This window comes from Nansenia antarctica (assembly GCF_963989245.1).
Source record: "Nansenia antarctica genome assembly, chromosome: 12".
NCBI classification, from domain to species: Eukaryota; Metazoa; Chordata; class Actinopteri; order Argentiniformes; family Microstomatidae; genus Nansenia; species Nansenia antarctica.
Window position 1 is genome coordinate 27,241,069 of NC_137682.1, and position 72,089 is coordinate 27,313,157.

General features: G+C 46.7%; 3 protein-coding genes across 3 annotated transcripts in view; 1 reads left to right on the top strand and 2 right to left on the bottom strand.

Moving 5' to 3' along the window:
* Positions 1-6,413: 6,413 nt before the first annotated feature.
* Positions 6,414-20,882, bottom strand: vmn2r1 (vomeronasal 2, receptor 1; the record flags this gene model as incomplete). Its single annotated transcript, XM_080543677.1, has 14 exons — positions 6,414-6,729; positions 6,861-7,060; positions 10,898-11,148; positions 11,304-11,499; positions 12,789-12,949; positions 13,426-13,549; positions 14,780-15,007; positions 15,470-15,590; positions 15,691-15,890; positions 16,947-17,072; positions 17,229-17,420; positions 18,232-18,474; positions 19,312-19,603; positions 20,641-20,882. The coding sequence occupies 14 exons, from the start codon at positions 20,880-20,882 to the stop codon at positions 6,414-6,416; spliced, it is 2,892 nt and encodes a 963-aa protein (XP_080399803.1).
* Positions 20,883-22,947: 2,065 nt separating this feature from the next.
* gmps (guanine monophosphate synthase) lies at positions 22,948-44,626 on the bottom strand. Its single transcript, XM_080543049.1, has 16 exons — positions 44,292-44,626; positions 41,364-41,536; positions 40,617-40,731; positions 40,425-40,522; positions 40,009-40,112; positions 36,392-36,585; positions 35,755-35,920; positions 35,460-35,611; positions 35,173-35,346; positions 31,838-31,943; positions 31,523-31,638; positions 30,858-30,983; positions 29,766-29,881; positions 25,916-26,046; positions 25,593-25,765; positions 22,948-24,981 (listed from the first exon to the last, which is right to left on the bottom strand). The coding sequence occupies exons 1-16, from the start codon at positions 44,316-44,318 to the stop codon at positions 24,880-24,882; spliced, it is 2,073 nt and encodes a 690-aa protein (XP_080399175.1). The 5' UTR covers positions 44,319-44,626; the 3' UTR covers positions 22,948-24,879.
* A 26,073-nt stretch (positions 44,627-70,699) lies between these two features.
* The window catches only part of LOC308168795 (vacuole membrane protein 1-like), a 15,933-nt gene continuing 14,543 nt past the window's right edge, over positions 70,700-72,089 (top strand). Inside the window, exons 1-3 of the mRNA XM_080543437.1 lie at positions 70,700-70,827; positions 71,507-71,614; positions 71,979-72,089. The exon at positions 71,979-72,089 is cut by the window's right edge and continues 22 nt beyond it. Coding sequence (XP_080399563.1) covers positions 71,533-71,614; positions 71,979-72,089 — 193 coding nt within the window. The 5' untranslated portion in view covers positions 70,700-70,827; positions 71,507-71,532. The remainder of the gene's footprint in view (positions 70,828-71,506; positions 71,615-71,978) is intronic.

The window sequence follows — 72,089 nt, forward strand, 5'->3', positions numbered from 1 at the left end:
ACCTAAAGCGCGGCATCAAAGCGGCCAAGGCAGAGCACAGAGAGAAGATTGAGGAATGCCTCCTGAGCAACGACTCCAGGCGGATGTGGCAGGGGGTTCAGCAGATGACAAACTTCAGAGCCAACAGGCTCACAGCCGCAGAGGACGACCCCCTGCTGGCGGGAAAGCTGAACACCTTCTACGCCCGGTTCGACGAGGGGCGAACGGAGGTAACCACAACACAGACACCACTCTCTCCAGCTCTCAGCAGCCTCACCCTCACAGAGCACGAGGTGAGACGCGTACTGAAGGCGGTGGACCCCAGGAAAGCCTCGGGGCCGGATGGCGTCCTGGGACGGGTGCTGAGAGACTGCGCCGACCAGCTGGCCGGGGTCTTCACCAACATCTTTAACCAGTCCCTGTCCCAGGCCACCGTCCCACCCTGCCTGAAAACCTCAACTATCATCCCAGTCCCGAAGAAAAGCACGGTGAGCTGCCTAAACGACTACCGCCCGGTGGCACTCACACCAATCATCATGAAGTGCTTCGAGAAACTAGTCCGGGCCCACATACTCACACGCCTCCCGCCCAACCTGGATCCATACCAGTTCGCCTACAGAGCCCACAGGTCCACAGAGGACGCCATAGCGACGACTCTCCACGCCACTCTATCCCACCTGGAGAGGGGAAACAGCTACGCGAGACTGCTCTTCGTGGACTTCAGCTCCGCCTTTAACACCATCCTTCCAGACAGGCTAGTGACCAAACTACTAGACCTGGGTCTATCACACTCTATATGTGCGTGGATCAAGGACTTCCTGACCGACCGCCCCCAGAGGGTGCGGGTGGGCCCCCACACCTCCACAGCCCTCAGCCTCAGCACTGGGTCACCCCAGGGCTGCGTGCTAAGCCCCATCCTCTACAACCTCTACACCCACGACTTCACCCCCATCCACCCCAGCAACTACATCGTAAAGTTTGCAGACGACACCACCGTGGTGGGATGTATCTCGGGGGGGGACGAGGCGGCGTACAGGGATGAGGTAGAGCAATTGAGCAAGCTGTGCAAGGTTAACAACCTGCTGCTAAACAAGTCAAAGACCCAGGAATTCATCGTAGACTTCAGGAGGAAAAAGTCCGAGATCCTGCCCCTGCTCATCGACGGAGAGAGCGTCTCAACCCTCCGATTCCTGGGACACAACATGCGGGATGACCTGGCCTGGAAGGACAACACTAAAGGCACCATCAAGAGGGCACAACAGCGGCTATACACCCTGAGATGCCTCAGGAAACAACACAACAAGAAGGAGATACTGGTGGCCTTCTACCACGGCGCAGTGGAGAGCATCCTCACCTTCGGCATCTCCAACTGGTTCCACAGCTGCACAACAGCGGAGAGAAACGAGCTACAGAGAGTCGTGAGAACAGCACAGAAGATCACCGGCGCCCCCCTCCCCTCTCTGGAGGAGCTGAACAAAACACGCTGTCTCAGGAGGGCCTCCAAGATCTCCAAGGACCCGACCCACCCTGGGCACGAACACTTTGTCAAGCTGCCCTCGAACAGGAGGTACAGGACCCCGGCCGCTAAGACAAACAGACTGAAGAACAGCTTCTACCACAGGGCCGTCAAGGCCCTGAACACAGAAAAGGCCTAAGTTCTGGGCCCAGGACAGTCCGGACGGATTGTATGGCAGCTAGTGCTGAGGCACAAACATGTACATTTTCAAGCCTGCAAACTGTGACACTTTAAAATAATGTGAAAAAATACTTTCTTGTGCAATATGACAACCCTAGTTGACTATCTGTGCAGTATAGTACAGTGGATTGTGTACATAGCCTTTATTGATGTAAACCAGCTCCTTACCTTCTTGTGATTTTATGCATCTATGCTTTTTCTAAAATGTGTTTCTTTTTCCTTTCCTAAACACCAGGGGAGCCTCCCCTCCTAAATTTCGTTGTTTGGTACCTGTACTGTAGCAATGACAAATAAAGTCTATCTATCTATACTAAGCTCAGATGCCATCAAGTGTGAGAAAGTATCTCCCCCTGCTGTTCAAAAGTTGCACCTACAGCTTCTAGGTCTCGGACACACCCATCGGTACAAACACCGAACACACGCATAAAAACACACACACACACACACACACACACACACACACTCACACACACATACATACACTGACTGGGAGTCAAATTGGTGTTTCAGTCCACTGATGGTGTTTCAATCACACAAACATACAGACAAACACAAGAAACACACACACACACACACACACCTGCTACAATGATTAATCACAGGGACAGAGTAATCAATCCCATCTGGATGCATGGCCTCCAGTGGTGTCTCCACTTCACCCATTACATGTTTAGCTATTCTTCCTTTCTGTTCATTAGTGGTACCTACCTGGAACACATTTCATTAGTGGTACCTACCTGGAACACATTTCATTAGTGGTACCTACCTGGAACACATTTCATTAGTGGTACCTACCTGGAACACATTTCATTAGTGGTACCTACCTGGAACACATTTCATTAGTGGTACCTACCTGGAACACATTTCATTAGTGGTACCTACCTGGAACACATTTCATTAGTGGTACCTACCTGGAACACATTTCATTAGTGGTACCTACCTGGAACACATTTCATTAGTGGTACCTACCTGGAACACATTTCATTAGTGGTACCTACCTGGAACACATGGCCTACAGCCTGAACAGGCCTACAGCAGGAACCTACAACCAGCCAGTTCATCATCCATCATTATCATCATGTGTGGAATCTGACATCATTATCATCATGTGTGGAATCTGACTGTGGACGGAAAGATAAGTTGGGTTTGGACCAAGTCAGTGAACTGGAACAACTGTTTGCATCATTGTGACTGAACCATTCACATTTCAATACTAAATGGACAAAAGCTTTGTATAGACTTTAGAAGATTCATGAATTGATTTATGTTGCTAAATCTTTCTAAAAGTAATTACTATATATATGCCATTTAGCTGACACTTTTATTGAAAGCGATTTACATTCATGTGAGTGCATACATTTGTCTGTTTTTATGGTCCCGGCGGGAATCGAACCCACAACCTAAGCATTGTTAGCACCATGCTCTACTAGCTGAGCCACAGAGGACCCCTCCATCTTCTATCCTCCTCTACTCCTGTGATTCTATTCTCTGTGATTCACCAATTCCTTTTTTTCCCCTCTCAACTTCCCTCTCTTTGTCTCTTGTATCCCCCCCCCACCCCCCCACCCCGAGCTCTGAGGAACTCTGGCTGCAAGAGACTGATGGAAAATCATCCTAGCACAGGACACAAAGTGATAAGGGCATATGTGTAAACTGTAATGCTGCAATGTCTAACACTGCAACAATGGTGTCATGGCATGCAACTCATACACACACAAACATAGAGGTGTGATCTTTCTGATGTGTGAGCCGTGAGCACATTGCAGTTCACGCTCATTTGAAAATGGGTACATATTAACACCCACACACACACCCACACACACACACCCACACACACACCCACACACACACACACACACACACTCATCTGTTAAACAGCTCCAAGTTCACAATGTTCCAGAGTAGCTGAGGAACAAAGAGGAATGAGTATTTATAACACCCACACACACACACCCACACACCCACACACACACACACACACACACACACACACACACACACACACACACACACACATACATACACACACTCACACACGCATACACATACACATACACACACACACACACACACACACACACACATTCACACACACATACACACACACACACACAGTTGTCAGAGGCAAGACAGGCTGCCAGTGAAAGTTGTAACGGGTGGTGGAAAGAGATTACAGTTTTTTACGGTCGCTAAGTCTCAGTGTTCAATACTGAAGCCACAGAGTCACAACTCTTCATACAGTCTGCATTACTAACACGCATGTTGGCCAATCACTTCATTCATGTCTCAAAAGAAGCTCGTTCAACCATACACTGGCAACAATGTTCACTCAGAAAGCATACACAGTCATTCATAACATTCTGACTTACAAAACACTAACAACAGGAAGCATTACATAGTTTGAATGATTTTCACAAGAATGAATATTTCATTATAAAAATGGTTTGACTTATAGTAATCATAGACAGAATAGTTGACTGTACAACTGTAAGTATTAGGCAACAAGAATGAATCAGAAATGCCGCAATTTGCTTCTATCCTTTATTCTATCTTTTGGGTACATTTACTTCAAAGTACACTACGCAACACGCGCGTCTCTCTGACAGACAAGCTAACGTAGCCAGTCCCACACTGACACACAGCGCTGCCCCGCCCCCTGGCGGACACACACATCCAGATACAATTCCTGATTGGTATGCAAAACATATCAAATGTTTTGTTTTGCATAGCTGATATGCCAGATCGATGTCATGTGTCACCAATCAGTCAACGTGGATGAAAAATACTCCATCCAATCGTGTTACTGCATTCAGCTACTGAAGCTCAATTGTTTTGCAGCCAATTGGCTATTGCCAGAACTTCATCTGGGAGTAATGACTGTATTTTGAAGTTACAAACATAAGGCTTGGAGTTATTTAAACATGTTGTTGACATGAGTGTGCTCTCTGAGGGTGTTGGTCCACCCTCAGGTCTGCATCTGGTCACATCTAATGTCTTCCCTGGCAATGCATCTAGTCTATTTCATTTCATTGTATATATTCTGCTAATATTTTCTAGACATTTCAATATGATTACTGCAAATAGTGAAAATACCACCGCTCATCCTTTATCAGACTTTGCTGAGGTGCTGGAACTGAAGAGTATCAATAGAGTGCAAAATAACAGCATCTGCACACTCAACACTGTGCAAAAAAACAGTATATGGATTTAGGAATAAGATTACTGCAAAAATGCACCAAATAATTCTGTTTTGAACATGTTCTTCAGAGTTTTGAACACAGTATGTTAACAATGAAAACATTTGTTGCAAATACATAGTGTTTTGCAGGTGGGGGAGTTTGAATGAGAGAAGTGTTATGGGTTTTGGAGAACGTGGTTATTGAATGCATTTTGTATGAAAGTAATGCACAAATCACAGAGTAAGAGTCACAGTTTGGCCCACATGGACTTCTGCTTTGCTGACTGTATGAAGAGTTGTGACTCTGTGACTTCAGTATTGAACACTGTGACTTAAAGACCGTAAAAAACTGACAGAGAGGAGAGAGAGAGAGAGAGAGAGAGAGAGAGAGAGAGAGAGAGAGAGAGAGAGAGAGAGAGAGATAGGTGGCCATGGTGGTAACTTGCCCTTTCAGGATATGATGTCCAGATGCCCAGGTCTAACAGCATCCCTGACTTAGAATATGGCTCTTTATAATATCTCCCTCTACGCTCAAACTCTTTATAATATCTCCCTCTACGCTCAAACTCTTTATAATATCTCCCTCTACGCTCAAACTCTTTATAATATCTCCCTCTACGCTCAAACTCTTTATAATATCTCCCTCTATGCTCAAACTCTTTAGTCAAATTTCTGTGCAACAAAATACAATTGTATAAGAAGCTTAACACACATGCAAACATTAGGCAAATGACTATCTTAAAAAGTATGTTTTGATGAAATCTGAAAAGTTTGATGGAAATCGATAATAATAATAATCAATAATAATAATTGACATGAATGAATGTAAACAAATCTTTATTTCCAATAAAGACATTTACAGTGGTTACCCTAAGCCTATTACTTTGTATACAATCATTCCAAGTACAGATTAGTTTACATTAGATTAAAGCCTTTACATAGATGATATTTAGGCTAATCAAAATTACTTTCGTAATTGTATTGTTTTGCCAACATTTTTAAGCACATAATAAGTCCTGTACGATTTCTTAACTTACAAATACATATTTCCTACTACCATGCTAAACCACAACAACAATTTTGAAAATGTCTATTGCGCAAATGCTTAATTATTATTTTAACATACTAAAATACTAAATATTAAAATACTTATTTTAACATACTAAAATAAGAAAAGATAGAATTGTACATTTTCTTTGTAAGTTCATTGCAGCTGAGGTGAGGACTTTTAGTTGTAACTACTCCCTGAGAACTCATGGTTATTCCTCATAGTAGACAAGGAGAAAATATGTGAGTCCTTAATTGTGTGTGTGTGTGTGTGTGTGTGTGTGTGTGTGTGTGTGTGTGTGTGTGTGTGTGTGTGTGCGTGTGTGTGCGTGTGTGTGTGTGTGCATGCGTGTGTGTGTGTGTGTGTGTGCATGCGTGTGTGTGTGTGTGTGTGTGTGTGTGTGTGTGTGTGTGTGTGTGTGTGTGCGTGTGTGCGTGTGTGTGTGTGTGCATGCGTGTGTGTGTGTGTGTGTGTGTGTGTGTGTGTGTGCATCCCTTCCCAAACTTGAATAATCAAGTGCCACTGTTGACAGTCGTAGCGTTAACCTCCGTGGCCGTGGTGGCTAGCGAGGCGGAGGTGCCAGTGACAGTCCCGTCACGCGCTTTGGAACGTGGCCTCATCGTCTCCTGTGTGTTCTGTTCAGGCTTCGCTAGCAGGATGTAGCACTTGGGCAGGAAGATGCACGCCAGCAGGCCAAAGCTGGACGCCAGGATGGCAAAGATCTGCACCGCCACCATGAACTTCCCACGCGTGCTCAGGTAGGCGGGGACGAAGGAGATCCAGACGATGAAGAACACCAGCATGCCGAACGTCATGCACTTTGCCTCACTGGAACAAAAACAAACAAACATGTTAGACCCCCCCAAAAAAGTGTGTTTTAAGTCAACGTTTACAGTAAGCCTACGTGCTGCTAGCCAGCCAATTGAATCAGTCAGCTCATTGCTTTGTCGGTTAACTACCTTAAGTGGTCCTCCAGTTTGCGGGCCATGAAGGCAAAGACAAACGCCAGCAGCGCCAATAAGATGTCATAGCCGAAGATGCAGCAGATGAACACGATGGAACCCTCGTCACACTCCAGGATGATCTTGATGTTCTGCGCTGCCGTGTTCTTGACGGGGTGCGGCGGGAGGATGATGAGCCACACTGTACACGCTACCGCCTGAGAACCAAGAGACATCAGGGTTAGGGTTAGAGAACCAAGAGACATCAGGGTTAGGGCACGAGAGGCCATGTAGAGACATTAGGGTTAGGGCACAAGAGGCCATGTAGCTCTCATACATTCACAACATATCCTGGTCTACAGTGCTTTATTTCACTGTGCATCTGCCAGGTGCTATACCTATTTATTAACACTAGGACAGCTGTGCCTATTTCACCTACGGGGGTCAAATGACCATAGTCTTTTAGAATGGGAAGCTGCTACGTACACACAAAGACCACTAGTTGGCGCGTCTTGTAAATTAGCCTGCCTCCTACACAAATGTAAGGCTATTGGGTGGTAGAACACACATATCTAGGAAAAGTCATAAAGGAGGGTCCTGAAATTTGATCGAGTGCAAAGATATACATTGTTTTTACTCACTTCTAGTGTTAAACTAATTCATTAGTGGGCTGGTGCTTCAAACTAAATGCTACCAGCTCTTGTATACAGGCAGGGTATCAATACACAGTAGAGTATTAGGCTTTTTATTTTTATACTACAATTTGTAGTATAAATAGCATTGTACTGGGTCTTGACCTCGTGCAGATAGGAGTGTACCCCTTTATCCCAGATAAAGCAAGATCTGCATCCATGATGAAGCATGCAATGGAGCTAAAACAGAAAGCCATATAATTCCTGAATCCTGGCCAGACTGCTGACCTTGGCACTGATCGACCATTGACCCCCACCATGGACTCCTTCAAATTAGCCCTCAAAACACATCTGTTCACCAAGGCCTTTGGCCCCTAGTCGATGTTTCAGTTTTGCTTTGTTTGTTTTCTGTTTTGTCTGTCTGATCATTTCCCTTAGAACTGTAAAGCATCCTTGGGTTATTTGAAAGGCGCTATAGAAATTAAAGTTATTATTATTATTATTATTATTATTATTATTATTATTATTGTATGCTATAGCCAAGCAGCTCCAATGGTAATATCCTGTAACACTTGGTGAAGATAAGCTGGTCCTAATGATGGGAGCATTGCATATCGAAGACAAAGCTCATCTTATGGCGGGCAAGCTGCTCCGCGATTCAGGTTGGACCACCGTAACTTAGCCAGGCACAGGTCTTGACTACAGGACGAGCTCAGTCTGCCCTCAATGAGCACCATATCAGACGCACACATTATGTCCATCAAGTCACTCTCATGTCCCTTCATATTTTCAAGCAGAAGGCATACTCATTCTCACTCATGACTTCTTCGAAATGTGGGACCAACGATCTCATGCCGAGTTTCCACAGTTCAAGTACTGGTCTACCATCATGGAGCTAGAGTAGAGTTACTCTTCTGTCCGGTCACTCCGAGAAGGACACTTCAAGCTGTACATTCAAGTGTGTGATGAGCACTGTGCTTGGTTTCATGTGATGGATCACACAAACTACGCCCGCTGGTTACCCTGTCCATGTTCAAGACATGGTTGAGCTGCCTGCTATGAAGAGTTCATGAAGGGGAATTTCGTAGTACAGGGTTCAGAACGTTCAAGTTCAGCTTGATTGCAAAAGATCATTCAAACAAAACCCTGCAGTCCTGTGGTGGAGCAGCTGGACTCTATGGAAGCCCCGAAGCCCTCACACTCTTCATGCTTGCAGGGCCTGACTGCGCCTGACTGAAGCCCTCACACTCTTCATGCTCGCAGGGCCTGACTGCAGTCCTGTGGTGGAGCAGCTGGACTCTATGGAAGCCCTGAAGCCCTCACACTCTTCATGCTCGCAGGGCCTGACTGAAGCCCTCACACTCTTCATGCTCGCAGGGCCTGACTGAAGCCCTCACACTCTTCATGCTCGCAGGGCCTGACTGAAGCCCTCACACTCTTCATGCTCGCAGGGCCTGACTGAAGCCCTCACACTCTTCAAGCTCGCAGGGCCTGACTGAAGCCCTCACACTCTTCATGCTCGCAGGGCCTGACTGAAGCCCTCACACTCTTCATGCTCGCAGGGCCTGACTGAAGCCCTCACACTCTTCATGCTTGCAGGGCCTGACTGAAGCCCTCACACTCTTCATGCTCGCAGGGCCTGACTGAAGCCCTCACACTCTTCATGCTCGCAGGGCCTGACTGAAGCCCTCACACTCTTCATGCTCGCAGGGCCTGACTGAAGCCCTCACACTCTTCATGCTCGCAGGGCCTGACTGAAGCCCTCACACTCTTCATGCTCGCAGGGCCTGACTGAAGCCCTCACACTCTTCATGCTCGCAGGGCCTGACTGAAGCCCTCACACTCTTCATGCTGGCAGGGCCTGACTGAAGCCCTCACACTCTTCATGCTCGCAGGGCCTGACTGAAGCCCTCACACTCTTCATGCTCGCAGGGCCTGACTGAAGCCCTCACACTCTTCATGCTCGCAGGGCCTGACTGAAGCCCTCACACTCTTCATGCTCGCAGGTTCTGACTGACCAGGTTGGTGCAAGAGTTTGAAGCTGTGTATAACAACAGCGCATCACAAAGAGGCACATAGCTTGCAGGTCATAGCTTGCAGGTCATGTTCAGGAAATTTGTCAACTCCTTCACAGAGGTTATGGAAACCCAGGGAAATCCCTTTCTATCAGCAAATCACGACCTTGTAGCACTCGACACACAAGACATTATGGAAACAGAAGTGGCTGAATCACTCGCAAGGGTTCACGAAGTTGGTATAGCCCTACATTCAGCTTATGTAGGTCACCGTGTCTGTTTCAGATACGATCCCACGGACAAATACATTGACATTTGCCTGTTGACCTGTCACCTGACCCAAAAGCCAAACAAAAAATAATAATGGCGTTCACAAACACAACATGACTCTTGTTACCCAACTATTCCTTTACCTTCAATCCCGGCCTGATGCAGACATGGCAGAAGGTTTGAAAATCTGAGGGAGCCACCCAGCACTTCCATTTTGAAAACATTCCAGTGCAGTCTCAGTCCACAAAAACTCCAAAACATTTTAGTCGAGTTTTCGTCGCTGACTACGGCTAGACTCAAATGTGTTTTTGTGGACTGAAACTGCACTGGAATGTTTTCAGTTTTCATCAACTGGAACTGGACTGGAACTAACAAAATTGAGGTGACTTGGTGTGACTAGAACTGGTGTGCATCTTCATCTAAACACCAAAGACTAAGTGACTACAAAGCCTGCCAAAACTAACACTGCATAGCAGCAGCAAGGGATGCCACTGTAGTTGTGCTCGATGGCGCAGTAATAGTCCAAATGGTCCAGCCAATTACTGCAAAAACATTCCAGGACATTCCAGGACTATTATGGAACTATATGTAAACACCGATACTGCTGGGTTTGTGTGGTCGCACATGAGTCATGAATCTGTCGAGCAATTGGATATGGTGTTCGATACCCAGCAGAGAACCTCAAAGCACAAACTCACCAAGGCCGTGGAACGGGGTCAAGAACTAAAGCAGGAGATGGCAGAACTCCTATTCCGAAGCATAACTGTAACAGCAACACACGTTATGGTAAAACCTTTCGGGTAGTCACCATCTTGGAAATATGCAAATTAGCATTCCAATGTGTTTCTAAGAGTAAAAGAAAACATAAAATAGACACCAAGTTTGCATTTCTAGTTCATTTGGTTCAAAAGTTATAGCCAAAACCTTTTTTCGGAGGGCGGCCATATTGATTTGGCCGCCATGGCGACCCCCGGTGGTTGCTGGCTCGGGTGCCCTGGCTAAATCATTAGAACATACTCTGGGCTACATCATTAGAACATACTCTGGGCTACATCTGGGCCACATTTGGTGTTTTTGCACAAATTTGCACGAAAATATCCCTAAGGCCCCCAACTATATGGAATAATAAGATCTTTACTTGTATTAGCGTTGCTATGGCAGCTAGCACCCTCTGATGGGCGGGTTGGAGGGGATCTGCATCAGGGTTGTTTGCTAGGATGTCGTTGTTGTTGTTGTTGTTGTTGTGGCCACTGGTTACGATGACGTCAGGGCTGGCCTCGGCGGCGGCGGCGGCAGCAGCGGCTTGTGCTGCAGCTTTGGCTGCTAACTTGGTCTTGGTCCTGGCTGCTTTCACAGCCCTGGCTCTCAGCATGAGAACTGCTGCCTTACCTGGAGCAACACAACATCAACACTGGTCGTTATAAGAGAAGGTTGTTACGGGTAAGCAAATCAGAGACAGAGTGACTGCGAGAGACAGAGAGAAAGACAGACATAAAGAGAAGGTTAGAGACAAAGAGAGCTAGTATATAATCGGCCCTCCTCACTCATGATGGAAGAGAGACAGAGGGCAAAGCCCAGGGCGAGGGCCACTTGGCTGGTCATACAGCTCCAGGGCTGGGGCTCTCCCAGGAACACGATGGAGCACAGGAAGGTTACCACCAGGGAGAAGATCAGGGAGAAACTCAGCACGGCATCATTGGCCTGCACCAGGGGCGTGGCAACGTGGGCCAGGAATAGAACCTAGAACAATTCAAATCTCAAGTGACACCCTAATTCCTGACACTACTTTTGAACGAAATGATATAGACACATATTAACCATATGTGACAGAGTCTGGTTTAAAAAATCCTCAAGTAGGGCATGGTCATTTTTCTGTTTTTTCCAGATTATGAAAGTGCAGATTGTAAGCTTTCAAATGATGTGTCATACATTGAAATCTGAAAAGTTGAAGAAGATTATGCTTATTTGAATGTTGGTACACCTCAAACCAAATACCAGAGAATATCCCTCTGAATCAAAACATACGCAAAACAGGTGCTAATAGCTAGCAGCTAAAAAGCAACATTGCTATGAAGATCTAACTGCATGTTTAGCACCTCACAACACGCTGATAGAACACCAACATGCTAAAAACACATAACTACACATAATTAGAGGATCACACAGTCCTTGCTTTTGAACACGTCCTAAAACGTACGTTTGTTTACAAGCCATGTATCACTAACCCAGTAGATTAAGGCAGACAAGACAGTGAATACAATTCACAAGTATTTAGTGATCCTAAAACTCTTTTTTGTTACTTACTTACGTAATATGTAAAACAGAAATTTTTCTAAGCTTTTTTCTTTCGCTTTTTGCACGACTTGAAAACTGCCAACATGTGGCCCTTTTCACCAGACCGTGTCACATAGGGGGGCTAGCCGATGCACATACAAGTAAATGCACATACAAGCCGTGTGTGTGTGTGTGTGTGTGTGTGTGTGTGTGTGTGTGTGAGTGTGTGTTTGACCGACAGGGAACTAGGGACCTCTCCCATGGACCCAGACACACACCCAGTGTGTGTGTGTGTGTGTGTGTGTGTGTGTGTGTGTGTGTGTGAGTGTGTGTTTGACCGACAGGGAACTAGGGACCTCTCCCATGGACCCAGACACACACCCAGTGTGTGTGTGTGTGTGTGTGTGTGTGTGTGTGTGTGTGTGTGTGCTTCTTGTACCCATGAGCTGAATACTGTCTGTTGTACAGTTTTGATACTGTATCTGTCAATCCACTGTAATCATCATTTGGTGTGAATAACTGTGTAGCATAACTGATTGTTGGCTCAGCACTACTGTAACTGACTGTTTCCATAATGTCAAAATGCACTGATAGTATTTATGTCCTTTAGATATTGTACAATTTATGTGGACATAAATAAAGCATTTAAAATGTGTGTGTGTGTGTGTGTGTGTGTGTGTGTGTGTGTGTGTGTGTGTGTGTGTGTGTGTGTGTGTGTGTGTGTGTGTGTGTGTGTGTGTGTTGGAGTGCCTTACCCCTACAGCCAAGGTGACCAGTGCTCCAAAGGCAGATATTACTATGAGAGTTATCCCAAGCGGCTCGCTGAAGGCCAGGAACTCAATGGTCTTGGGGACACAGGTGTTGCGGGCCACGTTGGACCAGTAGTCCTCAGTACACTGGATACACTCCCTTGCATCTAAACATTTGTGTAGAAGAAGAAAGGAAGCATGCCTCCTCAAATGGTTTGATTCACATATTGATTTAGCCAAGTCAATTGAAACCAAGTCACAAGAGTTAAGCTGGTAAGCTGCATTTCACTGCACAGGTCCTAGTCACTGTGTTTACTTATAGTTTAAATCAGTGGTCATCTATTCTCACTTAATATTTTGATCAATGTTTGCCCTTATTTGCTATGGAAATAGGAGCTATTGCTTATGCATCAACCGTGGCTCAGTTATTCAAAAGAGTGAATAACTTTCACATCTATATAACTTTCACATCTATATAACTTTCATATCTGCCGCTTTCCTTTTCATTTGCTTATTTCTTGTGTCTTTTCTTTTCTTGTGTCATTATTACTGCTGTATGTTAAGTATCTTATTTTGTCCTGTGATTATTATTCACAAACATTCATTGAAAAACAAATCCCCCCAGATGAGTGATGGCTGTTACTGGTGGTGTTGCTGATCTCTCCGTCGGCACAGGGGATGCAGTCGAAGCAGCAGATGGGCTCGCCCTGGCGGATGCCCTTCCTCGTGCCAGGCTGGCAGCTCTCACTGCACACTGAGCGTGGAGCCTGGGATGGGAGGCAGAGAGGGCAGCCCTCAGAACTCATAGACTCAAACACACACTCATAGACTCAAACACACACTCATAGACTCAAACACACACTCATAGACTCAAACACACACTCATAGACTCAAACACACACCCATAGACTCAAACACACACTCATAGACTCAAACACACACTCATAGACTCAAACACACACTCATAGACTCAAACACACACTCATAGACTCAAACACACACTCATAGACTCAAACACACACCCATAGACTCAAACACACACACATACCAAGATGGCGTCGTGCTCCGTGCATGGCTGCTGACCAACGTTGCAGTTTTTTTCTTATTTTATTGTTATTTTGTGTTATTTTGTGTTATTTTACCCTCTAAAGTGGCTAGGTACCTCAGTTATGACAGATTTTTTTAGTTTTGGTACTACCAGACCTTAGCGCTGCCTTTGACGCTGTAGACCACAACATTCTAATAGACTAAAAACCTGGGTAGGACTTTCAGGCACTGCCTCCCAAGGCTGTGTCCCCTCCTCTACTCCCTGTACACCCACGACTGTGTGTCCCCTCCTCTACTCCCTGTACACCCACGACCGTGTGGCCACACGCGGCTCCAACTCAGTGATTAAATTCACGGACAACACAACAGTGATTGGCCTGATCACTGACGGCGACGAGAGGTCAACCACCTGGCTGAATACAGCCAGGAGAACAACCTCTCTCTCAACACTGACAAGACCAAGGAGCTGGCGGACTTCAGGAGGAAAGGTTGGGAATAGGACCCCATCACCATCAACGGGTCCGCCGTAGAGATGGTAAGCAGTTTTAAGTTCCTCTGCGTCCACATCTCTGACGACCTCACCTGGGACGTGCACACCAAACAGGCGATGAAAAAGGCACAGCAGCGCTTCTTTCACCTCAGGCAGCTGAAGAAGTTTGGCATGGGGTCGAAGATCCTGTGGCCCTTCTACAGAGGCACAACTGAGAGCATACTGACTGGGTGCATCACTGCCTGGCAACTGCACTGCCCTCAACCGCAGAGCGCTACAGAGGGTGGTGAGGACAGCCGAGCGCATCAGTGGATGTGAGCTTCCCTCCATCCAGGACATATACAAACAAACGGTGTGTCAGCAAAGCCCGGAGGATCATCAAAGATCCCAGCCACCCCAAACCACAGTCCACGTGACGTAACACTGAACTTGAAACGCACAACTACAGTTTCTCACTGACCTCCAGCTCATCATTGTTCCACACAATGGAGCCATTGTTGATGGTCATCCTGGCCTCCGGGGGTGCTGTGCTGTTATAGTGGCCGATTAAGACATATGACATCTCCCCGTCACCTCCGACCTGCCAGTTAAGGATGTCATAAAAGCCGTCCACGTCGCCGTTCGTGAAGAATATGGACTCGCCCGTTTGTGGGATGTCAAACTGCACATTCTTCAGGTAGTACATCAACTATGGGAGAAACAGGAATATACCAGTTTAGAGTACGCATCAGTGTAACAACTATGCTAAACACAGGGAAGATTATAGTAAGTAAGTAAGTAAGTAAGTAAGTAAGTAAGTAAAGCTTTATTTATACAGCGCCTTTCGTACATGAAATGCAACTCAAAGCACTTTACAATAGAACATATACAACCAAAGATTATAAGAAGAGGGGGGGGGGGGGAAACGAGACACAACAGCAGGGGAGGGGTGGGGGAAGGGAGGGGAGGGAGGGGTTACATCACCCTCTGTAGAACATCTGCTATCTAAGCGCGCTGTGCTGACACTGTGGGGAGGGGCATCTCTCTATTATTTCCTTTCAGATCTACTATTCTCTCTCGCACACGCACACACACGCACACACACACACACACACACACACACACACACATACACACACACATATATAAACACCAACACACACTGACTGACCTGCCAAGGTTCAAAGTTGGTGATATCAGCACAGCTGTTCTTGTTGAAGGGGCCGCGGCCAGGCTCACAGTGTTCCAGGTTATGCAGTGCATGAGCCACAGTGTACACCGCTTTATACACACTAAGGACACATGTCAGCATCATCATCATCATCTTTAGTATCGCCTAAAACAGTTGACATCAAACTGGCACTGACATAACTGCCAAGACCCCTTCAGTACCTGTAGGTGAGGCGTAGCTGGGTTACATCTGAGTAAGTATTGTTGAGCTGCTCCAGAGCTTCTCGTCCCGTACACAGCCCATAAGGCACCCCTCTCATCCCCCTGGAGAGGGTAGCATTGCCCCCTTGCCCCCCTGCCACCAAGGCCCTCTCTCTCGCCTGCTTCAGCGCCCGCCCGTAGTCCAGTGTGCAGTTAAACACCTGTACAGACAAACACAAGCAGACAGCACATCGTGACGTTAGAATTATAAGGTTCCAACAGGCAACAGGCAATGCAGAATGCTGGAGGAAATGTACGGAACGAGAAGCCAATCACACACACATTTTCTATACATGCCCTAAATTGAAAAGGTTTTGGGAGGCAGTTCAAGTAAAAATAAAAAATACATTTACCTTACAAAATCCTATACATCCAGTCAATATTATACTCGGTCTTATTCCATTAGATATATACAGAGAGGGAGATAAATATTTGCACACCATACTACGTATCGCGGCTTTAAAGCAAATCACACGTAAATGGTTGGACTTAAACCCACCATCCGTTAAGAATTGGAAAAAAACTGTTGAAGACATAAAAGAAATGGAAAGAATTACTTGCAAAGTGGGAGGCCGTGAAGAGCAATTCACTATGAACTGGAGTAAATGGACCGAATGAATGAGTAGGAAGGAAGCCCCCCCCCCCCAACCCTCCCCGATCCCACCCCTCCCACCCCCCTCCCTTTGTCTCTTACTTTTCTATTTCTATCCCTATAACTTCTCTCTTTTTTTTTTTTTTTCTTTTTTTTTTTTTTTATATTTTCTCTCTAGTCTCTATTCTTTATTTTCTTTATTTCTTGTTCTCTCTATAAAAAATAAAAAAACAAACAAAAATGATGCAGGATGAACTTAAACAAGTGAAGAACTTGTAAAGTGTGTGAAATGAACTTGTGAAATGTAATGTAAAGTCCTGCAATAAAGTATAAAAAAAAAAAAAAAGAATTATAAGGTTCTATCTCCATTTTTGTCAAAATGTAGTTTTGTACATAATCTGATCCATTAGGTGTTTATTAATGCCTGTGTGGTGTTATTCTTAAAATGTTGACATTTTTTAGCTAGTAATTCATAAAATACAAAGGTTCCATCTCACAAAACATAATGGAATGTAAAAACTTTGACGCTCAATATCTCTTGTTGATTGCGTCAACAGTAGTACAGCTAAACCAGAGGAGTTCTATTACACATACTGATCAGGGTCATTAGTGGCTACATACATACCGTCTCCCAGAACTCCTCGGTGAGCGGGTCGGCATAGGGGTCGAGGTCCAGCAAATAGCGCTGGAGGCCGGGGATCTCAGCACGACGCAGTCCAAAGCCTAGAGTCCCGCCCAGCACTGAGCTCATCTGCAGAGACGAACCCACCGCCATCAACACCCAACGCAACATCAGTACTGATATCGTCTGCCATTAATAGAAGCCTTTTGATAACTTAGCTACGGCACCCCTTGTCGTCCTTAAATGACCCGTGACCTCTTAATGACCCCTGAGTGAGACACTCACCTCAGGTTGGTTGATGAGAGCGGAGGTGACCCAGGCCTCGCTGGCCACCCAGGTGCGGTTGGTGACATTGTGTCGGAGCAGCTCGTGGACTAGGGGACTCAGGTCCACGTCAGAGGAAAACACTACTATGATCTTAGCTGTCGACTCAACCACCGTGTCAACGATACGCTGGATGTCCTCTGGAGAGCTCACCTGCGGAGAAGAGAGTGGAACAGACGATTAATGGCATGATTCAAAGTATTTTTTGGTGCTATATGAAGAGAGCACAAGAATCAGAGCAATGAAGAGATGAGATAATACAGTAGAGAGAAAGCAAAAAGAAAAAATCCCGAAAATCAATCACTCCGCTTGACTCACGGCCGGATTAATAATTTTCTGTGCCCTGGGCAACAAGACTCAAGTGCCCCCCAACTCAGGCCCGCAGCAACCCACCCCCCTACCAATACAACAATTGCAAAGTCGAATATATACGTGCCACCAACTCCTTTCAGTTTTCAGAGCGTCACGTCACACGTCAAGGCACTGGGTCATAATGCTTAACGTTGTTACGAGTTTGACATGATTTAAAATATTATTTGGATTGAATTTGTTGCAAAAAACTGCATAATATTCTGTATCATTATGATTATTATTATTAAAAATTTAAATTAAATAAAAAATATTGTGCCCAGTGGCCCTCTCAGGTCCTATGCCCTGGGTAAAATGGTAAATGGACTGACTTATATAGCGTCTTTATCCAAAGCACTTTACAACGTCCTCTCATTCACCCATTCACACACACATTCAACACACCAATAGTGGCAAGCTACCATTCAAAGGCGCCGGCCCGCTCACTGGGAGCAATTTGAGGCTCAGTGTCTTGCCCAAGGACACTTCGACATGTGGCCCGCCGGGGCTCGAACCGATCATTAGACGGGAGCTCTACCTCCACAGCTGCGGGGCAAGTGCCCCGTTGCCCTAATGGTTAATCCGGCCTTGGTTTGACCGGCTAGAATCCTCTCACCTTGGGCAGTGTCTCAGAGAAGGAGATACAGACGCCTTCCTCCTCCACCTGCTCCTTAAAGGCCTTGATGCCGTACTTCCCGTAGTCATCGTCAGCTGCGATGGTGCCCACCCAGGCCCAGCCGAAGTGCAGCACCAGTCGAGCCATGGCCTCTGACTGGTGAATATCACTGGGGATGGTCCTTAGAAACGTAGGAAACTGGAACTTATTCTCCAAAACAGAGCACGAAGATGAGTAACTAACCTATAGAGAGGAGAGGAGAGGAGAGGGGATGATGAAGAGGGATAGAGTCTGCACCATAGGTGTGCTGGGAGGACGTTTGATCAATATACAGTGTTCATCATTAGAATAGTCTTCATCCTTTGCTCTTGTTGAATATAGTCAGTGTATTGTACTGCGTTTGATTATTTCTACAACAAGAGGTAGAAGATACTTCTCTGGGTCCGCTGTCCGCACACACATTATGCAATATATATGCAAGGATATGCAATATTGTGGCCTGGGTTGGTCCAGTGGTCTGGCACCACTGCCAACAGTGCACACATATGCCCATGGGTTCAAATCTGGCCCATGCCCTGCTGACATACCCTCTCCTCCTTACTCCCTGTCTTTCTCTACTCTCTCTATCCAATAAAAACTGTCAATCAATGCAAGAGTGGGACTGCCCCAATCCCAAAAAAGAACCATTAAAAAAGAATCAAAACCATTTGGGATGTCCAAAATTGTCGAATGTTTGGGATTTTGTTAAGCATTCACACACACACACAGACAGACAGACACACACACACACAGACAGACACACACACACACACACACGCACGCACACACACACACACACTCACACAGACAGACACACACACACACACACACACAGAGACAGACAGACACACACAAACTCACACACACACACACACACACACACACACACACACTCACACAGACAGACACACATACACACACACACACACACACACACAGAGACAGACAGACACACACAAACTCACACACACACACACAAACTCACACACAGACACACACACACACACACAAACTCACACACACACACACACAGTGCTCTACCTGAGGGAAGTGGTACAGCCCTAGTATCCTGGCCGTGGCGATGGACAGATCTGAGCCTCCTGCCCCCACCAGAGCGGCGAGGGGCGCCCCTGAGCCACAGCGGTAGTTTGGTACGGCCTCGTCCTGCCCTGTCAGGTAGGTGAGGGTCCCCTCCACGGCCTTGGAGATGGTGAAGCAAGAGTCGTAGATCACATAACCCAGCTCTGTCTGGGGCAGGAGGTCTGTCCGTTTGTTGATCTCTTCGATGGCAAAGAGCATCGTTTGAGTCCAGCGGAATGTCCGGTAGTTAAACCTAGAAGCAGAATGATGAAGTAGGGAGAGATGATGGTTGGTTGGTATACTGTAGGTTGTCATGATCAAATCTGGTTTAAAATGTCAAAACATTTGAGGTCGAGAGGTTATCATATCATGGATAGTCAAATTGCTGATGAAAATAGATGAGGCAGATGAAGTCAGGATGCAGGACCATGGTGACTACATGGAGGCTTCTGACCTGGTTGGAAATCCTCCTCCGTAAATAAATGCTAATAATAATAAATATTCCTTTCTCTAGCACTGTGACTGCCAATGGCACTTGTTCTTATCAAAGGTTTTACTTATGATGACGGTTGTAGCCTATCGTTGATTCACTTCCTTAGGCAAATGTACTTATTGTAAGTCTGCTAAATGACTTAGATGTCAAATGTAAACGTAAACATTGCTCTTATGTCAGCTTTGTCGTTACATTTAACTGCCACTGGAGGACGACAGAGATCCCTAAACAGGCTGTCCTGTGGAATAGAGTTACTGGCCCCAGCAGTGGGATCATCCATGATGAAATGCTTAATTGGCCAGAGAGAGGCATCATTCCCAAATATCCTTATCATTGAGCATGGCCAAAAGAAGGAGAATGTGGATTATAGTGTTCTCGGAGAGGAGGTGAAGATGGTGATGTTGAGAGACAAATATAGTGCCCCTGACTGTTTTGGCGACTCGCAGTTATCTGACTTGAATGCCTGATCAATTTATTCATCATTAAAACTCGATCGATCGAAATCCAAAATGTATACCACAGTTGATGTATAACATTGCAAACGTGTAGCTTCATATTCAAATTCCCGGAGAGGAGAGGATAATGTCAAGATCCTTTAGCCTATGTTAAGATGCTTTGCAATCTTCATTGAAGTCATTATACTAATTAAACACGACACAAACCTAAATCTGAAAAAGAGTAGATTTTTTTTTTAAGAGTAGATTTTTTTAAGAGTAGATTTTTTTTTTTAAAGAGTAAAAAAAAAATCTACTCTTAGATTAGGCTGCGCGTAAATCACCAACAAGCTCCAGACTCACCCCTCACACCCCGAGGACACGGGCGCCGCAGAGGTGTTGGAGCTGGCGGAGGCGATGCGCCGGTGGACGGGGAACATCCCTCCGACGACCACCTGCTTCTTCTCCACGTCCTTGTACCCAGACAGGTTGAACTTGGCCTTCAGTTTGCAGCTCGACTGCGCCGAAACGGACGCGTAAAAGTGGAGTAATGCGCATAATACCCAAAACAAGCGGTTTGTATGATATAATCCGGTAATATTCATGTTACAGCCTCAATGTGTTGCAAAAGTAACGGAGCTCACGATGCCTGACACTGAGAGAACAGGGATCAGTAACAGGTGCCTGCGTTCATTCCCGGGGGAACGTTGCATAAGAAAAACGGTCTGCACCATATAGCAATTGATTCTCCAAGAATAAGCCTATACTGTGTGACTTATTATGCCTAATGAGGTTAGTAGCCAAACTGTTTTACCGTAACATAAAATAGACTCAAGATATACTGTTTTACTCCCATAGTTATGAAACATGTTTCAAACTACTGATCCATAACATTTATTCATCATTAAATATACAATATATATATATTATTATAGTAATAATATATATTATTATATTAATTATATTATATTATTATATATTATATTATATTAATTATATTATTATTATTATTATTATATTATTATATTATTATTATATTAATTATTATATATTAAATATATGTTGGTTCTTCAGACTGGTCAGGAGCGCCTCTCATCTCCGTGTCCAGGGGACCACCACCAGGCCTGTTTTTGAGGTGGTGCAACTGATGACCCATGTGTCTGTCTGGCTTATGTGGGGAATGAAGGTCTCAATACAACTACAACCAGTCAAACAATCACATTTAGATTATGGAAATATGGAAAGATGATATTCCCTCAGTCGTCCCAACCCCCACCCCCACCCCCACCCTCAAATGAACCGAAATATAGATCATTAAAGCTCTCTGGTAACATCAAATATACACATCACTCCGAATACGGTCAGTAGAAGTCTAATTGGCAGAATTCAGGTTAACGACATAACACAAAGCCCCACGGGCCTCGAGTTAATTGGCAGTTGCGTGTGGCGACTTGCGCTGGCATGACGCTTGAGTGATCCCGGCATGTTGGCGTTGTATGTCACTTCATAACAGCACAGTATCTAATTGTACAGTGTCCTCTGAGCCAGTAGTGTTGTTTTGAGTCTGAACTTGTCGCCACTTGTCCCTTAATCAACGGGAACACCTGAACCCCGGAGACAGATCGAGGCCCTCATGGGACAGGGTCACTAGCAGAGAGTTAGTAACTGATGCACTCTGTTCACAGTCACACTACAATGATGGATGGATTCATGTTTATATTTCACATACCATGTTTCTTACAGTTTTTTCTCAATTGCGTTCACGCTAGAACTTGAGACACAAATGACCAAACCCTGTAATTCATGTACTTTATCTTACACCAATTACACCAATTATGGACAAATACAAATACAAACACGTTTTTCCAGTATTTCAGAATAAAGAAAATCATTCTATTCTTGTATTCATGAGTTTTATATTTGAGTATGAATACGTAACAGTTTACAATAGGCGCCTACTGTACATTCAGTATGTAGCATAACACTGATAATGCAAAAGGCCTACTGATAATCTTATCATAGTAGTGTTTTACCCTCATCATAGTTTCCCATTGAGCACATCAGTGTGCAATTGGTTCTTAGAAGTGTCTATTGATCTGATGGTGTGTGTGTGTGTGTCATTTGTGGAGTTTGGTGTGAGTTTTGGTTTAGTTTTGAGAAAATTAGCCATGCTTTCAGAAAATGTGTGTACTGTACTGTAAACTGTATCAAAAGATGACACTCCTTGTTTCATAAAGTAGGCCTTAAAAAAATAAATTCACATGACACTTATGTGGCTGTTCTCATGGTTGTGACTGAGTTGATTCATGTATATGCTGTATGAAATGTATGAAGGTAACAGAACTCTTGTGTTTTTTGTCCAGATACACGTGATGTGTCTGACAGTCATTCTTGTGACTGGATGCACGTCAAATAGATTTCTCCAATTTGGCACGTGTGCGTCTCAGTCATGCATTCCAGAATGAACAGCGGTAGGCTAGATATTTAGAAACAATTACAGGGAGAGATAACTGCTCATAAAGCTCACAATCAACGCTTAAGTGAACATTTGGTGTAACGAATTAGCAAATTTCAGCAGCGCATCTTTAAATGATCATAGCAAAGATAAGATTGAAAGAATAAAGATAAAGAAAGATATGAGAAGTTTAATAATTTACGTAATTAATGTGAGTAGCACATACAATCTAGGCGAACATACTTTAAATGTGTTTCTAAGAAAAGATAGGGGGGCAACATTTCAACATGGACTTCTTTATTGAAGCTCATTTCATTATACAAATTTCATAGTTGAAACTGCATGCGGTGGCTTGGTTTGAGGCACGTTACTAAGGATAATGAGCATCAATCAGTTTTAAATGAAACGAACAAAAAAGAACATGACAGAATTGCATAAATTAATCTTATTTCAATATTGCAGTAAACTCCACAAATTAAATGTACATTAATTTTTAGCCATTGTTTTCCAAGTCAACATATGTATCATAAAATACACAGGTAAAAGGCAACACAGAGGGAAACAAGAACAACAGTAGTTGCAATTAAGACAGTTAAGGAACAGATTCATTTTGCATTGGGTATATTTCTTTGTCATTAGAGGAAATAAGATTGTGAGGATGAGAGGTACAAAGACAAGAAATACAGAGGCATGAGACTGATTAAATCACAGTAAATGAAGTGTGTGTATGTGGAGGAGGGGTCACACAGTAAATGAAGTGTGTGTATGTGGAGGAGGGGGTCTGAATTCTAGAATGTTTGTAGTTATCATGTTCATGTCTGGGAATGCCTTTCCCGAGTTCTAAAGTAGTCTAAACGTTCAAGATGGCCACCAATGAAATATTTGATACTAGAGGGGGATTATTTGTGATGGAGATGGATCATCTGCAGAATATTTGACCTAGAGAGAATTACTATCCCTATGTGAGGAAAGCACCAAGACAAAAAAAAAACAGTATGTGCAATTGGTCCTACTCAACGTAGGAACTGCCAAATGATAACGAAGATGATGACAAATAGGAAATTCATACAACAATGTTTATCAACTCTAAACTACCGGTAGTCATTTGATGTTTATTCTTAAGTCAGTTCATTTGTCTTCTTATTTCTCTTAAAAAGCATATTGCAGAATGATAAAAACGGTATATTCCCCTATTCAGGAGGTGAGAGTCCAGATCAGCTCACATCAAAAAACCAAAACAAGAGAGACAGGAAGAGAACAGGCACAAAAAAGGACACCCCACATTTTGGGGGCTTCCTGCACAGTTACACGTCTGTGATCATTAACTAGCTTTTTAACTAACTACATTTTCTGTTGACCGCTGCAGGCATTGACCATCACGTTTTGGTTTGAGTGGATCGTCAAAAGGGCTGAAACGCCAAATAACCCTAACCCAAACCACAACTTATCTACATTTGGCAAAAAAGAAAAAGTTGAAAAGTAGTAAATTGGTCACATTTTTCTGCTGAATTACTTTGGACAGGCAGCCCCTGCCCCCCTTTGCACAGTATACTGGTGGAACAGAAACGGATGGGTCAACACTGTCCTGGGACAAAGAAAAGTCTGAACTACCGCAGTATAAAAAACATAAGGTGAGACAGGAAATGCAAAAAGCAATGGATGACACGTTAAACCACTGGCTTGTTTTTCAGGTTCTTCCTTTTCCACTATGTCGTATGTTTATTGGCTTTCTTCTTTGTTCGTCTCATGCTGCATTTGGAGGCACACTGTGTACTCAATCCACTTCCTGAACCTTCTAACATTTCACCTTTCACCTGGCTTCAAAACAGGAAGCAACACCCACACCCAACATATATAAAAGAAAAAAATGCATTGTCACGCATGTATCCCGAAAAATAATAACAATAATACAACTACAGCCCCAAAAAGTGATGGAGAGGGTAGCAGAGTAGCAGGGTCAGGTGTGTGCTGGTCACAGTACTGCCTGCCTTTCACGGGAATGTTCTAAAGAGGGTTGTGGTGGTGGGGGGGGAGATTGGGGAGGAGGGGGTGATTAGGGAGGGGAGCAGGCCATGGGAGTGTGGAGGTATAGGAGAGGGAAAGGGAGGAAGGAGGAGATGGATTCTCTCTCTCTCTCTTCTCTCTCTCTACTCCCACTCCGTGGTGCCTGGTGGTTTGGAGGTCAGATCAAACATCACTCTGGAGATGCCGGGTATCTTCTTGATCTCGTTCACCATCTTCAGCACCACCTGAGGAACAAGAGAGAGAGACAGATGGATAGACAGATGATTGGAACAGACAGTATACTTCCTCTATCCAGGGTTCCCACACCTTCTGAAACATCAAATTCAAGCACTTTTCAAGGACTTTCAAGACTCAATTCCTTCAAATTCAAGGGCCCACCCACAGCATAGTCTGAGACAGATCTAGATGAGAATGTAGGAATGACCATGAACGGTTAGGAATTCATGGTCGGTTAGGAATGACCATGAATAGGAATGACCATGAACGGTTTTCAAATCTAACAGTGTTATGTTGGTTTAAACTCTAGCTAATCTAGCTAGGTTTAAAAACTAGCTAACAAATTAACCTTAGTAACTAGTATGGTTGTTTTATTCCCTTCTACGTGTTACACATATTTATTTATTTATTGAGAGAGAGAGGGGAATTCAAGCACTTTCAATGACCCATGTCTATTTTCAAAAACTTTTAAGGCCTTGTTTTTTTCCCCCTCAAATTCACAAACATTCAAGGATTTCAAGGACCCGTAGGAACCCTGTATATCCGTCTTTTCATTTGCTGATAATGTCCAACAAATCCACTTCATCTCATCCTGGGAGGCAGCTACACTACACCTTACCTCCTCTGGGATGTGGTTGCCGGGAGTGGCGGGGATCCCGGTCATGAAGTCGCTGGTGATGAAGGTCCTGATCACTACAGAGCGCCGGCAGGACGGCTGCTTCTGCTGGGGGTCGCGGTCAAAGTGCAGAGGGGTCAGGATGACCGGCATCTGACTGATCTTACCAGAGTAGCCTGGAGGGAGGGGGAGGTCATAGAATTCAACATTATTGCCTGTCGAAGGTCACAGAATTCAACATTATTGCCTTGCGGAAGTCATAGAATTAAACATTATTGCCTGTCGACAGATGCTTCCGATGTACACAAACACAGACACCCCCTTACCAGATTCTCTGAGGATAGAGTGGGCAACAAAGTCGGCCTGTCTGAGGGTGCTGAGGACCCCTGTGGTCAGAAAGGTGGGGGTGACGTCTGTCGGAGGCTCCTTCACATGGGGTCCGAATACGTACACAACTCTGGAGGAAGCAGAGGGACAAATCAGTGTGTGTTGATGTTGTGGCATATGCATGTACAGTCACGGCCAAAGATATTGCACTTCTGTCAGATAATGCACCACCTCTCCCAAGAAAATTGTTGCAATTACAAATGCTTTGGTATTCACATGTGTTTATTTTTCGTTTGCATTGGACCAACACAAAAAAAAGCCAAATCTGATATCATTCCACACAGAACTCCAAAACTGCACTGGCCAAAATTATTGTCAACTTAATACCCTTAGAAAAATAACTGAAATGAATCGCTTCTTGTAGCCATGAATGAGTTTCTTACACCTCTCTATTGGAATTTTGGACCACTCTTATTTTGCCAACTGCTGCAGGTCTCACATTTGAACGGTGGCTTCTCCCAACTGCTGTTTTGAGATCGCTCCACAGGGGCTCTATGAGATTTAGATCCAGACTCATTGCTGGCCACTTCAGAACTCTCCAGCGCTTTGTCTTAAACCATTTCGGGTGCTTTTTAAGTATCCTTTGGGTCATTGTCCTGCTGGAAGACCCATGACCTCTGACGACGACCCAGTTTTCTGACACTGGGCCCTACATTGCACCCCAAAATTATTTTGTAGTCTTCAGATTTCATGATGTCAGGCACACATGCACACAAGGCATCCGGTGCCAGAAGCATAGCACTTCTTTGAAGGCCTCATTTTTTTTCTTCTGTAAACAGTACAATGATGTGCTTTACCAAAAAGCTCTGTTTTGGTCTCATCTGTCAACAGGACGTTCTCCCAGAATGATTTTCGCTTCCCCAGGTAAGTTTTGGAAAACTGCAGTCTGACTTTATGTCTCTGTGTCAGCAGTGGGGTCCTCCTGGGTCTCCTACCATAGCATCCCATTTCATTGAGGTGGCGACGGATAGTGTGAGCTGACACGGTTGTACCCTGTCTGTAGCTGACACGGTTGTAGTCTGTGTCTGTAGCTGACGATTATCGTGGGCAAAATAATCGCGATCCACGATATTATCGCGAGAATTAAAACAAATAAAATATATATATATTGATTTTTTTTTCCGAATGCCAATAAAACACACTGTAATCACTTTAACTTAGATGTTGTTGTATTTTTATGACATTTTAAGTCAGTAATTCAAATTCAGATTCTAGTGGCACATCTCTGGCCATAATCCGGGTCCTTAAGAAAGAGCAATCGAGCGCTGATTGACCTTGAACTCCTTTTCGGCCAATCAGCACCTTTCATTAACGTACCCAAGGAAGTTTAAAGAACGCACTCCCAGTGTTGCCAACTTCCAGAGCCCCTTGGCGACTTAATTAGTCAAAAGCGACCAGCGACAAATCTAACTTCCTTTTCTGGTCATTTGGGGAATTACTGTAAAGCATCTAACATGTCCCGTATTCCACGGTTCACGTTACAACCGAGCTCAGGAGAGACGAGTAGGGATACAGTCTATGGCGAGCGAGGGTTGCCGTCTCCTCTCTCCCTCAACACTCACTCTCTAACCGTAACCCTATATATATGTATATGTCTCCTCTCTCCCTCAACACTCACTCCCGTGGCCAGTCTGATAGCAGCCGCGGGGAGCGTACCGTTGTTCCCCGGGTCCTCGCGTGGGGTTCGGGCAAAGTTCGGGAAATAACGGACGGTTGTCATGTGTTTATACAGCATGGATGTTACGTGCCTAATGCCTTTGATGCGCACACTTGCTACTTGCCGCTTTCATAATTTTATTTAGCCTATATAGCGCGAGACAAGTTCTGTGAGGATATTTGCGCGAGGTTGTAGTCTGTGTCTGTAGCTGACAGGTTGTAGCCTGTGTCTGTAGCTGACAGGTTGTAGTCTGTGTCTGTAGCTGACAGGTTGTAGCCTGTGTCTGTAGCTGACAGGTTGTAGTCTGTGTCTGTAGCTGACAGGTTGTAGTCTGTGTCTGTAGCTGACAGGTTGTAGCCTGTGTCTGTAGCTGACAGGTTGTAGTCTGTGTCTGTAGCTGACAGGTTGTAGTCTGTGTCTGTAGCTGACAGGTTGTAGTCTGTGTCTGTAGCTGACAGGTTGTAGTCTGTGTCTGTAGCTGACAGGTTGTAGCCTGTGTCTGTAGCTGACAGGTTGTAGTCTGTGTCTGTAGCTGACAGGTTGTAGTCTGTGTCTGTAGCTGACAGGTTGTAGTCGGTGTCTGTAGCTGACAGGTTGTAGCCTGTGTCTGTAGCTGACAGGTTGTAGTCTGTGTCTGTAGCTGACAGGTTGTAGCCTGTGTCTGTAGCTGACAGGTTGTAGTCTGTGTCTGTAGCTGACAGGTTGTAGCCTGTGTCTGTAGCTGACAGGTTGTAGCCTGTGTCTGTAGCTGACAGGTTGTAGCCTGTGTCTGTAGCTGACAGGTTGTAGTCTGTGTCTGTAGCTGACAGGTTGTAGTCTGTGTCTGTAGCTGACAGGTTGTAGTCTGTGTCTGTAGCTGACAGGTTGTAGTCTGTGTCTGTAGCTGACAGGTTGTAGTCTGTGTCTGTAGCTGACAGGTTGTAGTCTGTGTCTGTAGCTGACAGGTCGTAGCCTGTGTCTGTAGCTGACAGGTTGTAGCCTGTGTCTGTAGCTGACAGGTTGTAGCCTGTGTCTGTGTCTGCAGGTCAGCTTGAATTTGTTTGGAAGTTGATTGAGGTTTTTTACCCACCATTGGAACAATCCTTTGTTGCAGTCTTTCATCATTTGTTCTCTTCTGTCCATGTCCAAGGAGGTTAGCTACAGTGCCATGGGCTGTACACTTATTCATGACATTCTATATTGCCAGTACCACATGAGCTTAAATACAAACTAAAGGAGCATTACATGCTTGAAATACAATTATTTCTTACAATTTTGTCCAGTCAATTTTTGCAAGTCATGTCAAGTCTTAAATATTTTAAAGGCAAGAAGTCTTAAATATTGTCAAGGCAAGGGACTCAGGGATACAAAGTCCTTAAGCATTTTATTAAGGCAATGGGACCAAAATGTTGGTTTAGGGGATAGACGATAGAACCTCACTTGTGTGGGGGGATTAAGACTGTGTTCTTAAATGTTTTATCTCTTTATTTCTTACATTTGTTTATCTTCTTTTATTGTATTTTATCTTTACCTTCTTTTTACAGTTGTATCTACTTCCCCTGCTTTTATATTCATTTTATGATTGTATATTGAGTGTATGGTTTTATCCCTGTAGTAAAGCACTTTGAGCTGCATTTCTTGTATGAAAGGTGGTATATAAATAAAGCTTTACTTACTTACTTTTGGAGTTCTGTGTGGAATGATATCAGATTTGGCTTTTTTCTGCTTTTTTGTGTTGTTCCAATGCAAACAAAATAACTACACATGTGAATACCAAAGCATTTGTAACTGCAACAATTTCTCAAATTCTGGGAGAAGCAGTGCATTATCTGACATGTGCAGAGCTGACAATATTTCTGTCCATGACAGTATGTGTGTATGGGGGGTTACCTGTTAATGGTGTGGAACGTGTGTGTGTGTGTGTGTGTGTGTAGGGGGGGGGGGGGGGGTACCTGTTGATGGCTGGCACATGTATGTGTATGTGTGTGTGTGTACCTGTTGATGGTGTGAGACATGACTGTATACATGTGTGTGTGTGTACCTGTTGATGGTGTGACACATGACTGTATACATGTGTGTGTGTGTGTGTGTGTGTGTGTGTGTGTGTGTGTGTGTGTGTGTGTGTGTGTGTGTGTGTGTGTGTGTGTGTGTACCTGTTGATGGTGTGACACATGCGAGGGATGAGTCTGGACAGGAACATGAGGGAGTCCCAGTGCGGAGCCTCTTTACTGGTGATGCCACACACATAACTGTATGACCGGCAGTCACCCTGCAGAGTGCAGAGAGGGGGAGGAACACAACACGTTACAGCTGCTGCCGGCTGGGTTACCGTATTCTGGGATTTCCCTCTACACCAACCCAAAAGAGGACATTTAAGAGCCTTGTGTGTCTACTACCCCCCCCCCCCCCCCCTGTCTGATGTCCCTCCAGCCTTCAGGTCTAGACTTGATGGTTCATTTAGCTCTTTGTGGCTTCAGGCAGGAAGTTGGAGAGAGACCACACCTACCACCACGTCACTGTCGTCTGGTTTTAACAGATGGGTTTGGCTGAATGGGCGGCGCTGTCAGCGTCATCATTCCATTTGCTAGAGTAACATGGACTGCTAGAACAACACTCCACAAAACAAACAGACAATCTAACACCACAACCCGTTCACATCAACCGACGACACCCGAAATTCCATGGTGGATACAAGTAAAGGTACCGCCTGCTGAGGTTGTCCAAAGAGGCATTGACTGAGAGACAGACTCTACCCTGGTAGAAGCAGAGAGACAGACTCTACCCTGGTAGAAGCAGAGAGACAGACTCTACCCTGGTAGAAGCAGAGAGACAGACTCTACCCTGGTAGAAGCAGGGACATTTAGTTATTTTGGTAGAATGTTCTTTGTGTGAATGAATAGCAGGGAGGGCCAAGTAAGTTGTGACGCCAGAATCCAGTCTAACATTAGCTATCCCACACACCACACACTGGGGGGGGGGGGGAGATGTACAGACTGCATCAGGATGGGTGTGGTTGACCACATAGCTGCTGGAATAAAGCAGTGAGCAACAAACCGGGAGAACCGAGGGACATACTGTTCTGTCTGTGCTACAGTGAGTCGACCTCCTCTCAGCACTACCAAAGGTTCTGTGAGCCTCAGAACAGGCCCATGTCCTTCCTCCAGAGAGAAGCAGAACTGCCCTTATGTGGCTAAGCTCTCCTGAATCAAGGCTAACATGAAGGCTAACACGAAGGCTGTGTTTACCTGGACGCCAACGGTCTTGATTGGCAGCAGGAAGGCGTTAAGTGAATGAAGGCTGGTGATCTGCAGGAGCTTCTCCTCCTCCTCGTCTGATATGCATGACTTCACTCTCTGCAACAGCGTGTGGGGCTGGGGAGGAAGGGACGGGTACAATGATGATGAACAAGGCAACACAATCAAGGCAACACAAACATTAAAACCACACCTGACCTGCGACATGCTTGACTTAGACTGCAACTCCACCCACAGGTTTTCATTAGGGATGGGACGGAATAATCGGTTTTCTTTTTTGGGACATTTTCCCCCCATTCAAATAAATGTGAATTAACGGACAGAACGAATGTTCTGATGTTTTGTGTTTTGCATTATTGTTATGTTATTATTGCCATTTGAGCCTTTCGAGTCTGCGAGTGGTTCAGGCCGAGACTGGCTTGCATCACATATGTAGTCTTCTCCCTGGGACCATTCTTTTTTTAACGAGCCTGTGTTGGTGCCAAGGTCGGTGGCACCAATCACATGTCTCTAGGGGGCAGCACCCATTAACCACATTTTCCTGGATTCACTGCGACACCCCCAATCTCTCATAGCAACCCTTTGGACAGTCGTTCACTTCATCCAGTTGTTCGTACATTATCAATGGAGCATGCACAGCTCTGTTGACCTCTGACCTTTTTGACACTGGCAGAGAAGTCTGTGATGATCTTGAGTATGTTGTTGGTTTCAGCAAAGTCCTTACAGACGTAGGGCTCGTCTGCACAGATCACCCTGATGGACAGACCAGGACCTGCAACAGACAGGGAGGGAGAGGGGGGGGGAGGGGAACATTATTCTGGAGCACTCTTCAAAAAAAAAAAGGCCAGAGAGAAGGGTCATCTGACCATGGCTATAGCAATTGGTAGTTGTCCATGTATTTCAGTGTTGCTAAAGCACAGGGGATGGATGTGTGTGTGTGTGTGTGTGTGTGTGTGTGTGGTGGTACTGACCAGGGAAAGGGTGTCGACAGATGATCTCCTCCGGCAGGCCCAGCTCTCGCCCCAGTGCTCTGACCTCATCCTTATGAAAGTCTTTCAGTGGCTCGATTACTTTTCCCTGTGACGGAATTGGTATGTTTGTTTATTCTGTTTTCGACACTCTTTTACAATATGAAAATGTTCATTATTAACCATAGCTCATTATTCATGACCATTTATTGTTGTATTCTTTGTGCGAATAAGCTCGTCGAATATATTTCTCAATATTAAGTACGCATCTCAGCACCTGTCTCTAAGGAGCGTGCGCCTATCTTAACCTGCAAGGTTACAGAGAAGTGTCTAGTCAGTGGGAGTTGTTTAGAAACCCCACAGACTGGAGGACACACAGTTGCATTCTTCTCTCCTGTTCTTGCATCCTGTTTTCTCTCTCCGCTCCTGCCTTTTCGTGAGCTTAGAATTATCAGGTTCTATCTCCGTTTAGGGTAGTTCAGAGATATTGAACGTCAAAGTTTTGTCATTGAATGTCAACATTTAATGCCACACAGGCATTAATAAACACCTAATGGATCAGATTATGTAAAAAAATGTTTAACAAAAATGGAGATGGACCCTTATAATTCTAACGTCACGTTATGTCTCAAACATAATTTGTCAAAATAGGTGTTACAGTTAACTTTCAACACCTGGTGTACATGACAGTTGAGACAGAGAAGTTCTTATCGATGCCATTTTTCAGGTTTTCTGCTCTAAATCACATGCCCACAGTGAATATAGTGATCTCCACAATCACAAGGGCCTTCATAATGATCTTGGCATCAAATGAAAGCTAACACCTGTGGGGTGACTGTTGAAGTGTCAGAATCCAAATATATGTTACTGTGTCAGAGTAAATAGAGCGAGAACATTGTGAAAAATCTCAAATTCACTCTCCGCCTAAAAAAACAACAGCTTTTAGAGTGAATATCAGCTTGGAAACCTGACCTTATAGCCCAAATCATCTAGGAATCAGTACTCCAGGGTCTGATGAGTTACTTGTGCCAAATTAGATGCTAGTAATGTGAGCCAATGCAACTTTGTACCTGTTTTAGTACAGGTATGTTTAGGCGGACAACCAAATTGTGCCATTTGGAGACATTTTGACTCAGACTCTCATGTATCAAGACTGTAAAATTGATTATATTTCATTGACATATCACTATAGGTATAAATTGCTTCCAAATCCAACTGTTTAGACTCCGTTTCCAACCAGCAGGGCCCTCCTGCACAGATTTCTGTGCGCTCCTATAGCCAGGGTATATACAGGAATCTTGAGGTTCATTTCAATACCTTTCTAAGACTTTTTAAAGACCTTGTCAATATTTTTCCAGACCACCACTTGGAGCTGTAACTGTTTACATTAGTGACACCTTTAACTTCACAGTTTTAGTTTGCAATAGACTAGACCACTATCATACAACAGAATGTTCCGGTTCATCTTTGTTTTTTAATAAAACTAATAAATTCACAAACTTTTACTTAAAGTTTTTAGGACTCAAACTCTTTGGACAGAGTCTAATTCAGAAAAATATCTACAAAATTCAAGACCTCATAAAACCGTGATAAGGCTTTTTAATACTTAAGGATCTTGATTTTCCCAAAATTGATTTATCAACTTTTAATACTTTTCAAGACACCGCGGATACCCTGTATAGCGCACCCGCCTCGTTTTCACACCAGCTCCGTTTACGCAGTGAATTTTCTCCCGAACCGATTGGTCAAAATGTCATGATTGACCACTCATTTGAAGCGTCAGAGCCAATAGAATGGAGCACAGGCGGAAAAAAAGACTTTCGAGGACCAATGATATGGAAATTCGGGGGTTGAAAACAAGCATGCTTGGCTTTCCTATGGGACGTGGCTGTAAACAAGGGCTTGTGACTCGCACTCGTGACTCTATTTACTGCGTAGGGCTGCCACAAACGATTATTTTCATAGTCGACTAGTCACCAATTATTTTGACGATTAGTCGACTAATCGGATCATAAATTACAGCTTATCGCACAATTACTCAATCGCTCTTATTTAGCTATCATCTTCTAAATCAGCTTCTAAATTTAGCTTGAAGTTGTTAGTTGTTGTTGTAGGCATGTGCTAACTAAAAATAAAGACAATTAAAATGATTGTTCACTCAAAAATAGATATTTTAATGAACTTTGCAGATTTATTTCTGGCATCACTTGCATGTAATGTAATGTAAAGAGTAGTAGAGAGTGCAAACTGCTGAGTAAAATGAGGTAGGCTAGGCACTAGGCAACCAAAAGAATACAAAAACAAAAATAAATACTTGTACAGAGTACAAAAGTTTTGCTTTGCTTCACTCATCTCATAGTAGAACGCGCATTCTTAGCACTGTAACATTAAGACAACATTTTTAGCTATTTGATAAGTATCGCTTTGATGACAACGTTACAGCACATAACGTAAAATAATGTAAGAAGGCTTTTAACGTAACGATATCGTTAGCCAATAACAAGCTAACTAGCTTACCGAGACGAGCCATCTTCTTCCTCGTCATCTGCCACAACGTGCTTCCTTTTTAGATGCTCGCGCATCATAGACGTGCTGCCATGATAAGCGAGTTTAGCTTTGCAAATTTTACATTTTACATTCTTTTTTCCAACGTTGTGGTTGAAATGCTCCCACAATTTAGAGGTACGAGGACAGGAAGACATTTCTCTGTTTGTTTTTCCGGGGAAGTCACGTGTGCCCCGGATGACCGACACTGCGCATGTACATCAAAGACACTGGGAGACGCTAGCCAGTGGCAGCTTCAGGGAAGAAAAACTAATGTTTATCGAATGAAATGAATGGTCTTTATTGTCATTGATATAGTACAGGTACCAAACAACGACATTTGGGAGGGGGGGCTCCCCTGGTGCTGGGGGGGGGAAAAAAAAAAAAACAAAAAAAAACTTGTGACTACGGCGATTACCAAATATGTCGGCGACGATTTTGGTAGTCGACGTCGTCGTGACTAGTCGACTAATCGTGGCAGCCCTATTACTGCGCAAAGGAAAAAAACGATATGGGCGTTTAGAATGGAATCTAATGAATCGTTTGCGATATCGATGAACATTATTGATAAAGGTAAGCTCTTTATATCTGTTATATTAAACATAGACCCGAGTATTGCCCCCCTCGGTGGGGCGGTGGATGAGAAGAGGTTTTAAACCGTTTTTCTACACAATACGCCGTTTCCAGTTGAGATAAAAAAAAATATATAAAAAAATGCTTGTGTACATCAGATTTGAGGGCGTATTTAGAGCTCGGGTGTGTATTGACAATGTCTCTGCACGGGCCTGACATACCTCGTCTCGTAGCTTGCGTATAAGTTCGGTGTCGTTGTGGTGTGTTTTGATGAGCTCTGCCTTGCCACTGGCAATACAAGAGGCACTCTCTATGAGGTCTGGCCTCAGGGTACCCTGGGCGAGGAACACCTCCTCTGGCTTCAGGTTCATCTCTCCTATCACCTCATTGGCCACCTGCAGATTCAGCCAATCACACACAGCAGGAAGTCAATCACAACAGTAATGATGCAGCCAGGACAGGTAGACAGGGGTCTAGATAAAACAGATAGATCGATCGATCGACGCACCTTTACAAAGGTGTCTCCGATTATCTTTCTCTTCTCCTCGGGGTTGGTGGTCATGTTGAGGGTCTTGCTGATGCGTTTCCGGGGAGTCCGGTCCTCGTCCGAGATGGGGAGCGTCGTCGTGCCGTTGTAGAAGGTGTGCGCCGCGTTCACCACTGGAGGGGGAAAGACATGTGGGGGGAAGAACGAGATTAGGAAGTGGGTGGAGAAACAAGGGAAGGATTTTCAAAGATCCCATTGCTTCTCACACTGTTACTTTTTCCTGAATACATTTTTTTCTGAGCCTTGAACCCCTGACCTTTGAGGTTGATGCCCAGTTTAGTGAGGGCCTCCTCCACACTCTGGCTCTCCCTCTTCCTCATGAAGCCGTTGTCAATGTGCACTGCAATCACCTGATCCTTGTTCAAGGCTTTGTTGAGCAGGGCCGTGCACACTGTGGAGTCCACCCCACCACTCAGCAGCACCTGGCAAACACCATCGGACACGCACGTCAATCGACATCAATCAGGGGTTTTATTGGTGAACGGGGCTGTCGGTGCCGTTGATGGAGATCAGGGTGTCTTATTGGTCAGTTGTCTCTTTACAAATAATAACATCTTCATACCTCTGAGTGAATCGTTGCAATAACCTACTAACAAAGCTAAGTATCCACACAATATACTGCAAAAAATGTATGCATGAATTAGGGTAGGTTGTAGGGCAAAGCATGTCTATTCATAAAACCTAGTTCCTCCCTGTGTCTGGATCTCAGTTTCTCCCTTGAGAAGGAACCTACTTTATGAGAGCAGAGGGCGAGGCACCTTGTTTCACTAGCGAGTATGGTGTCATTGGAGTGTTTTAATTGCTCAGTTTACTTACTAACCCCATCCCCTACACCTCTCAGGCTCTGTGTTCTGGATCTAAGCGTTGGGCTCACACACATACGGCTTGCTCACCAGAACTTTGTTCTTGCCAACCTTCTGTTGGATCTCAGTGATGCAGTCCTGTTGGCGGTTCTGCACCGTGAAGTTACTTGTGCAGCCGGCGATCTCAAACAGGAAGTTACTTAACATGTCCATGCCCCGCTCCGTCAGATCCACTTCCGGGTGAAACTGAGTGCCATAAAGCTTCTTCTGCTCGTTAGCAATACCTGGGGAACAGCAGGGGGCAGTAGTGAGAGATGGAGCTCAGAGGTCTAACCACTGATACATGGTCAGATCGTAGGGATGTGCATAACTACATTTTCATGGTGGATTAATCAACGGGTGGTATGAACGATTCATCGATTACACAAGCCCCTTTCACACACAGTTCCCTGTAAATTACATGGAATCCCACCCCGAGTCGCCAGTGATTTTCGCCGTAGTCGACGTGGATTCGAACGAACTGCCATATACAATACCTCCGTTTTATATGTATTTATTAGGGGTGCAACGGTTCTATATTGAACCGTACGGTTCACCATCCACGGTTAAATGCGCACAACTGAATGTCGGTTTATGCTGCGTTCCCTTGAATCGGTGGTCGAGTTTGGATGGAACTTAGTTGCTTCTTTTTTTTTTGTTGTTATTTTTTCTGGCAGTCCCACTCATATTTTTCTTTTTAAAGACAAATATAGTACAGAGTATGACAGGAAGGATGGGTTAGAGAGAGAGAAGGGATGACATGCAGGATATGTCCGCTGCTGGAATCGAACCGGGAGCCCTGCGGTACATGGTCAACGCTTAATCCACTACGCCACCTAAGCACCCCGGAACTTAGTTGCTTCTTGTTCAAATGTTTGTTCATGGCGAGCGGAGTTGAGAACATGGCAACAGTTTGAGGAAGCCCCACATGCAATATTGTTCCCACATGCAATATCAATCGCTTTGTATCTGGGTGATCAGACGGTGTCTTTTCCAAATCTTTAGTTGTGTCTGAAACCATTGCATTAGATAGACAGTGGATATGTAATTTTTTACCCTTCACATTTCTGATCGCCCAGTCTCCAATCAATAAAATATCTTTTGGAGGTGCAGGCGGTGGGGTCTGTTTTGGCGTGGCGTACTAGCTCTGTGTGTTTTGACTGGTGTCTCCGCTCCGTGTCTGTGTCCACGGGAGCCCGCTGCTTTCCGGGCCTGTTCATCACCAGTGTTATGAAATCATTTGTTTGTCTGGAACCGTTTTATCAGGGGGGGTAGCATAAATGGAGCTCTTCATCCATCCTTTACCTAGGTGAAGACGGAGTGCACTTGTCCAGGGCGCCTCAGACTCTTATCTGGGCATAGTGCGGTCATGCAAGGCCGTTGCTGCTGAGGCCTAATGCTAGCTTCAGTTGACTGCTTTTCAGTGATTTCTGTAGCCTGTGGAATCTTTCCGGGGATGATTCATCTGTCCAGTGAATTTTGCAGTTGTCAGCTGTCTCGTTAGGTCTGGAAAATGTGAATTATAATATTGATCCTGTAGAAAGTCTTGCGTGGGCGGAGGACCATTAGCATAGCGGGTTTCCAGGCGAGTCTCTTTTGTAGGCTAGATTCCAATAAATCTACTCTCTCTGAAAAATCCACACAACTTTGACAGACAGTAGGCATAGTAAAAATAGCAGAGCAAAAAAAGAAAATATAGTAAAAGCTAAAGGATCAGCGCAGACAGTGGAGCGAGGAAGAGCACGTCTACTCTACTCAGAACCAACAAACAGAGAAACTGATGGACTCCATGGATGGAAGGCTCATGGCAATTATTGAAAAGAAGGGTGGCTATATTGGTCACTGAATATTGTTGAAAGGCCAAAAAAAGTATTTAATTGTTGTTGTGTTAGTTATTTGTTACACTTACTTATTAAAAAAGAAATTGTAATAAATGAATAAGTGAGTTAGAAAAAATATTTTGGTAATTTAGTTACCTAATAATTATGCACACTAAGGCTACGTTCACACTGCAGTGAAATGTGACCCAAATCCAATTTTTGGGGCGACACGTGACTCAGGTCTGATTTATGCATGACCGTGTAGGTCAAATATAGGTCACATTTTAAAAGTAATGAAAACTGCCAAACAAACAAAAATCGGATCTGTGTAAAAAAATCGGAATTGAGCATCAAGACCTGCCATGTGAACATAGCCTTAAAATTGCCTAATAATTGTCCACACTTATATATTCCCCTGAGTAAGACAAAACTCACATTTCCGTTGTTAAACATTCAGGTTTGAGGTTCAATACGTTTTTGGGATTGACAGAGCATTGTATTGGTTCAACAATAAAATGAATCCTGAGTAACACAATTTGCCTAATAATTGTGCACTGTGTAGTTGCCATGATTAGAAGAGCTTGCACTTTCATTGTTACCACAAAACACCAATTCCTGTTTGGCTAGGGAACAGGTTGCATTAATAAGGTAAATGGTAAATGGACTGACTTATACAGCGCCTTATTCCAAAGCGCTTAATAATGGCCTCTCATTCCCCCATTCACACACACATTCACACAACAATGGCAGCAAGCTACCATGCTCATTGGGAGCAATTTGGGGTTCAGTGTCTTGCCCAAGGACACCTCGACATGTGGCCAGCAGGGGTTGGAACTTGTCTGTTGCGATTATTAGACACCAGCTCTATCTCCGTGCCACAGGTCTTTTAAAATCTCAGTTTTCCTTTACCGTAGCATTATTATATATTATTATATATAGATGCTGATATTTCATCTCCACTGCTCATTCAAAGTCAGAATTATCCTTCTTTTTTTTTTAAAAGTTTTTAAAGCAATTTGGCTTTGAATGTTGTAGATGTTTCATGTTTGTTGAGGCTCCTTGGCAGATTTTTCAAGTCACAAATCCTTGTGTTGGTGGAGAACAGAAGGCAGGGGAAGCAATAAAGGCGATTCTTCGTAGCACAGCCACACAGCCAGTCATTTCGTTGGTGCCACTCTGTTTGAAACAACCATATTATTTTCTGTCCCTTCGATTGAAGTCGGTCCTTAAATTCAGGCTTTGGTCTTCTACTGTTCATCACTCCCTGTTTTGATTGAAAGTCCAATTTTGAGAAATGTTTAAGGTTAGATGTAATTTCTTAATTTTTTTGCAGCCGCTGGACATTTTTGGCTGAAGCTAGCTAACTAGCTAACAATTACGTGGGCTCAATACACGCCCCTCAATGAGGCAATCGTGATAGCTGCCGCCCCTGGTGCCTTTTCATTGCAGCGCCCCCCCCTTCGCACTTATTGCCTGTGCTCCGTCCAGTCTCTGAGGGATTGCGCAATCAGCTGAACTCTCGTCCCTCCCTGTATTTGTAGCGAAGCTCCGCAAATTTGGTGATTTAGACTATTACATTTTTTGGGGAATCATACAGATATGACATTTATAACACAAATCAGTGGAAAAATCGTATCTAAATCCTATATTTATTTCATTTTATTTCTTTATTTTTCGTAACAGCTACTTTCATTGGAGTATGACAGCTGAGGCTCTGTCACACTGCCTCTGGTGTAAGTCTCACATGCTTTATTTCGAGTGGAAAAGTGAATTCCTACGCATGTTTAGGGGTTGAGTAATCTTACTATTTATTCATCCCCGGCCAAGGATCCCTCTGCCCCAACTTACCTGCAATAATGCTTCCTGACTGCGCCACCACCTTGAAGCCATCGGCCACTTTGTCCACACTGTCCCCATGAGTCAACAACACCAGCTCCTCCTTCTGAAGACCTCTGAGAGCAGGAATAGAAACAGGGGTTAAAGGGTGTGTGTGTGTGTGTGTGTGTGTGTCAGAGGTGGAAAACTGTAGACATCTTATTTTTAGAGTGGCTGTGGTGAAAGCGCGCGTGTGTGTTTCTTATTTCCTGGATTGTTTGGGTGACGAGGGAAAGTATGCGACTGGTGGAATTTCTCTCCAGTTCATGAACAAAACAACATGGCTTTAGGACAAACCAATGAGAAACACTTGTTTTTGTTCTTGCTCTCGTGTTTGGGATTGGGTAGACAGAGCTCTTTTTGTGATGCGTTCCAATAGACAAACCCACCTGAAGAGGGAACAGGAGTTGTCCAGTCCAATGTTGAACACCCCATCCTCCCTCACACTCTTCCTGTGTACTGTTCCTCCAAAAACTTTATTCATCATCTGCAGACAGGACAAAACAGACAAACAGTCATATGAATATGCCATCATGGTAAGCATAGCTGCCTAGGAGTGTTACTGAGAGTGTGTGTTTTACCTGCATGCCATAGCAGATTCCCAGGACAGGCTTTCCAATGGTGAATATGGCAGGGTCAAACCAGGGGGCGTCCTCTGCATACACAGAGTTAGGCCCACCGGAGATAATGATGGCCCTGGGGGGACATGAAAGGGGGGTTAAAGAGAAAGTGTGTCTGAGCCAAGACAATCCTGCTGCAAAAAAATGGTCTCCAAAAAGTCTGTTACTCAGTCACGACTCCTGACAAATAGTCCTTACTTAAGCAGGGTAGAACACTTTGGGAACTCACAGACTCCCTCCTCTCAAGGTCAAATACAGTGAGAACAGTAAAAAAAAAAAAGACCAAGCTCAGTCTAGACACTGGTGAGACCATGTCCTGGCTGAAGGCTGAACAGTCTTCACAGAAAACAGAGAGACAGGAGAGAAGAGAGTGAGAATAATGTAAGTGTTGCCGCTCTGTCATGTCCTTGAGTAGAACGGTGTTCTCCCTGATTAGCTTTGAGAAGTAAATTCTACATACACAAGCTTAGACAGACAATAACCTTCCAATGCTAGCAGACCTGCAAGCAAATGACAGCCAGGTGTAAGCAATATGATGACATGAGCCTTATATGGGCTTCCACCATATTGCTTCCATCAGATGTGAAACATTGAGAGGGAGGATGGGGGTTCTTTTCCGACTTGGCCACTCAGTTAGTTGTGTCAAAGACCACTGTTACACATGCAACTGTTAGTGGGTTATAGCATCACCATGCTGTATCAACTCACCTGAATCCCTGTTCTCTAATGGCGAACGCTGGCGTCTCTAGCGGGAGGATCTCTGAACGAACGAAGAGCTCTCTGATTCGTCTGTCAATCACCTTGCCGTACTGAGCCCCGGCGTCCAGAATGACCACGGCTCCCTCACACGAACCATTCTGCGGTTCCGTGCTGATCTCCAGCTGACGACCACACAGATAGACACACACACACGTAAGCAGGCCTCAAAAGACAAACCATAGTAAACGTGAGTGACAGTCTTTAGATTCCTCTACCTCCAACCTTATCATGAGGAATGGGATTCATTAAGCACTTAGCTTAATTTAGGACATGTGAGCTCCAGTACTGAGAAGAAGGGGGAACGCATGAGACGTTACCTACTCATTTAGTTCCTTACTAGTAGAATCACATGAGGGAGAGGACACCTAACTGTCACACACAGGTGCAAGAGAGGCCCTGGCCTGACACCAATCAATGGTCAAATATATAAATAATAACAATATGCAATCCGCGCGCCAGCCCGCCCCACACCCACACACACAAAAACTGTGGTTCTAAAACTTTTGGGACTGAAGGTGAGATGTTATTCATAAAAAAAATAAGGTAACCTTATCCTAGATCCGTAGTTTGGGGGCAAGAAAAGCAATAATTAGCTGTTCTTAATGTTCTTGAATGATGTTATTGAATGAAATGGAAGACAGGCTTTTGTTTGTAAAAAGTTAAATGGGTCCGTTTTATAGGCTTGAATCCAAAATGCCCGTGGCACCTGTGTCAAACTGTCTGTCTGGAGCAGTAAGAAACTAAAGAGAGAATATCTGTCCATTTGGAGTGCGGTCCAAAATAAAGGACCGAGAGCTTTAATATTTCCGCATCCATCGTCGCTCTGTGACAATATACCATTGGAGACAAATATCGGCTATCCGTAATGGACGTCGTCTTAATGTCGGACTCCAGGCCAGATGTTAATAATGTCACATGCAGTATTTCTATCGAGGGTCTAAATGTAAACGCGATCATGCACTGCAGTAGTGCAGGGAGCAGCATGCCCCCACGTGGTGACTGAAACTTGCTACTTCCGTCAATTAAAACAACAGGCATGTGTCCCTGACTCCCCGACTGAAGACGCACAGAACTGCAGACATCACGAGCTGGAAATGTACAAAACACGCCTGGCTGTGTCGCCGTGACGAATGTCAGACTGTCTGACAGATCAGGGATCAGTACATGTGGAGTCGTCTGGTTCGTGGTCGACCTGCTACTTCATTAGCCCCATGCTATGCAGCACCCAGACACTCTGAACCGCAACACGTTATCTCGCCGATCAATCTATTATACACAAGCGACACTGAATGAAGTGAACTGGGCTCAACACCATGTCACTGTTGATCACAATGTTACTGTTGTTCAACACCATGTTGCTGTTGTTCAACACCATGTTACTGTTGTTCAACACCATGTCACTGTTGATCACAATGTTACTGTTGTTTAACTCAGCACCATGTTACTGTTGTTCAACACCATGTTACTGTTGCTGCGAACAAAGTTCAACGCTGTTCGATCGACGCAGCAGCGAGCTGGGGGCCACGATGCAGCTCCAAATACAACACATCTACAACACATCCACGATCAGCTACGACCTATCTAGCCATCCATCTACCTACCTAGCCATCTATCCATCTACCTACCTAGCCATCCATCCATCTACCTAGCCATCCATCTATCTAGCCATCCATCCATCTACCTAGCCATCCATCCATCTATCTAGCCATCCATCTATCTACCTAGCCATCCATCCATCTACCTAGCCATCCATCCATCTACCTAGCCATCCATCTAGCCATCCATCTATCTACCTAGCCATCCATCCATCCATCTACCTAGCCATCCATCGATCCATCCATCCATCTACCTAGCCATCCATCGATCCATCCATCCATCCATCCATCTACCTAGCCATCCATCCATCTACCTAGCCATCCATCCATCTACCTAGCCATCCATCCATCTATCTACCTATCTACCTAGCCATCCATCCATCTACCTAGCCATCCATCCATCTATCTATCTACCTAGCCATCCATCCATCTATCTATCTACCTAGCCATCCATCCATCTATCTATCTAGCCATCCATCCATCTATCTATCTAGCCATCCATCCATCTATCTATCTAGCCATCCATCTATCTATCTAGCCATCCATCCATCTATCTATCTAGCCATCCATCTATCTAGCCATCCATCTATCTATCTACCTATCTACCTAGCCATCCATCCATCTATCTAGCCATCCATCCATCTATCTACCTAGCCATCCATCCATCTATCTACCTATCTACCTAGCCATCCATCCATCTATCTACCTAGCCATCCATCCATCTATCTACCTAGCCATCCATCCATCTATCTATCTACCTAGCCATCCATCCATCTATCTACCTAGCCATCCATCTATCTACCTACCTAGCCACCCATCCATCCCGGCTTAGGAAGTGCGCCGAGCTAAATGTGAAGCTAGCCAGCCAGGGACAGTGCTGCCAGTGTTAGCCTACTCAGCTAATGACATTGTCGGTGAATGTTGGGCAAATACATTGCAACAGGCACGCTATGCCAAACACACACACGCACACGCGCGCACACACACACACACACACACACACGCACACGCACACGCGCACACACACACACACACACACACACACACACACACACACACACACACACACACACGCACAGAGGCAGACATAGCTACTAGCTAGCCACACAGGCCGTAGTTAACCACGGGTCTCTCCACTACCTTCCCCTCGCAGGACCATCGACACGCCGACACCCAGACCCTGAACACGGTGCTCATTGTGCGGATGTCCCCTAGGCCTCTGCGGGCTGTGTATATATATATATATATATATATATATATATATATCTCTCTGTGTACTGACCTTGGTGTCCCCGTTGCACAGAGCCATGGATGACTGTGTGATGAGCTCTGTCCTTCTCCTAGGGTCTCCCGGATGTCGCAGCAGCAGAGAGAGAGAGGGTAACAGCTAACGGCTAACAGCTAACGGCTAACAGCTAACAGCTAACAGAGCTAACAGCTAGCTGTGTGACGGGACAGAGTAACTGTCGTCGCAAATGTGTCCCTCTGCTACCAGACGAGCTGCTTTATCACCGAGCCCTCCTCCTCTGCGGGGGAACAGGACCTTCTGTTGGGTTTCAGGGAGGAGTCTGACGATGGACGAACGAGACCAATAAAGTTTGTGAAGTAGAAAGAGACACGACGAACCCCACAGAGCCTACCGTTGGTATAACTTAGACAGTTAGGGGGAGTGGCTTGTAATCAAAGTGGGAGGTGCTTGTATCAATGTGGGTGTGGCCTGTTTCAAAGTAGGTGTGGCTTAGACACTTGGGGGAGTGGCTTGTATCAAAGTGGGAGTGGCTTAGACACTTAGGGGGAGTGGCCGTTTATCCAGTGGCCCCAGTGAGAACTACTAGGCGAGTCAATATGGTTTAACCCCCAAAAAATTGATACAAAAGGTTTTTCAATGGATTCTGGTAGTATTGGGCGTGTGTTTGACTGATGTGATCCGGGTTTGGGCGGGTTTGGGCGGGTTATGGTTAGGGTTCGGGCGGGTTTGGGCGGGTTATGGTTAGGGGTTGGGCGGGGTTGGGCGGGTGAGACCTTCCTTGTTTGTCGCCTGTTATGAAAACGGTTGACGGAGAAATTAGAAAAAAAAAGTGACGTCAAAACTATCAGTGATTTTTGCATGCAGGGTCACCAGCAACATGTCATCAATGGGGGGAAATGCATTTTGACATGCAAATTATAGCACTATATTTCTATGACCTGTTATGCCCAATTAATTACATTCCTTAAAAAGCAGCATTACTTTATTAACGATAATAATAAATAAAACGTTTTGAAGATATACATAATTTGTCTATGTCAACATAAACAATACAGTCATTCCTTATTTGTTTGGTTATGAAGAGGCAAGACACGTATTTACTCTTAGACATGTATGTAGAAGGCATATTTAATTATCATTAAAGAGTATATGACACTTTTGTCATACAGGATTCAGGAATGAGTAAAATAAGCAAAAGCAAAACCTAAAAAGTATCCACTCAACAGCAAGCACACACGTAAAATGACAGGGTTTCCTTTATGCTCTGCATTTCTATGGCAAGTGTGAGTAACCCAGCCTAAATGGAGGGGCGTCCCTATAATAATGATGTGAAAATGCTTGTGCTGTATACATTACTGCTGCAAACAAACAGACTTGTCTGAAAATAAATGTGTTCAGTCAACTATATCTTAGGTTCACCAAGCTGGAGTCAGTGTCAGAAGAGCCCTAGCATTCAGCTGGAGTCAGTGTCAGAAGAACCCGTCGCATTCAGGAGTGTTTCTATGATGCATGTGTCCTATTGATCACATGTTTACTGAATGTGGCACCTCCATTTGTGTACTATTGGGCCCCACAAGTGACATCCATTATCTTCTCATAGGTAACCTTCACCCCAGGCTATTGGGCCCCACAAGTGACATCTATTATCTTCTCATAGGTAACCTTCACCCCAGGCTATTGGGCCCCACAAGTGACATCTATTATCTTCTCATAGGTAACCTTCACCCCAGGCTATTATCTTCTCATAGGTAACCTTCACCCCAGGCTATTATCTTCTCATAGGTAACCTTCACCCCAGGCTATTATCTTCTCACAGGTAACCTTCACCCCAGGCTATTGGGCCCCACAAGTGACATCCATTATCTTCTCACAGGTAACCTTCACCCCAGGCTATTGGGCCCCACAAGTGACATCCATTATCTTCTCACAGGTAACCTTCACCCCAGGCTATTGGGCCCCACAAGTGACATCCATTATCTTCTCACAGGTAACCTTCACCCCAGGCTATTGGGCCCCACAAGTGACATCCATTATCTTCTCACAGGTAACCTTCACCCCAGGCTATTGGGCCCCACAAGTGACATCCATTATCTTCTCACAGGTAACCTTCACCCCAGGCTATTGGGCCCCACAAGTGACATGTTATGGTAGCACTAGCAAAAGAGTCAAGTGTGGCAGAACCCCAGAACAGACGGACACAAGAGGCAAACTAACAATAAAAGGATTTATTAAAATGATGGACAAAAGAATAAACCTACTCTAACGGGGCCTAAGTGGGGGGAATGTGTGGATGCCAGAGAACTGGATAATGTAAATGAGGTGTGAGTGGGACTGTACTCTATGTGTCTGGGTGTGAGTGTCTAGCGTGCAAAACTAGTGTGGTGTAGATATGTAGATGAGTGAAGTGTTGAAATATGTACGTGTACTAACCAGTCCAGAGCAGAGAGGGGGAATAGTCGGCAGGCAGGCAGACGGGGGGGGTTAGGCAGGAGGAGTAGGCGGCAGGCAGGCAGGGGTTTAGGCAGGAGGAGTAGGCGGCAGGCAGGCAGGGGCATAGGCAGGAGGGGTGGTCGTTAGGCAGGCAGGGACATAGGCAGGAGACGTAGTCGATAGGCAGGCAGGGGGTCTAGGCAGGGGGGAGGCAGGTTCCTTTGGGGAGCGAGGATCAACAAAGAAAACAACTAAGGTTAGCAAAATAACAAACAAACAAAACTCTGAAGTGAAACTACTTGAACGAGAATAGACAACAGGGAGAGCCAAACAACTAACCACATGGGTCAAAATAATCAAGCGTCGGAGGAAGGTTTCTGGGGCTTCTTATAGGGCTGCCTCCTCCTGAGTTGATAGCTGGACCCAGCTGTCTCCACTTGAGCCTGATGAGGCTCAACGAGCGCCAACGAGGCAGGAGGGGGCGGAGCCGATGAGGGATTCACAACAGTACCCCCCCCCTTAGGGGAGGCACCTGACGACCGTCCTGGAGCGTCCGGGTGGGCCTGATAGAAATCCTCCAGGAGTGTGGGGTCGGCGAGGTAGGACGGGGGCACCCAGCTCCGGTCTTCGGGGCCGTAACCCACCCAGTCCACCAGATACTGGAACCCCCGTCCCCTACGGCGGACAGCCAGTAGGCGGTCAACCGTCCACACCTGGTCGCCATCCTTCAGGACCCGGGGAGGTGGGGGGGCTGGAACGGGGGGGGACAGGGGGCTAGTGGAAACAGGCTTGAGGAGGGACACGTGAAATACTGGGTGGACCTTGAGAGCAGGGGGAAGGTTTAATCGAACCGCTGCAGGGTTAATAATCCGGTCAATAGTGTAGGGCCCAACATAACGGGGATTTAGCTTACGGGAGGAGGTCTGGGCGGTCTGGAGGGGCAGGTCCCGGGCCAACAGCCAGACCTTCTGGCCGGGACGATAGGCCGGGGCTGGCACCCTCCGCCGGTCGGCACAGCGACGGGACCGCTCAGTGGCCCGCAGCAGAGCGGTCCGGGTGGTCCTCCAGATGCGCCGACACCGGCGGAGGTGGACCCTGGTGGACGGGACTGCCACCTCCAGCTCCTGTTGGGGAAAGAGAGGAGGTTGATAGCCCAAGGAGCATTCAAAAGGGGACATACCCGTGGCGGAGCTCTCCATGGTGTTGATGGCATACTCCACCCATGGTAGGTACTTGGCCCAGGAGGCGGGGTTGCTGGTGGTGACACAACGCAGGGCTGCCTCCAGGGCCTGGTTGGTCCGCTCGGCCTGTCCGTTGGACTGCGGATGGTATCCAGAGGTGAGGCTGACCGAGGCCCCAATTCCCTTACAGAAGGCCTGCCACACCTTGGAGATGAACTGGGGGCCCCGGTCGGACACAATGTTGTGGGGAATGCCGTGAAGCCTCACCACATGGAGCGTGAGGAGGTCAGCAGTCTCGGCCGCGGAGGGGAGCTTGGGAAGGGCGACAAAGTGGACAGCCTTAGAAAACCTGTCCACAATGGTTAGGATGGTGTCCTTACCCTTGGATAAGGGGAGCCCCGTAACGAAGTCTAAAGCGATGTGGGACCAAGGACGACCGGGGATAGGGAGGGGACATAGGAGGCCCGAAGGAGGACGATGGGAGGCCTTACTCCGGGAGCAGATGGTGCAGGCACCCACAAATTCCTTAACGTCCCCCCGGAGTGTGGGCCACCAAAAACGTCGGCTGATAAACTCCGCTGTCCGGTGGGAGCCAGGGTGGCAGGCAAAGTGACTAGAGTGCCCCCACTCTAGCACTTGCGGCCGGACAGTGGAGGGAACAAAAAGTCTGTGCCGGGGTCCGGTACCTGGGTCCGGCTCGGCACGCTGGGCCTGTCTGACCACCGACTCGATGGCCCAGGTGACGACACCTACCACCCGGGTAGGGGGGAGGATGGTGTCTTGGGTCACCGGCATATCCGGGGACTCCCCCGGGAACAGCCGGGAGAGGGCGTCCGCCCTGACGTTCTTTGACCCCGGGCGGTAGGTGAGGGTGAAGTCGAATCGGCTGAAGAACAGGGCCCAGCGTGCCTGTCTAGGGTTAAGCCTTTTTGCCGTCCTCATATAGGTCAAGTTCTTGTGGTCAGACCACACAAGGAACGGCAGCTTAGCCCCCTCCAGCCAGTGCCTCCACTCTCCGAGGGCAGCGTGGATGGCCAGCAACTCCTTGTTGCCCACATCGTAGTTCCTCTCGGCAGGGTCAAACCGGCGAGAGTAGTAGGCACACGGGTGGACCTTCTGGTCCTCCTCCGACCGCTGGGTGAGAACGGCCCCGACGCCCGTGTCTGAAGCGTCTACCTCCACGATGAACTGCCTGGCTGGATCCGGGTGGGCCAACACCGGCGCGGTCGTAAAGAGGCCCTTCAGGGTGGAGAAGGCCGCCTCAGCCTCCGGGGTCCAAGAGAACGGGCGAACAGTGGAGGTACAAGCAGTGAGAGGGGCCGCCACCTGGCTAAACCCCTTGATGAACCGCCGGGTAAACCCGGCGAACCCGAGGAAGCGCCGGAGTTGTGTTCGGTCGGTGGGTCGTGGCCACTCTGCCACCGCCTTAATCTTAGCCGGGTCGGCGCGCATTTGCCCTTCTTCCACGACGTTACCCAGGTACGTCACAGAGGAGGAGTGGAAGACGCATTTCTCCGCCTTGACGAAGAGACGATTCTCCAGGAGCCGTTGTAGGACCAGGCGCACGTGTTGGTGGTGTTCCTCCATGGTCGGGGAAAAGATCAGGATATCATCCAGGTAAACAACCACGAAAACATTTATCATGTCCCTCAGCACGTCATTGACCAGCTCCTGGAAGACTCCGGGGGCATTGGACAGGCCAAAGGGCATGACCAGGTACTCGAAGTGACCGAGGTGGGTGTTGAACCCGGTCTTCCACTCGTCCCCCTCCTTGACCCTAACCAGATGGTAGGCGTTGCGGAGGTCAAGTTTAGTGAACACCCGGGCGTGAGTGAGTGGCTCGAAAGTGGAACTCATAAGGGGGAGTGGGTATTTATTCTTAACAGTGATTGTGTTTAAACTACGAAAATCTATACAGGGCCTCAGGCCACCATCCTTCTTCGCCACAAAGAAGAAGCCCGCCGCGAGGGGGGAAGACGATGGTCGAATTACACCCGAGGCTAGGGACTCGGCTATATAATTGCGCATTGCCTCCTTCTCCGGGACCGAGAGGTTGTAGAGACGACCCTTGGGAAGGGCTGCCCCGGGAAGGAGGTTGATGGGACAATCATACGGCCGGTGAGGAGGAAGTGAAAGGGCGCGGTCCTTACTAAACACCATGGCCAGGTCAAGATACGTAGAGGGGACACCAGTGAGGTCCGGGGGAGAGACTAAGGGCCTGGGACCGCTGGACAGAGAGAGGGCGGAGCGTAGGCAGTTGGCATGACAGGGGATGCTCCAGCCCAAAATCCGTCCAGTGGTCCAGGAGATGTGGGGATCGTGTCTCTCCAACCACGGCCTACCTAATACTAGGGGTGCAGTGGGGGCGTGGAGGACAAGAAAACGTGCCGTCTCGACGTGATTACCGGACATGGTGAGGGTGAGGGATTCAGTGCTATGCGTGATCCTACCTAAGGGCCTCCCATCGATGGCTTGGGGGAACAAGGCATGGTCGAGGGGAATGAGCGGGATGCCGGCCTGACGAGCGAGGGTGATGTCCATCAAGCACTCGTCGGCCCCGGAGTCAATGAGGGCGCCGGCAGAAATGGACTCCTCACCCCAGGAGAGGGTGGCTGGGAACAGCCGGTTGTGGTTCTTGATGGGTTGGGGGATCGAGGCACGGCTCACCAAAAACCCCTCTTTTAGCGAGCCGGGTCTTTTGGCCGCGCCGGGCAGGTTCGGAGGACGTGTCCGGGTCTTCCGCAATACAGGCACAGCCCGCCCCGCATTCTCTGCTCTCTCTCTTCCTGAGAGAGGCGGGACCGGCCGACCTGCATGGGCTCCTCCGCTGACTCAGAGGTGGACGGGGCTGGGGAGAGCATGGGAACCCGAGGGGGCAGGGCCGAGTGGGCGGCCGCAAAACGGGGGAGAGAGGACGTGCGGCTGGGGACCGAGTGAGGGGGCCCCACGGCGCGTTGGCTGCGCTCCTGGCGGCGCTCCCGCAGGCGCTCATCCATTTGTAGGGACAAGGTGACCAGTTCTTGAAGGGAGCCTGGGCGGTCCCGGACGATAAGGTCCTTCACCGCCTCACTCAGACCCCGCCGGTAGGCGCAAAGGAGCGCTATGTCTCCCCACCCGCTGTCGGCAGCGAGGATCCGGAACTCTAGGGTGTAGTCCGCGACGGTCCTGGAGCCTTGCCGGAGTTCCAGCATCCTGGAGGCGGCGTCCGCGCCGTCAGAGGGGTGGTCAAACAAAAAGGAAAACTCCCGGCGGAACGCCTCGTAGTCCTGGGCAAGATGTGGGTCTCTGCCCACCACGGCTATGGCCCAGTCTAGAGCCTTGTCCACCAGGAGGGACATAACGAAGGCTACTTTAGCCTCTTCTGACCCATACTTGGACGGTTGGAAAGCAAAAAAAAGTTCACACTGGGTCAGGAACCCTCTGCCCAGATCAAAGTTCCCTCCAAAGGGTCGAGGGGTAACCAGGTTGGGCTCGGGTTGGGCGGGAGCTCGCCCTGGGGGGGCTGGAACCCCCGGTGAATCAGCAGGGGGAGCAGGGACTGCAGCTCCTCCAGGGAGCGTGTTCAGCCTCAGCTGGATGGAAGCCACCGCAGAGGCAAGAGTGCCCATCTGGACAGCAAGGGAGGCGAGAGCAGCTGAGGCGGAGGTGGACGACTTCTGGAGCTCAGCGATGTTACCCTGAACGGAGGGGAAAGCCTTACTCAACTCCGCCTGGAGGGACGCGAGCTCGGCCGCGTGGGCGGAAACAAGCTCGTCAACTGAATGGGATACTGGGTTGGGCTTAACTGCGGGCGTCTGCCCCGAGGTGCTGCCTTGACTCATTTTGGCTTGATTATTCTGTTATGGTAGCACTAGCAAAAGAGTCAAGTGTGGCAGAACCCCAGAACAGACGGACACAAGAGGCAAACTAACAATAAAAGGATTTATTAAAATGATGGACAAAAGAATAAACCTACTCTAACGGGGCCTAAGTGGGGGGAATGTGTGGATGCCAGAGAACTGGATAATGTAAATGAGGTGTGAGTGGGACTGTACTCTATGTGTCTGGGTGTGAGTGTCTAGCGTGCAAAACTAGTGTGGTGTAGATATGTAGATGAGTGAAGTGTTGAAATATGTACGTGTACTAACCAGTCCAGAGCAGAGAGGGGGAATAGTCGGCAGGCAGGCAGACGGGGGGGGTTAGGCAGGAGGAGTAGGCGGCAGGCAGGCAGGGGTTTAGGCAGGAGGAGTAGGCGGCAGGCAGGCAGGGGCATAGGCAGGAGGGGTGGTCGTTAGGCAGGCAGGGACATAGGCAGGAGACGTAGTCGATAGGCAGGCAGGGGGTCTAGGCAGGGGGGAGGCAGGTTCCTTTGGGGAGCGAGGATCAACAAAGAAAACAACTAAGGTTAGCAAAATAACAAACAAACAAAACTCTGAAGTGAAACTACTTGAACGAGAATAGACAACAGGGAGAGCCAAACAACTAACCACATGGGTCAAAATAATCAAGCGTCGGAGGAAGGTTTCTGGGGCTTCTTATAGGGCTGCCTCCTCCTGAGTTGATAGCTGGACCCAGCTGTCTCCACTTGAGCCTGATGAGGCTCAACGAGCGCCAACGAGGCAGGAGGGGGCGGAGCCGATGAGGGATTCACAACATGACATCCACTATCTTCTCACAGGTAACCTTCACCCCAGGCTATTGGGCCCCACAAGTGACATCCATTATCTTCTCATAGGTAACCTTCACCCCAGGCTATTGGGCCCCACAAGTGACATCCATTATCTTCTCACAGGTAACCTTCACCCCAGGCTATTGGGCCCCACAAGTGACATCCATTATCTTCTCACAGGTAACCTTCACCCCAGGCTATTGCGCATATCGAGGAAGAGGTTTGATGGGGGGGAAGGAACATAATAAAAAGGCAAATTAAAAATGCAATTCAAAAGCTAAATTGAGGGCTGTTGCATGTTAGCTATACAACCACATAAAAACAAAGTCTGAGATGAGCATTCTCTCTCTCTCTCTCTCTCTCTCTCTCTCTCTCTCTAACTCTCTCACTCTCTCTCTCTCTCTCTCTCTCTCTCTCTCACTCCTGCCAATTAAAAGAGGGGGCGAGAAGGTAATTTTGGATCTCTCTCTGGGTCAAGTGTAACAGGAGCTACCATGGGAAATCCACCCTCTGGCATGTCCTGAGTATTGGTTAGGTTTGCGTGGCCACCCTCCTCCCCCTTTGTATCACTGCAAAGGACTTTTGGACAAATGTACATATTGTATTTAGCACCATGTAGATTTGATCAGGGTTTAAATGTTGTAGTAATACTAGACTTTATGATCAATCATGGCATGTTATTCATGTTTTAAGACAACCCAGTTGAAGTTGAACCCTGACAAGTGCTCCAAATCTGTTTGGTTATGCAACACCTGTGGAAAGGAGAGGAATCTCACAGTGGAGAGAGAAAGTTCCAGCTGTACTGAAACCAAATGATCCAATGGGTTGCATGTTACCCTTTCCATTTCACATGGAGCATACTCAATGCTTGTAACCTACAGCTTATTATCATTATCAGTCAAGTTTGTTACAGCATAGAGAGACATGTTTTCAGACTGGATGACACATCACTTGAAGGTTTTACCAATGGATGGAATACAGATTATTGGGTGATTTCTACTGGACACCCTCTCTCCCATTTATAAAATGCAGTGGAGAAAACTTTGTTCAGTCATTCACTCTCACACACACACACACACACACACACACACACACACACACACACACACACGCCTGCTGTGTGTTAACTGATGACACAACTCCCTCTAACTATAGGCCTACCGTATAAACAATGAATACATAGGTACCACTAGATAAGGGTACAGTTGTAAACTGTAACACTGCCATCTTGTGGAGAATATTCTGGACAATGCAACTATGGTAGGTACAGTCCCTATGTTCCTCAGGTCCTATGTTCCCCGGGTCCTATATCTCCTTCCAACCCCTCTCATCACGCTATCTGAAAAAGTGACCATGTTCGAATGCTCATACTGCGACCTATATAGTAGTCGTTTTCAGTAGGCCCTATGCAAGATAAGAACGTTTGGCAGTATTGAATACATTCAGTATGTAGAAAAAACCAGGGTGTCATACTAGTTTTGCTTCCATGTAGTATGAATTCACTATTCAGGAAGTCATTTTCGATGGCACAGGTAAGGGAGGCAGACAGTAGCGAAACTGAACCGATTAACATGATGGAGCTAGGTGACCATTTCTCAGTATGAATGAGGTGTAGTATTTTGAAATGTGTCGCTTCCTGCATACATGTTTCTAAACAGTCTGAATATTATGTAGTATGGTTAGTATGTCATTTATACTTTTAGTAAAAGTGGTATGAGTTAGTAGTAGGAAGTATGGGTTGATAGTATGGGTTGATATGGCTAGACTCCTATCACATTCCTATTCACACTCCTATCACGGGACCCAGTGTGCCCGGTCACATGCCATTTAAAGCATTAACCAGTTTCACATGGCCTAGTGGTGGCATATTCGAGCGTGCAGTCACTCATTATACAAAATGGTGAATACTCTCAGGTTCATGCTCTGGATGCATAACATGGCATTTACAAGATGGCCCTGTGATAGAAGCTTTATTTTTTTAAACAAAGCACCTTTTGTCTTAGTTTGAGTGAGTCAGGTGAACTGTGGTGGTCAAAGAGGTTTTGAAAGATTTTGCTTTATATGGGGTAAGTTTCTGTATGTAGTTGTGATGAGAAAACACCTAGAATACACCTACATAACAATTGGTGGATAACATAACTGTGATGGTGTGGTCTCATGAAAACATGGTACACTAACATGACCGACACCGCCAATGTGAGAGAGAAATCAGCACCAGAGTGAGAGAGTGACACTGTGACAGAAGGTTCCATCCCATAACTGTGCAAATCAATTTCAGTGCGTGGTGTATTGCCGTGCACGAGTGCCATCAAAAATGTGTTAAAAATGTGAGCAATTAGCTGTTAGTTACATTGCCCAGATAAACAGAACCAAAGTGTGGATTGACCACGGCCCTTATTAATCTGATCAGCTTTCTAAACCTACTGTGCGGAGAGCTAAGAATTGGGGCACCAGAGAAGCAGTGGAGAAGCTGAATGACTGCCTGGCTATCACAGAATGGCACATGCACGGCAATACACCACGCACTGAAATTGATTTGCACAGTTATGGGATGGATCCTTCTGTCACAGTGTCACTCTCACTCTGGTGCTGATTTCTCTCTCACATTGGCGGTGTCGGTCATAGTGTACCATGTTTTCATGAGACCACACCATCACAGTTATGTTATCCACCAATTGTTATGTAGGTGTATTCTAGGTGTTTTCTCATCACAACTACATACAGAAACTTACCCCATATACTGAAACACAACTGTGTACATTTCAAACCTGCAAACTGCGACACTTTAAATGAATGTGCAATAACACTATGTGCAATATGACAACCCTAGGGTACATAAGGTTCAGAGAATAGGAAATGTTAGAATAGGTATAGCATAGCATAGAGTACAGCACAGTGTTTTATTTGTATAGTATAGTATAGTGGATAGTGTACATAGCCTTTATTTATGTAAACCAGCTCTTTTCCCTTCTTGTTTTTAGTTTTTTTTTCCTAGCACCAGGGGAGCCCCCCCTCCCAAATTTCATTGTTTGGTACCTGTACTATATCAATGACAATAAAGACCATTCATTCATTCACATGTTTAATCCCACTTCCAATGGCCTGGACGAATACACAGACTCTGTGATGTCATACACCAGCTGGTGTGAGGATACGTGGATTCCCACACGCACCAGGAAAAGCTACAACAATGATAAGCCCTGGTTCACAGTAGGAGTCAAACAGCTTCATTTGGAGAAGGAGTGGGCATTCAAGAGTGGAGACAGGGACACGTTCAGACTGGCTAAGTACATGTTTGGCAAGGAAATGAAGGTGGCCAGACGACAGTACATCAGTTTGGAAAGGTCTTCGGGAGATCACAGACTACAAAACCAAATCCCCCCACTCTATGGATAGGCTGCGATGCCTAGTCGTGCATTACATTCTTTTTAGTGTTCTTAGTGTTCTTAGTGTTCTTTAGTGTTTCAGTATTGTTATTGGTGGTATACTTCTTATTATTCTTTTCCTGGCTTTGGTCAAATAGCTCAAAAAGTCCCTGACCAAAAATGCTATGAATTTGCATGCCACAACTAGAGAGCATCAGTAACCAGGGCAGAAAGAATTACCATGATTAGACCATAGGTGGCGCTATAATAACAAATAGAAAATCAAGTAACTTCAGAATGCTGGCATTTCTACCCTATTGTATAGAAATGTATGAAACTTGGTACATATATGTCTTTCCTCATGGGGAACACATTTGCCTCAAGAACCCATAAAGTCCGCCATGATGGATTTTTCTGCAGTTGGAACATTTGGCCAAACTTGTATATGAACATACACGAGATTGCACGTCTCTCTATAGGGTGTTAAAGGATAAGAGATCCATTTAAAGATATCAGAGAAAATGATATGAAAAGAAAGAAAAACAATTGGCCTAGAATTTTCTAATTCTCTGAGAATTTGCCCTGCTACGTGAATATGTATGGTAGTCGACAGGCTGATAGAGGGCACTACAATGTGTTACAGATGGGAGTGGTATACTACGCTAGGCTTGCAGCATAATAGTGAAAGCACATTCTAAGTAGTGAAATGCTTGACATAAACTATACATGGTCATTAACTGAGGAAGGTTAATTCACAATGCATTTTCTTATTTATGCTTAGTTTATATTATCATCATAGCATAGTAGCCTATGTATATCAGGCCATAATTAGGTGACTGGTACCTTACAGGCCTGTGGTCCTAGGGTACTTCATAATATCATAGCTTAGAATATCATGAGTTCAACTTGGCCCATATTAGGTGAGTCTGTTTTTTTTAAATTATTAATATTTAGCCTTTATTTAACCAGGGTCAATCCCATTGAGATACAATGATCTATTTTTCAAGGGAAGCCTGGCCAAGACAGCAGCTTAAAAACAACAAAAAGTTTCAACAGTTAAAACAAACAGCACAATTACACAATAAAACAACACCAGATCAACAACAAAAACTAGACAAAATACAATTTGATCAGTGCAATAGGATAAAAATAATGGGACTTTCATATAAAATATAAAATATAAAACAGGAGCAAGAACGATATGAATAAATAGAATAAAATAATGGGAATTTCATATAAAACAGGGGCAAGAACGATATGAGGCTGATTCCAAGTTACTCACAAGGTTTTTAAATGTTCCAAGAGAAATTCATTCTTTCAAGTTCAAAGTGCTCTGTAATGAATTCCAGGCAGCGGGCGCAAAGTGCATGAAGGAGTGCTTGCCGAATTCAGTTCGAACTTTGGGGACATTTAGGAGATAACAGTCGTTGGAACATAAGGAGTAAGTACTCTGGGTTCTTGAAATATAGCCACATAAATATTGGGGGAGTAGGCCTAAAATGGCTTTATACATAAAGGTGTGCCAGTGTGAGAGACGATGTGCAGCCAATGAGGGCCACTCAACTCTGCCATATAAGGTACAGTGGTGAGTGAGGGCTTTGCAACATGTGACGAACCTCAGGGCACCGTGGTACACAGAGTCCAGGGATTGCAAACATTTTGCAGGGGCATGCATATAAAGAAGGTCACCATAATCCAATACAGGAAGAAAGGTGGCCGCAACTAACCTTTTCCTGGCAGCAAATGTAAAGCATGTCCTGTGGCGATAAAAGAACCCCAGTTTCAGTTTTAATTTTTTGATCAGGTTCTCTATATGAGATCTAAAAGAAAGCCGGTCATCAATCAAAATACCCAGGTATGGCCAGAAGAGACATTTAACATTGTAGAAGAACTACCTTAAAAATGTGTACATTGCATTCTGTCTGACAGATAATTTGCAAACCAACCAACTGCTTGATTTGACAGACCAATATTCAACAATCGTTGCTTCAAGATGGAATGATCCACAGTGTCAAAGGCCTTGGAGAGGTCAACAAAAAGGGCTGTGCAGAATTGTTTGTTATCCAGTCACTCTATTAGATCATTTGTGACTTTTAGGGAGGCTGGGTGATGGTACTGTGTTGTTTCCTGAAGCCAGATTGATATGCAGAGAGAATATTGTTTGTTTGGAGAAAGTCCTTCAACTGATCATTTATCAACCTTTCAAGGACCTTTGACAAAATGCACAACTTAGAAATCGATAGTCGATAGTTGTTCAAACAGGTAGGGTCCCCCCCTTTTAAAAGAGGAAGAACATGAGCAACCTTCCAAATTACAGGAATGTAATTTGTAGTGATGGTGAGGTTGAAAATACATTGGAGAGGTTTAGCAATGAAATCAGCGGCTAACTTTAAAAACTGAGGTTCTAAACGATCTGGGCCTGCGGATTTCGTAATATCCAGAGAAAGGAGGGAGGAGGGAGGAGAGCTCTATGGACTTCTTCCACTGTGAACAATGTAAAACTAAAAGGCTGACCAGCAGGTATGAGACCAGCATCTGGAGCAGAAGGCACTGCAGCTGGGGCTGGTGAGTCCGTTTGGGGAGAAGAACTAGAGAACAGGGAGCCAGAGGCAATAAAATGCTTGTTATAACAGTCAAGCATGGAAGCCCTATCAGATACAGTGGTGTCATTGTAAACAATGCTGTGTGGGAGGTCACTATGATTCTCATCGGTTGATATGGATTTAATCACCTTCCAGAATTTTTGGGAGTCATTTAAATGTTCTGTTGTTGCCGAGAGATAGAAGTCAGATTTGGCTTTTTTGATCAGAAAAGTAAAGCGATTTCTGAGTTGCCTGAAAGTGAGCCAATCAGCCTCAGACCTGGTGTTTCTGGCTGTAGCCCAAGCAAGATTTCTATTTTGCAAAAGGTCAGATAGCTCAGGCGTGAACCATGGGTTATCTCTCCCTTTGACTTTATACCTCCTGAAGGGAGCATGTTTATCAACAAGAGAGGAGAGACCTTCATGGAAGAACTCCCATGCAGTCTGAACAATACGTTCCCAGTCAAAAACATACAAATCATGATGGAATCCTTGTTCAACAAATGCCTTCATGTTACGTTTAGGTCTGTAGTGGCGCTTTTCCATTATCGGCCCGGCTCGCTTCGGCCCGCTTTTGAACAGTTCTGGTTTTCCACTATACACAACAGACCAGGAACTAGTAGGAGGAGTAGGCGATAGTAGGCGGAGTTACGCGTCATAAAAGCGCGCCATGGTGGTGACGTATATTTTCACGAGACACAACACAGCCACAACAATAGCAACATGGAGGAACTTGAAGCTATCGTATACTTTTTCCTCGGCATGTGGTATATTATTAACCGTGATTTTTGGGGAGAGAAAGAGAAAGAGAGAGAGGAAGCTATGTACACATAATAAAGTCATGTTTTTTTAACCCTTAAAACCACTGCCTTCACTTGTCTGCTTTATGAACTGTAGTATCATTGTGTGCCGTGTTATTCACGGACAAACACGGTGCCCGGAGGCACCCTTTGCGGGTTAATAACTTCGGTTTACCGTGGGTTAGGATAACAATTCAAACGTGTCCGGATAGGGGAGAGGACAGGGAATCCAAAACCATTTGAATGGTGTCGATACGACACTGCTATCACCGTCGACACAGCGTGGAGCAAATTCCCTGTTAAAACTTTTCTCTCCCCCCGCTGTCAACGGGAGTTTCAACCAGCTGGCGCGGTGCTGCACCATCATGCACAGATCAGCCTTAAAACATGTAACGTTATATATATATATATCGTTATACAGGGAGCGATGTATTTCTACGGAAAGGCTGATAGATTGTAGAATCTTCTTGTCGGTAAAACGATGGAATCAATCTATTGAGGATTGTGATCTTAAATGCTTTGTGTCATCTCAGGATAGATTAGGTGCACAGCATACACGATTTGACAAGGAAATAGAATGTTCAACACAGGTCGGAATCTCTATACTTGATTTATTACTATCGGCATTAGTCAAATACATGCTCACATCAAGTCATCCGTTCACTGCTGTCCATTAAAAATGGCACATCCATCAATAATATTACACAATAACAACTGCTCTGATTAGATTGCTTAGATTGTTTAATACATCAACGGGGGGAAAAGCGAGATGAACTCGCGAATATCAATGCTTCATTGAACGGAAAGTCCTATCTATCCCATTCAAAGTGTTTTAGTCTTCCCCCTTTCCACTGGTAATAAGGAATTGGCAAGAATAGATCGATATAAATAGATCAACATAATGTAGCACTATCATGCACAGATCAGCCTTAAAACATGTAACGTTAGATATATAACGGAGCGATGTATTTCTACGGAAAGGCTGACTGACTGGGGCGGGGCGGGGCGGGGCGTTCGTTATAGATACGCTTGCAGCAGCGGGTGAACTCCCGGTTCATTGAGTTTAAGGTTAAAAGCATAACTTCTCGGGGTGTCAGCGCGGTGGTTAAGGGCTCAAAATGACCGTATACCGATGGTGAAGTTAGCAAAGGAGTATTGTGATTGTAACTCCATAGCCGGTGTTATTCACGGGCAAAGACGGTGCATAATGGTGATTTTTGTGTCATGCTTGTTGTAAATAAAAGTTCTATGATGCATTGAAATGACACTAAACTAAGATAATACGATGGTCAGCATAATTTTTCGAATCTTTATTAATAAGCTATTACAGAAACTGTAGTGACATTTTCCAAGAGCGAATGTGGCATTTAAAGATGGCGGTTAGAGGTGTACAGTGAACACAAACGATGACGATGTTGTGACGATTTCCATTGACCAATCAACGGTGTGCAGCGTCACACGTCACACGCAGCCTGGCAAAAAGGTTCCGGGTCTCAAAAAGGTTCCTGGTATCGAAGCTTAGCTAAAGAAGCGACCCGAACCGACCCAGGCCGACAAATGGAAAAGCGCCAAAGAAGCAGGCCAGCCCGGGCTGACCCGGGTCAGCCCTCTAGTGGAAAAGCCCCATCCGCTTGTTAAGTCGTGACGTGTTTCCGGGGCCAAAGTTGGCTGAGGCGCTGTCTTCGAAATGGAGAAATAATAATAATAATTAATTATATTTATATAGCGCTTTTCCGAGGCTCAAATACCCTGACAATATGGAGAAAACTGGAAAGTGCTGTGTCCCTTGTTGTATGAATAGATCCGAGTCTAAAAAACGATTAAACTGTCATTCTACCGCTGTAGTTCAGAGGTACTCTGGTGGAGGGAATTTCTGGTTTGAACCCGGAAATGGCTAAACGTCACTTTTGACGTCAGACTTAACAAGCGGATAGGTCTACCCCCTATCTGTCACCCCCTCACCTCATTTATGGTTATGGGGCCATATCTGTAGGTACACACCCCATTGCCGCTTGCCTTTATATTTTGTTTTTGTTTTTAACTTCACACTTGCTTTGGCAATGTAAACATGTGTTTCCCATGCCAATAAAGCCCTTTGAATAGAATTCAATTCAATTGTACAGCTTGCATCAATGATCAATGAAAGATTCTTGATGGCAGCATTCCATTGTTCATGGTGATTCTGCCAGTGACGTCTTTCCTACCTCAGTTGGGAATAATGTGATTGGCAGACTCAAGGTCACGATATGGTCACACACGTTTTGGATTGGTTTATTATTTTGTAATGCCCTCGTTTGCCTGATCGACTAGGAAATTGTTTAACGTTGTTTTAAAAATGTGCGAGAATTGCCCTCTATTTGGACACAGCAGTAAGGGCCTGCATATTGTTCACCTTAATGTGAACAGTCTTGTGCCTAAACTGGACCAAATCAGAGAAATGTTCCATGACAGCAAGGTTCACATTTTGAGCTTCTCTGAGACCAAGTTTGATGAATCAATAAAAGACCCAGAGATTGAAATAGTAAACTACACAGTCATCAGAGACGACAGGAACAGGTATGGGGGTGGTGTCTGCATGTACATTCACAACGATATTATCTTTAACACCCGGTGTGACCTGAATCGTGACAAATTAGAATCTGTTTGGGTTGAAATTATCTTTAACAAAGCAAAACCGGTGCTGGTTGGTACTATCTACAGACCTCCCAATCAGAATGATTTCTATGATATTCTTGAGGGGTGCTTGGATGACGCTGACTGTGTGGAAAAGATTCTTATTGGGGATTTGAACACGGACATGCTCAGAAATGAAGCATCCGTTTTCAAATCCTTCACTAGGTTTTCTGAATTGCACGGTCTCCGTCAACAAATTACCAAACCCACTAGGGTGTGTATTTCTACTCAAACCACCATAGATCTCATTCTAACATCGGATGAGTCCAAAATCTCCAAGAGTGGGGTTATTGTATGTGGGCTAAGTGATCATTACATGATCTTTTGCACTCGTAAAAAACATAAACCCAAGGCTGGCGGTCATAAAACTGTAACCACTAGATCCCTTAAATCCTATTCTAGTGAGGCCTTAAACCATAAACTGGAGAAACAAGACTGGTTAGATGAACTAAAATGCACACAGGTTGAAGAGGCATGGCTAGGTTTCAAAACCAAATTCCTAAATATTATTGACAGTATAGCCCCCATGGGAACCACCAGGGTTAAAGCCCGATCGGAACCATGGATGAATTCGGACATTCTAAATGCTATGAAAGTCAGAGACCTAAAATGCTCTGAAGTTCAAAAATGCAAATCAAAATTTGTGAAACACTTAAACGAAGATCACAAAACCCACTTTGAGAAAATTAAAAAACAATGCAACAAACTATGCAATCAGGTAATTACCATGACCAAATCTGCTAAGAAAGAATACCTCGATAACAAAATCGAAGAAAACTTAAACAAACCACCTGACCTGTGGAAGCTACTTAATAGCCAACTAGGTTGCAGTCAAAAACTCAAAACCAGGTCTACAAACATCAGCATAAAATCTGGAGATTCTCTCCTTACAGACAAGCTGGATGTGGCTAAGTGCTTAAACACTTTCTTTACAACCATAGCCACTAAATTAGTTAACAATCTACCACCCCACTCAGGGCGTTATGGTGTAGAGCACATCTGTTATGACACGGGGGCGAGGGAGCTCAAGGACACGACACCGGAGGCAGAATACAGTGTTAGCCCCGTAGGGTATTTATTTACAGTGCAGGTGGGTGGAAACACAGATGATGAGTCCGGAGGTTTCAGCCTGGCGGGCTGGGGGTTTCAACCTGGCGGGATGGCGGTAGTGGTTGGCATGGGCTGTGGAGGAACAGGAAAGCAGGGTAAGTCTCCACGGTAGGCCAGTATATAAGATATCAATGAATCACAAGAATAGGCACAAGAGCAAAGTTCATAACTAATCACAGAGGATACTTGCCAGGTCATTCTTAGGGAAGAACTGACGATGAATGAAGGGAGTCCAGGGTAGATGTAGCCAGAGGGTTAATTGGGAGTGGAGACAGGTGTGTTGGTTTGACTGTGGCTGGATAACCCTCCAATCACCGGGAACGAGCTTCACCTGCGGCGGAGAGCACGCTGTGCTCGAGTGGTGGGGGCGGGTGCTCGAGCTGTGGGGGCGGGGGAGGGCGTGTGTGACGGCCCAGCCGTAACAGGACCCCCCCCCGAGGGGGAGCCTCCTGGCGACCGGCCCGGAGCCTCCGGGTGGGCCCGATAGAAGTCCCTGAGGAGGACTGGGGACATGATCTGGGACCGGGGAATCCAGCTCCGTTCCTCTGGGCCATATCCTTCCCAGTCCACCAGGTACTGGAAACCCCGGCCACAGCGACGAGCCCTGAGGAGCCTCCTTACCGCCCACTGGGGGTGGCCATCCACCAACTGAGGAGGGGGCGGTGCAGGGGCTGGTGGCATCAGGTCGCTGGCGACATGGGGCTTAACCCGGGAGACGTGGAACACCGGGTGGATCCGACGGAGGGAGTGAGGGAGGACCAGCCGGATGGCAGCGGGGTTGATGACCCGGTCGATGGCGTAGGGGCCGATGTACCTCGACGCCAACTTCCGGGAGGGGACATTGAGGGGGAGATCCGCCGTGGAGAGCCAGACCCTCTGGCCCACCTGGTACACCGGAGCTGGAGTGCGACGACGGTTGGCGCTTCGGGTAGTTCGGGCGGTGGCCCGAAGCAAGGCCGAGCGTACGGAGGTCCAGACCCGACGACAGCGAAGGAGGTGTGCCTGGACTGATGGTACCGACGCTTCGCCCTCCTGGGTAGAAAGCAGGGGTGGCTGGTACCCCAAGGAGCACTCGAAGGGGGACCGGCCGGTGGCTTCATTCACCATGGCGTTCAGGGAGTACTCCACCCAGGGTAGGTCCTTGCTCCAGGAGGATGGATGGAGGGAGGACATGCAGCGGAGTGCCGACTCCAGGCTCTGGTTGGCTCTCTCCGCCTGCCCATTGGTCTGGGGATGGTAGCCGGAGGAGAGGCTGGTCGTGGCCCCAATCCCAGAACAGAAGGCCTGCCACACCTTGGATGTGAACTGGGGGCCACGGTCGGAAACCACATCCTGGGGAAGCCCGTAAAGCCGGAAGACGTGGGTGGTGAGTAGCTCCGCCGTCTCCGCCGAGGTCGGTAGCTTTGCCAGAGCTACCAACCGCACGGACTTGGAGAAGCGGTCCACGATGGTGAGGATGACCGTGTTGCCTAGGGACGGGGGAAGGCCGGTCACGAAGTCCATGGCGAGGTGGGACCACGGTCGACCGGGCACGGGTAGAGGCCGCAGCAGTCCTGAAGGCGGCCGGTGGGAGGCCTTGCTGCGAGCGCAGGTAGGGCAGGCCGAGACGAACTCCCTGACGTTCGCGGCCATGGTGGACCACCAGAACCGCCGGCGCAGGAAGGACAGTGTGCGTAGGGCCCCAGGATGGCAGGCGAAGCGGCTGGCGTGGCCCCACTGCATCACCTTGGTCCTGACGGCGTCCGGGACGAAGAGACGGCCGGGGGACCCCGGTCGGGGATCTGGCTGGGTGCGCTGTGCAGCTCTGACCACCGCCTCGATCTCCAGGGTGACCAGTCCAACGACCCGGGAGGATGGAACGATGGTGTCAGGAGTGGTGGGTTCCTCCTCTGCGGCATGGAGCCGAGAAAGGGAGTCAGCCTTGGCGTTCAGGGAGCCCGGACGGAACGTGAGGTGGAAGTTAAACCGCCCGAGGAACAGGGCCCAGCGTGCCTGACGGGAGTTCAACCGCCTGGCCGACTTGATGTAGGTTAGGTTCTTGTGGTCCGACCAGACGGTGAAGGGGTGCTCTGCGCCCTCCAGCCAGTGCCGCCACTCGTGGAACGCCTCCACCACCGCCAGCAGCTCGCGGTTCCCGATGTCGTAGTTGGCCTCGGCGGAGGTATAACGGCGGGAGTAGAAGGCGCAGGGGTGCACGGTCTGGTCCTCCGATCGTTGAGAGAGCACGCCACCGACGCCCGTGTCTGAGGCGTCCACTTCCACAATGAAGGGCCTAGAGGGGTCTGGGTTGATTAGGACCGGCGCCGAGGTGAAGAGCCTCTTCAGGTCACTGAAGGCAGCGCTGGCTGCTGGTGTCCACGTGAACTGGCGCAGGGGGGAGGTGAGGGCAGTGAGGGGGGCGGCTACCCGGCTGAAGTCCCGGATGAATCGCCGGTAGAAGTTGGCAAAGCCGAGGAATGACTGCAGCTGTTTCCGGGTGGTAGGTTGGCCCCACTCGACGACGGCCCGAGTCTTCTTGGGGTCAGGGCGAGTCAACCCACCCTCCACGATGAGCCCCAGGAATTCCACAGAGTGAGTGTGGAACGAGCACTTCTCAGCCTTAATAAAAAGGCGATTCTCCAGTAGGCGCTGGAGGACTAGGCGGACATGTTGGACATGCTCCTCAGGGTTCCTGGAGAATACTAGGATGTCATCCAGGTAGAGGACGACAAAGATGTCCAGCATGTCCCTGAGGACGTCGTTCATGAGGGCCTGAAAGACGGAGGGGGCGTTAGTGAGACCAAAGGGCATGACAAGGTACTCATAGTGGCCACGGGGGGTCTTGAACGCCGTCTTCCACTCGTCACCCTCACGAATCCGGACCAGATGGTAGGCGTTCCGGAGGTCCAGCTTAGTGAAGATGGTGGCCCCAAGGAGGGGCTCAAAGTTGGAGCTCATGAGGGGGAGAGGATAGGTGTTCCGGACGGTGATGGCATTGAGCTCACGGTAGTCAATGCATGGCCTGAGGGTTCCATCCTTCTTCTTCACGAAGAAAAACCCCGCTGCCACCGGGGAGTGTGATGGACGGATGAGCCCCTCAGCCAGACAGTCGGAGATGTAGGTGTCCATGGCTGCCTTCTCCGGGGGGGCAAGGTTGTAGAGGCGACTGACCGGAAGTTTGTTGCCAGGGCGGAGCTCGACGGCACAGTCGTAGGGCCGGTGAGGCGGCAGGGTGCGAGCACGCTCCTTGCTGAAGGCCTCTCCGAGGTCGTGGTAGACCTCTGGGATGGAGGAGAGGTCAGGGGGAGCCGGAGGCGGTCGCAGAGGCGATGTGGGGGTATGGGCGGCACGGAGGCACCGGGCGTAGCATGCGGTACTCCAGCTCAGGATACGTCCCTCACCATAGCTGACATGGGGAATGTGGAGCTCGAGCCACGGTCGTCCCAGGATGAGCGGGGACTGGGGGGTCTTGAGGATGTAAAACCGGATCTCCTCCACATGGTTCCCAGAGACGGTCAAGGAGAGGGGTGTAGAGCGGTGGGTGAGAGGCCCCAGGCTGTGTCCGTCTAGGGCTGAGACGGAGAGGGGGGTCTCGAGGGCAACGAGGGGAACGGCAGCTGAGCGGGCCAGCTGGGCGTCCATAAAGTTCTCGTCTGCTCCCGAGTCAATAATGGCCTCGACCGTGAGGTTCTGCCCCTGCCAGGAGAGGGTGACAGAGAACCTGGCTGGGCTGGTGGTAGGTGGGGATTGAGAGACACGGCTCACCCGGATTCCCCCTTCGGGTGAGCCTGCCCTTTTGATAGGGACGGGCAGGTGTCACGGAGGTGTCCCTTCTCTCCACAGTAGAGGCACAGGCCCTGGGCCCTTCTCCTCTCCTTCTCCGCCGTGGTGAGGCGGGCTCGACCAAGCTGCATCGGCTCCTCGCCAGTGCATGGGGTGTAGGTCGACTCCCGTGCGGAGGAGGGGTTGGCTGTGACGATAGGGTCCTCGGGGCGTGGCGAGCTGGTCTGGTAGCGCCCTCTCTCTCTCCGACGCTCCCGGGAGCGCTCGTCAACGTCGATGGCTAGGGCCACTAGTTCGTCCAGGGCGGCGGGTCTGTCCAGGACGAGCTCGTCCTTGATGGCCTCACTCAGCCCCTGGCGGAAAGCAGATCGCAGTGCCCTGTCATTCCATCCGCTTCCGGCTGCCAGGGTGCGAAACTCGGTAGAGTAGGCCGCCGCGGTCCGGTTCCCCTGGTGGAGTGACATCAGTCGCGCCCCGACCTCCTGTCCTGCAGTGGGGTGGTCGAAAACCCTCTTGAACTCCGTGAGGAAGGTAGCGTAGTCACCGAACAGGTCAGGGCGGGCGCAGAGGGTGGCCTGGACCCAATTCAGGGCGTCGCCGGTGGTGAGGTTGGTGATGAACGCCACCCGGGCTGCCGGCGACCAGAACTGGCTGGGCTGATGCGAGAACACCAGCTCGCACTGGAGGATGAAGCCTCGGAACTGGGCGAAGGCTCCGTCGAAGGGGCGGGGGCTGGCTAGGTGGGGCTCCCGTGGCTGTCCAGTAGGTGGTGCCGGTAGCTGGGCAGGGTCAGGGAGAGCAGGGGGGGGGGCAAAGGCTGCGAGCGCGGCCACCTGTGCTGTAAGCGCTTGGGTCGTAGAGATGAGGTGCTGCATCTGGGTGGCGCGGTGCTCCTGGTTAGCCTCCTGGGTTGTCATGCGAGTGTTCAGGGCCTGGCACGCTGTAGCGGCCGCCTGGAGGAGGTGAGTGTGTTCAGCGAGGATCTGGATAGCTGTCGGGCCGGATCCAGGGGTGGGAGATGGTGCCCGGTCCTTCGTGTCGTCTGAGCCCAATTGCATGGTCAGTTCTTCTGTTAAGACACGGGGGCGAGGGAGCTCAAGGACACGACACCGGAGGCAGAATACAGTGTTAGCCCCGTAGGGTATTTATTTACAGTGCAGGTGGGTGGAAACACAGATGATGAGTCCGGAGGTTTCAGCCTGGCGGGCTGGGGGTTTCAACCTGGCGGGATGGCGGTAGTGGTTGGCATGGGCTGTGGAGGAACAGGAAAGCAGGGTAAGTCTCCACGGTAGGCCAGTATATAAGATATCAATGAATCACAAGAATAGGCACAAGAGCAAAGTTCATAACTAATCACAGAGGATACTTGCCAGGTCATTCTTAGGGAAGAACTGACGATGAATGAAGGGAGTCCAGGGTAGATGTAGCCAGAGGGTTAATTGGGAGTGGAGACAGGTGTGTTGGTTTGACTGTGGCTGGATAACCCTCCAATCACCGGGAACGAGCTTCACCTGCGGCGGAGAGCACGCTGTGCTCGAGTGGTGGGGGCGGGTGCTCGAGCTGTGGGGGCGGGGGAGGGCGTGTGTGACGGCCCAGCCGTAACAACATCCGTGCGTTCTACAATAAACTGGGTGTACGCAAAGATGATTTTAAACTCTCCATGGTGTCAAACGATGAGGTGTTTAAAAAGCTGGGCGCTCTACACTCAGAAAAGGCCACGGGCCATGACAATATTCCAGCCAGATTTCTAAAAGACTCAGCTGCCTCCATTACCCCAATCATCACCCACATAATAAACCTCTCCATCAAACAGGGACACGTCCCCCTTGACTTTAAAATAGCAAGGGTAACCCCACTGTATAAAAAAGGAAGCAAATTAGACCCAGGCAACTACCGACCTGTTTCTATTCTTAATTCCATCTCGAAACTTATGGAAAAAATAGTTTATGAACAGGTTGATAGGTACCTTACCGAAAAAAATCTGATGTATGAATTTCAATCAGGATTCAGAACATCCCATTCCACTGACACATGCCTTCTCTATTTGAACGACCACATCAACCATGAGGTGGACTCGGGCAAGTACTGCGGCATGGTCATGCTGGACCTCCAGAAGGCCTTCGACACAGTAGATCACCACATATTGTTAGATAAACTGAAAGCAATTGGGTTCGATAGAACATCGGTGGGCTGGATGCAATCCTACTTAGAGGGGAGGGAACAGGTGGTTAGTGTGAACGGAACACTGTCCCCCCCCCTCCCAGTGACCTGCGGCGTTCCACAAGGAAGCATATTGGGACCTTTACTGTTCCTAATATATGTGAATGACATGTCATCAGCATGTGATTGCAATTTGTTCCTGTTCGCGGATGACTCGGCTCTGCTGGTCTCTGACAGGGACATATTGCAGGTGGAAAAAGCGCTAAGCACCGAACTGAGTAGAATCTGCATCTGGCTAGCTGACAATAAACTATCAATACACCTAGGTAAAACTGAAACCATCCTATACGGATCCCCATCTAAACTCAGAAAGGCTGAAAATTTTAAAATAAAAGTGGGTAACATTAATATCACAAGAAAAGAGGATATTACATACCTGGGCTCCATCTTAGAGGCAAATCTTTCCGGAGATAAAATGGCAGCAAAAGTAATCAAAAAAGTGAACCATAGAACTAGATTCTTGTACAGGATATCCTCACTTGTCAGTAAAAACACACTGAGGACCCTATCAGGAGCTCTCATTCAATGTCACTTCGACTATGCCGTAACATAAACAAGACTCCAGACAGCCCAAAATAAACTGGTTAGGCTTCTGCTAGGCCTCAACCCTAGGACACATCTAACCGCTGCTCATTTTTTGAGCCTTGATTGGCTACGAGTAGTTGACAGAGTGCAGCAGCTTGCACTGGGCCTGGTCTTCAAGATACGCTACACCACAAAGACACCCAAGTACCTGTCAACATACTTCCAAAAAGTGAACAACGTCCACACATACAACACCAGAGGAAGCTCCACGAACCACAAACAAGGGGTTAAACTCGTTTGCAAACTATGCAGTAAAAATGTGGAACGCCCTTCCTATAATCTTAAAGGAGTGCAAAACACTGCCCAGCTTCAAAACCACTCTCAAAAAACATTTACAGGAGGCTGCAATCCGTAACTGGACCCTCTAAATCAAAAATCAGATTAAAAGACCCGAACTACCCACTGTACATACTTTGTGTTTTGTCCCCCCCACCTGTGGTGTATGTCCCCACCTGTCCTACCCGCTGTACATACCTGATGTTTTGTTGTATTGTATATCTAGTATTGTTCTTCCCATGATGGATGTATTTTTATCTTGTAGATAGTAATAGTTATTTGTCTGTATTATCTTGTAGATAGTACTAGTTTTTTTTCTTTTCCTGTCTGTCTTACATGTAACGATGAATTGAAAATCAAGGACCCCAATTGAAATAAGCCAGTGGCTTTCTTGGGTTTTTATCCTTTTAGTTGACCTTGTATGTAATATGTACTTTCATGTACCTACTTCTGCAAATCTTCTAATAAAGTTTTCAATCAATCAATCAATCCATTCAACGAAAATGTAATCCAGTTACTAGTTAGATAATGTGAACCTCACACATGTCACCTAAGCATTTCAACTTGCCTAGGTTGAGCCAGAGCTGGCTGTCCAGCTAACTGTAATTAGTTATTTTTTACACCACACAATCAATTACAAACATGACTAGACTAGATAGATAGAAAAACGTAGCGAGGGAAATCCAACTACGGTAGTTATTCAACTTGTCTCGATTAGGCTATACATAAAGCATGAATAACCTAATAGCCGGTGGGAAAATCTTTTCACTTCCGGGTCAGGCAAGAAAAGGGCAAGGTTTGACAGTTCAGATTCAGTTCATTCAAATGTTAACCCATCCGCCAGGTCCGCTGATCTGACTCTGAATGGTTTAATATTAATATTCATCTGTCTGAGGAAACAACGTGTTGACCGCTCAGTGTTCACCGTCTCGTTACAAGTAAGGTCACCCCCCGATGGATGTACAACTAGTTAAACCTTCTGTCATAACCGTGGCTGCTTAACTTAGCACTTAGCCTAGCTACTGTAGCAACACTAGCCATGTAGCCTAGCTACCTCTCTCTCATCCATCTGACTGGGTTAGTTAGCTAGCCTAGTTAGCTTAGCTTCATCCATCTGACTGGGTTAGTTAGCTAGCCTAGTTAGCTTAGCTTCATCCATCTGACTGTGTTAGTTAGCTAGCCTAGTTAGCTTAGCTTCATCCATCTGACTGGGTCACTTAGCTTAGCCTCGTTAGCTTAGCTTCATCCACCCGTAGCAACACTAGCAGTGTAGCTCTCATTCATCTGTTCCTCAGACTGGTCAGCTCCAGAGAGCTAGGCTAGCTACGTGCTTTAAAAGGACCTGGGTCAATATGTGAAAAAGTTCATGTGAAATAAATTCGAATGGAAAGAAAACAAAGCAGATGTAACTGTGTAAATAGACATGTTTATATTTGTATGTATCATTTTTCAAACGTGATGAAATGTGACAAAAATCAAGTGTTTTGACAGCGTGGGACAATCGCAAGTTAGCCAGCCAGCATAGGCTAACAAGCTAACGTTAGCTAGGGATTGAGGACACAGACAGACAACATTTAGAACATAGTATATGTACTATTATATATATGTCGTCTTCAGGTCGCCTGGTCGAGGTTCTGAATGAGATGGCAGCGAACGGCGCCAGCAGCTGTGAACAGCCCCAGAAACGAGTAGGAACCAAAGAGAAACAGAATGGAAGTTCTGCAGGTTTGATTTGACATTACTATCAATGCTGCTTCATGTTCATGGTGACAGAACATCCCCATGTCAAAGGGACCTAGGGCATCAGATCGTGTTTCTGTATACATTGTCTTATCTCATTCTGGAGTTTCTCAATGTTCTCCCTTTCTCGGTGAGGCCTGGATTGTCTCTCTGCTTCACAAGGAAGTCTGAATATGATATTTGACAAGTGTGTGTGTGTGTATACTGTAGTGCAGTTTTCTAAATTACAAGCTATTTCCACCGATATGGTTGGTTGTTTACGTTGTCATCCCTGTCTTTATGCTGTTTAATTTGTTCATGTGTTCATGTGTTCCTGTGTTCATGTGTTCGTGTGTTCCTGTGTCTCCAGACGTCTCAGCCGGCGAGAGGAGGCAGAAAGACAGGGAGGAGCGCCTTTCTCTGGTGGTATGGAGGAGGCCTGTTGTCACTCTACACTACTTCCTCCTGGAAACCCTCATCA

Coding starts and splice junctions, on each gene's coding strand:
- gmps (XM_080543049.1), bottom strand. CDS start 44,318: ATGGCTCTGTGCAACGGGGACACCAAG. Junction 40,113..40,424: donor AACTCCTGTTCCCTCTTCAG/GTGGGTTTGTCT, acceptor TCCTGCTCTCAG/AGGTCTTCAGAAGGAGGAGC. Junction 26,047..29,765: donor ATGTGTCACACCATCAACAG/GTACACACACAC, acceptor TGCTTCCTCCAG/AGTTGTGTACGTATTCGGAC.